The sequence below is a fragment of the Dipodomys merriami genome, unplaced genomic scaffold (assembly GCF_024711535.1).
Source record: "Dipodomys merriami isolate MVZ:Mamm:240054 unplaced genomic scaffold, mDipMer1.0.p SCAF_39, whole genome shotgun sequence".
Lineage (NCBI taxonomy): Eukaryota > Metazoa > Chordata > Mammalia > Rodentia > Heteromyidae > Dipodomys > Dipodomys merriami.
Genome location: NW_027205492.1, coordinates 12,528,117 through 12,598,315, shown reverse-complemented (window position 1 = coordinate 12,598,315; position 70,199 = coordinate 12,528,117). Strand labels below are relative to the sequence as shown.

Genomic DNA, 70,199 nt, shown 5'->3' with positions numbered 1-70,199 from the left:
CAGGCATGCAAGGCAAGCGCTCTACCACTGAGTCACCTTCCCAGCCCCTACCTTTGATAATTTTTACCATAGAGATCTGGCCTAGGTTTCATATTTTGTTAATTTAATGCTATGCTTTTATTTCTTTCTCTTGTTTTGCTACAGTGGCTAGAAGTTCTGGGACTATGTTGAAAAAGACTGGAGAGAGAGAACTTACTCAAAAGATTGTTCATCAACTGTGCAAGAAAGCATTGCGTCTACTATGTAGTGTTAGCAGAAGATGATTTAGGCTTGCACATTCCTAGATTAAGGAAGTTCCTTTCCATTCACAGTTTTCTGAGGGTGTTTTAATTGTAAGAGGGTGCTGAATTTTGTCAAAGGCTTTTCCAGTACATATTAAGAAAATCACATGGCTATAAGTATCAATTCCAATTTGATGGATTTTCTACCATTGCACTGACCTGAAATTACCCAGAAAAATTGCAGTTGATTGTTAGATATTATTTTAATTATATATATGCACGTGTGCACACATTTTCAAACACATGTTCACATATATGTTCTATTTGTGTTTATATAATGTTTAAGGTTTGGGGTAATTTGTAAGTATTTTGTTGGCTATTTTGCACCTGTGTTCTAAGGAATTTTACTCTGTAGTGTGTTGCTGTAATGTATTGATCCGGTTTTGGTCTCAGGGTAGTACAGGCTTCATAGCATGAACCTAGAAGTACACGCTCTGCTTTCACTTCCTGTGTGAGTTTGCATGAAATTAGTATTAGTTCCTTGTTAAGTGTTTGATAATAATTCACTGCCAAAGCTCCCCGAGTCTGGAGTTATCTTTGTCTGAAATTCAATTTCAACTTCTTTGAAATAAATTTATATTTACTTGAGTATCCAAACATACACATCATCTTGAATGAGAAGTATGCATCCTATGTCTTCTAAGAAATTTGTCTGTTTTATCTCAGTGGGTGCATTTCTTGACACATGTTCATATTATTGCCTATCTTTGTTTTTTGTTGTTTTGTTTGGTTTGGTTTGGTTTGCAGTACTAGGGTTTTTACTCAGGATCCTGCACCTGTTAGGCTGGTACTCTACAACTTAAGCCACATTTCCAGCCCAGCTTTATGCTGGCTGACTGGAGATGGAGTCTTGTGGACTTTTCTGTGCAGACTGGCTTCAAACCTCAATCCTCCAAGTCCCAGCCTTCTGATGGGATTACAAGTGTGAGACTCTGGGGCTAGGTTCAACCGCCCTATTCAAACGTGCACACGATTTGCTGTGATCCGCCCTCTGGACTTCTGCTGGTAGAAATTCATAATCTTTTTTTTTATCTCCTTGATCAGTTTGATTAAGGCTTATCAATTTTATTAAAACTGCCAAGAAATTAGCTCTTGCTTTTAGAGATATTTCTATGTTGTTTTCTGTGTTTGCTCTTGTACTTTGGGTTTTAATTTAATCTTCTTTTCCTATTCTTAAAAGGTGAAAGTTTAGGCTACTGACTTGGAGGGGTTTTTTTCCCCTACTTTTCTAATACAAGCACTTAATGCTCTGTGTTTACTTCTAGGCTTTAGTGGCAAATTTTAAGTCATTTTTAAATATTTTATTCAGTTCAAATATTTTATCCTTCCTCTTGTAATTTCTTCTTCAACCCGTGGATTATTTAAAAAAAAGATTTCTCTTCAGTGTCTACCTCTTTGGGGGATTTCCATCTATCACGACTTGTAATTTCTAATTTAGGTCCGTTGTGGTTAGAGACTACTGTTCGTACCATTTTATTCTTTTCAGTTTATTGACCGTTGCTTCATGGCCGCACTGGGAGCTGTTGGGATAAAGGTCGACTTAGGCTGGCACAACCATGCGTGGGCCAGTTGCTGACAGTGTTGGAAGAGGGCTCTATGTCTTTTCTGACTTTATGTTAGCTGTTTTTATCAATTATTGAGAAAAAGCTGTTGGTGGCTCCAATCGTAGACTGCTCAATTTCTCCTTTGAACTCTGGCAGGCAGGCATTTGCTTCATGGATTTTGAAGCTCTGTTTTGGGGGTACATACATATTTGGGATGACTGGGTCCCCCGGGGGGCCCTGCCCCCTTGTCCTGAGGAAGGCCCTCTTCTTGTCCCTGCTCTGAGTCTACCTTTCCCCCTGACACGGCTGCTCCAGGAGTCCCAGGGTCGCTCAGCTGTCTCTCCACCAAGTTTCTTGGGGACACCCAGGCCCAGGGGGAATGTGTCCGCATCCCAGCTCACAGTGACCTCCCGTCTGGGACAGGTGCGTGCTTAGGCGTTGACGTGTTCTTATGTAGCCACGGCTGTTGGGGTGGGAACACCGAGTCCAGCACCGCCCGGAGCTCAGCCAGGCCAGGGTGATGAAGGCAGGTGTGCCTCTTGGCATGAAGCGTGTCAGGATCCAGCTGCACCCTTCCCTAGTCCCTGCCCACACTGGCCTCCAGGCTGCTGGTCTGCGTGTCACACGCCCCAAACGACATTACTGTTTGGGGTGAAGCGGTCAATCCTCTTTGAAGGAAATTAAAAGTAGAGTTGTTTTTGACATCTTCCTTTTGCTCTGGTTTTTATTCCTCCAAGCAGAAGAGCTGGCAGAAAGCCGCTCGTAACCAGGCCTCGGGGCTTCTGTGTCACCATCGGTTTTAACATCCGCCAATGTTGCTCATTTAGCCTCGTGCTGCTCCCTTATTTCCTGGTCTTCCTCCATCCCAAGGAGAGCATGTCATTTGTTCCGCTGTCCCCTGACGGCGACGCGTGTTCTATCTCCAGATGCTGCTGTTTTCTTTATCTTGGCTGTTCAGCAATGTGACTGTGATTTCCCCCCTAGACCTCCCTTTCCATTTATATCACTTTGCTTTTGCAGATCATCCTTTGGGTTTCGAGCATTGATATTTTTCACCAAACTGTCGGCGACATTATTCTTCAGATGTGTTTTTCTGTTCCATTCTCTCCCTCTGAGCGTGTGTGTATGTGTGTGTGTGTGTGTCAGTGTGTCAGTGTGTGTGAGAGTGTGTCAGTGTGAGTGTGTATGTGTGTGTGTGTGTGTGAGTGTGCAAGTGTGTGTCAGTGTGTGTGTGTATGTGTGTATGAGTGTGTGTGAGTGTATGTGTGTGGAAGCAGATTGGAATCATCTCACTGGTCTCCAAGGCTTTGTCCTCAGTCTCATGCTATTTGTCTTCAGGACCAACAGCCTTTCCTGTTGTCACCATCGTTATTTATATATTTAAGTAAATACTTTGTTTAACATTGTGCTTTTCCGCTCTGGAGTTTCCCTTCAGACTTGATTTATTGTTGATCTTGTAAAGTTGTGGTGAAATGCACACACGACTGCCACTGTCCCAGCCCCTGCGTGCGTCCACTCCCACGGCGGCGCACGTTCCTGTGGTTTGGGGGCCAGCACCGCGGCCCATCGTGGAAGTCCTCCCGTCCTGTCTAGTTGGAGCTGCCCTCAGTGCCCATTTCAAGGTTTTGCCTGCCTTCAAGCCCTTAGCTCCCATCCCCTGAGCCCCCGCCCCTCTGTCCCTGTGAGCTTGAGTGTTCTCCACAAGGTGGGATTCCAGCCATGCTGGTCCTGTGAGGAGTTACATATTTCACTGAGCGTGTCATTTTTCAAGGCTCATCCAAGTGGAAGTACGTGTGAAAATGTCCTTTTGGAAGGCTGACCGTATGTACTTTGCACGCATGGGCCACGCTGTGATGGTCATTCATCCACTGATGGACAGCTGGCTTGCTCTCACCTTCCACCCCTTCAGACCTCGAGAGCCAGGCTGACTTGTGAGATCTGTTCTGCAAATGTTCATGGTTAATGTATAGAAGTACAGCAGATAGATATGTGTGTGTACGTCTATATGTTTGGAGAGAGAGAGAGAGAGAGAGAGAGAGAGAGAGAGAGAGAGAGAGAGAGAGAGAGAGAGAGAGAGAGAGAGATCAATATATATCTCCTTTTACTCCTGTACCTTTACTGAACGCATGTAGCATTCTAGGCCCTTTTTTGTGGACTTGAATGGATCCTAGCGCTTTCTGTGAGGAACACTATGTTAGCTACCAATGAACGATTTTGCTTCCTTTGCTCTGTTCTCGCCTCTTTCTTCCTGATGCGTTCTTGCCCTTTCTAGAACACTCTTCTCTGTGTTGGGGGAACCTGAGCTTCTCTCTGTGTTCTCGGGGGTCAGCTCTTTCAACGCTGATGGGTGATGCTGGCTGTGACTTTTGAAGATGCCCTTTACCTTTCTGTTCAGAGTTGGTGGAGAGTTGAAATTTGCCAAGTACTTTTCTCTCCTCCCTTGAAATGACTGTAGGACATTTCCTCTTCCGCTGGTGAATGTGGCGAATTGGGTCAAACCCACTGAGCATTCCCAGGAGAAACGCTGTGAAGGGAGAGCATACCACCCTTCCGTGCGCAGCGGGGTATCTGCTATCATTTGGGGAGTTCCTCACACACATCCATAACAGACATTGCTCTTCAGTGTCCTTGTAACGTTCCTGTGAATGATACAAATTCTTCCTTCTTTTTGGCTGGATGATGCACCATTATGTATACATATCACCTTTTATTTATCCATTCATCTGCTGATGGGCTTCTAGGCTGACCCATGGCTGGGTTACTGTGAATGGTGCTCTTATTAGGCGTAGGTGTGCAGGTATCTGTATTGTTTGTTGACTTTACTCCTTCAGATTTGTGAACAAGTGAGGCAGTGCTAGATTCGTAAGACACTTCTTTTTTTTTAAGTCAATTTCTATAGTGATCACACTAACTTACCTCCCAACTCTCTTCCCTTCCATTCTCCATTCTCGCCCTGTCATTTGCTGCTTCTTTTCTTACTGATAGAAATTCAGAACGGGGCAGGATAGAATCTCAGTATCATTTTGATTTGCATTTCTTTTATGGCTAAGAATGATGAACACTTCAAATCTTCATGTATTTATTTGGTTGTGTTTCTCTTTTTGAGAATTGTTTGATCTGTTTGTTCATTTATTTAATGGGATTATTTGGGGGCTTTGGTGTTTTAATTTTTTGAACTCTCTGTACATGCTGGATATTAATCCCTTGTCTGGTGAATAGCTTGCGAAGGTTTTTCTCCTCTTCTTCAGGTTGACTCCTGATTATTATATTGTTCCCTGGGACCTGCAGAAGGCTTTTACTTCGATGCAGTCCCATTCGTGCATTCTTGCTCTGATTTGGGCGGCAAGTAGTATCTTACTCAAAAATAGCTGCCTATGCCTATGTCTTGAAGTGTTTTTCCCTAGTAATTTCTCCATTTCTGTTTTGACATGAAAGCTTTTGAGGGACTGGGGGCATAAATCAGTGGACAGAGCACCAGCCAACAAGTGGCAGTGTTAGGTGACAAGTTCAAGTCCTGGTCCCAGACCAAAAAAAGATAAAAGAAAAGAAAAGACTTTTGATCACTTTTGAATTGACCTCTGTACATGGTGAGTTAAAGGGTCTGGCACAGTCTTCTTCTCGTGGACGTCCAGTTTCTGAACACTCTTTGTTGAAGAAGTTGTCTTTTCTCCAATGAAGGATTTTGGCATCTTGATAGAAAATCAGATGGCTGGAGTTGTGTGAGTTATTCACGGGCCCTTTATTCTATTCTATTAGACCATGTATCTGTTTTTGTGCCAGTATCCTGTCTTCAGTACTCTGCTTTAAACTATAATTTGAAATCTGGTATTGTGTGACCTCCCACATTGCTCTCTGGCTCAGGATTCATTTGGCTATTAGGTTTATTTTGTTCTCCCATATGAAATTCAGGATCTTTTTCTAGAAGAATGGCATTGGAATTTTGATGGGCATTACAGTGAGTCTGTAGATTGCTTTTTGTAAGTATAGCCATTTTCACTGTAATAATTCTGTTGACCTATGAACATAGGTTTTCCATCTTCTGGTGTCTTCTTCAATTTCTTTCTTTGGTGCTTTATAGTTTTCAGTGTAGAAGTCTTTCATCTCTGGTTAGGTTTACTACCAAGTCTCTCTCTCATTATTTGTTTGTTTGTTTGTTTGTTTTTAAGGTTATTTTAAGTGCTTTTCAGGTTTCTCTCATTATTGGGAAATAGAAAGACTACTGATTTTTGTATGTTGGTTTTGTATCCTATTACTCTGATAGGACTAATCATCTGGTAGTCTTCAGGGACCATAAATAAGGCTGCCTGCCCATAGGGCTAGCTTGACTTCCTCTTTCATTCATTGTTTCCTTTTTACTTCTTTTGCTTGTCTTCTTATTCTGGCTAAGAATTAAAGCACTGTGTTGAATAAGAGTGGAGAAAATGAAAGTTTTCTTGTTCTTATTTTAGAGGAAATGATTTCAGTTTTTCCCTATGTCCTATAATGCTGGCTCTTGGTCTGCCCTCTGTTTTTTTTTTTTTTTGGTCGGTCGTGGGGCCTGAACTCTGGTCCTGGGCGCTGTCCCTCAGCTCTTCAGCTCTACCCTGGAGCCACAGCGCCACTTCCGGCTTTTTCTGCTTATGTGGTACATGAGGATCTCATGCATGTGAGGCACGCGCTCTAGCTCTGAGCCACCTTCCCAGTCCTGCCCTCTAAGTTTATGTTGAGATACGTTCTTCTGTGTCTGATTTCTTTATGACTTCTATCATGGAGGGATGTTGAAGATTGTCAAAAGCCTTTTCTGCATATCTATGTAAGTGATCGCATGGGTTGTAGACTCAATTCTATTTCCCTTCTCTATTACGTCTACTCATTAGCATATACTCATCCATCCTTGCGTGCCCAGGATGAAACTAGCTCATCATGGTACAGCATCTTTTGGTTTTGTCGTTGGAGTCAACTTAGGAGTATTTTACTGAGGATAATTTTACCTATTCTCCTCCAGGAAAGTGATTTATAATTTTACTTTTCTTATTGTTTTATCCTTATTTATCTAATTTTGTTTTCATATTAAGATTGGCTTTGTAGAATGAATTTGTCAGTGTTCCTTTTCCCCCACATTGTGGGATAACTTGAGGAACACGAATGCTTGTTTTTCTTTACAAGTCTAGTAGAGTCCAACCATGAATCTATGTCCAGCCCTTTTTTGTTTTGGGTTTTTTTTGGGGGGGAGACTTTTTTATTATTACTTTCATCCTTTTGCTCAGTATGGCTCTGTTTATGTTGTGTATGTCCTCTTGGTGGAATTTTGGTAGGTCATATATGTGTAGGAATGTATCCCAGATTTCTTCTAGATTCTCCAATTTGTTGGAACATAAAATCCTCTGGATGTCACCAGTGCCTATAATAATATCCCATTTTCACCTTTGATTTGTTAATATGAATCAGCTCTGCTTCTTTTGCTATTTTGCAAGTGATTTGTCAATTGTTTAATTTTTTTTGTAAAGCCGACTCTTGGTTTCACTAGGTCTTTGTGTTATTCCTTTGGTCTCCATTTCATCAAATACCACCCTGAGCTCTATTCTTTCCATCTGTCAATTCTGGGTTTGGCCTTTCCTTTTCTTTTTTAAGACCTTGAGATACATTATTAGTTTATCTGAGCTGTCCATGATGTGTTGATGGAGTCTCCCTTGGTAGCCCAGACTGGTCTGGAGCTCACTATGTTCACTATTGGAGTTGGGATTACGGGCATGCATCATCACACTTGGATTTCTCTGACTTTTTTTTAATGTAAACACTCACTGAAAAACTTCCCTCAGGATTGCCTTTGTTGTGTCCCAAAAGTTCTGGTAAGTTGTGTCTTCATTTTCTTTTCTTTTCTTTTTTTTTTATTATCTTCACACAGTTGTACAAAAGGGTTTCAATTAAACATGTCAGAGTCTTTGTTTTTAATTTTAGGAATTTAAAATTTTTTGGCCCAAATTCTTCAGTGGCTTACCAATCAATTCAAAACAGTCTCCAGTCTCCATACATTTGTATGATTTCTGTATCTCCTCTTGCCATCGGTTTATAATTTGATTCCATTAGGATCTGATCTTATACAACACAGTATGCCAACATGTTTGGATTTGCTGAGATGTGGTTTCTGGCCGGAAGTATGATCCATTTTGGAAAAAGCTCCATAGACTGAAGAATGTGTACAGTGCAGCTGTTGGGCCTCGCTGTCGTCCACTCGACCTATAGTTCAGTTTAATTTTGCACTTCGTTGTTGAGTTGGTGGGAAGTGATCTATCTATTGACAAGAATGGAGTATTGAAATCACCCACTATTATTGCATCTAGATTGATCTCTGTCTTTATATCCAAGAGTCTTTGTTTTAGAAAGATGCATATACATTCAATGCCTGTGTTCTTTTAAATGTTGTACATCTTGATAAGTTGCTCTCTGCACAGGTGGTAACCTTCTTTATCCCTCTGGCTAGTTCTGATTGGATGTCCACTGTGCTTGGAAGTGCTGAGCTTCTCCCACGATTTCACATTGTCATGCTTCCGTCCTTCCACTGCCAGTCTGCGTGTGTTTGCTGTGTGTTTTGCTGATATCAAACAAATATTTTACAATATCCGATCAGTCTTCATCTTTTAACTGGAAAGTTAAAACCATTTATATTTAAGGTTATTCTTGAGAAGTAGTTATTGATTCATGTAACGTTGTTGGCCTTTTATTCCCCTGGCTAATTCAAATACTGCTTGCACTTATCTTTCTCCCCGTTCCTCTAAGGGGTTTGCTGATATTCTGAGTTAAATGTGTTTGAGTGTTTCCTAATTCTATTTTTCATCTGTATCAGGTCCTTTCAAGTATCTTCTGCAATGCTACTTTAGTGTTTATAGATTGCTTTATTTTGTGCTTTTCTTGCAAGGAGTTTATATCTCTTTCAATTTCAAAGGATAATTTAGCCTGATATACTAATCTTGGCTGGCAGTTAATTATTCTCAAGATTTAAAATAGATATTATTAGTTTCTTTCTTGGCTTTCGGGGCTTCTTCTGAGAGTTCTAATGTAGTTTGATGCCTTTGCCTTTGTAAGTAATTTGGTATATTCTCCTGCAGCCTTCAATAGTCTTTGTTTATTTTGTTATGCTGGAAGTCTGGATCCTGCTAAACTATCTCAAGAATGTTAGTTTTCTTTTCCCTCCCCATCTTGCTTCCTCTTCCCTTCCATGACTTTCCTTCTTTGCTTCTCCCTCCTTTTCTGCTTTCTCGTAGTATTTAGCAGGCCTTGGTCTAGTGGGCTTTCCACTCTGAGTTCCGGCCCTCAGCGGGCAGTGGCTCCAGCATCCGTCCAAACTCCGGTCTTGTCTGTGCTGTGTACAGGTGCCTCGCTGGCCCCTGGCCGTGGTGAGTGTGACTGTTCAGACCTTGCATTCCATTCACTCACGCAAGCCAACGAGAGGGCATCTCTGATGGCCTGTTCCCTCTTGTGTCGGGAATGGGCTGACCTGCTTCTGGTGTCCCAGCATGAGCCCAGTCCCCCCCACATGTCGCTCTCCAGCATCTGCAGGTAGCTGGCTTGTGCACCTGTTGAGAGTTTATACTTGTTGTCCTGGGTTACCACCACCTTGGGACTTGGTCTTCCCAATGTCAAGGTTGACATTGATGCCATTTTCTCCCATGGTACCAGCCGAAGGGCTGAAACTTGGGTGGCCATGTCACATGTCCAGGGCCTAACAGAGACTGCAGAACTGTGTCTTAGCATGCTGTGTGTGGCATGGAACATACGGTCGCATGCTGAGGTGTCTGTGCTCAGAAGCTGGAATCTTCCCTGGAATTTGAATTTCTATCAGCTGCAACTGTGTGTGGCCATGGGCTCCCTGGGACCCACAGGGAGGAGCCTGCATTGGGGAGCTGTGGCAGGAGGCTTCTTTATAGGTGTGGATTTGATCCTGTGTTGTCTGTTCATACTATATGCACGGTTCTCATTGAGCTCATCCCTCTATGCCTGCAGGCCCCTGCTCCCCTCCCCCTTACCTCCATCCCTTCATCCTTCATTTTCCAACCACCATGGCCACTTTGCTGTTCCTTCCACTTGTCACAGCCTGTCCTACCCCAGGGCCCTTGCACATGCAGTTCCCATGAACTGATTTCTTCCGTGTCCTTTACTACTCAAATCCTCACACGATCAGCTTGGATATCTTTTCTTCAAGGGAAGCTTTGCCCAACTAGACTCAGGCAGGCTTCCTTTCATGGCACGATGCAGGTGTCAGGGTGATGATTGTAGTTGGTAGTGCATTTTTAGTTTGACAATTCGATAAGCACAATTTGAGCCACACCCCAGCTAGACTATGAGTGCTATCAGACCAGGGCCATAGTCGCCAGGCCCCCACCATCCTCCCCCCGCACCCCGCGGTGGTCACCAGCATCCGTCTTTGTGAGTGTCACTATTTCCAGGACCCCCACTCCCACCCATGAGCAGAGCTGGTGTAGTTCATGCTGTGTGCTGTCCCTGAGGTCCACCCTCATTGTTGATATGTCCAGCCTCTGTCCTAAGGGCAGCTGTGCGCATTGAGTGTCCTTACCCCATCCTCAGGTCACGGGCCCTGTGTGGCACCACACTGAGCACTTGTGGATTAGCGTGCAGTCACTGCAGCTAAGCAGAATCTTCTTGAGCCTGGCTTCTGGCTCTGAGGAGGAGCCACTCACAGGTGGATCGGCAGCAGCACAACAGCAATTCAACCTCTAACTTTTGGAGCAATAGCCAAATTCTTTCCTGTAGCAGCTAGCTATATCATTCTAAATACCAAGTGTGCGTGAGGGTCTCATTTCCCTGCCCCTCTCCCAACATTGAGTATTTTCTGGATTTTTGTTTGTTTTGAGAGTAATGGCCTTTGTGCATGGGAGGCTGCATCTCATTGTAGTTTTGTTCGTTATTTTTGTGCTGGTACTGGAGCTTGAAGTCATGGTGCTCCTGCTTGGCTTTTTTTTTTTTTTCTCAAGGCTGGTGCTCTACCACTTGAGCCTCAGCTCCACTTCCAGTGTTTTGCTGGTTCATCAGAGATAAGAGTCTCACAGACTTTCCTGCCTGGGCTGGCTTTGAACTGCAATCTTCAGATCTGAGCTTCTGAGTTACTGGGACTACAGGCGTGAGCTACCAACACCTGGCTCATTGTAGTTTTGATTTGTGTTTTTCTGATGATTACTTAGGCTGAGCACCTCCCCTGTGCTTCCCAGTGTGGTGTGTACCAGCTGCAGAGAATTATTGGCTAAAGTCCCTTCTGTGCTCATTTTGAATCGAGTTGTGCTGTGGAGGGGTTTTATTTGCTTTGCTTTTGAAAGGGGATCTTGTTTTACTGCCCACAGTAGTCTTGAGAACCTACGGTTCTCCCACCTCACCTCTAGGGTAAGCTGGAACTACAAGTGTGTGCCACTGCACCCAGATAAATGGGTCTCTTCTCTTTTTTTTCAGGGCTGGGATGGAACCAGGGTCTTGTGTGTGCCTAGCAATCTTGCAAGTTATTGAGCTACATCTCTAGCCTTTGTTTCTGAATTAAAAGAATTCACTAACACGCTGGGTATCGATTTTTATTCGATATCTGACTTTCATTTTTTCCTCTCTCATCTTACTCTGCTTTTGATGCACAGAATATTTTGATTTTTTTGTAAAGCCTAGGTGGCCCAGACTTCTTTTTGGTTTGTTTGTTGCTGGTTCTGTTGGGGTCAGAGCTGAGGTCATGAAGCTTCTGTGGGGTCCCGAACGCCACAGCTGAGCTCAGGCTGAGACCGAGTGCTGGCCACACAGCCGCCTGGGTACTTGCACCTCAGTGATCTCCTAGGAGAGGGCCATGTCTCTGTCTATTCACAGCCTTCCTCTCTGACACCTGCAGCCCACACTCACCTGTTGAACACCTGATTGGGGTGCTGGGCCTTACCGGGTCAAAGGTCAGAGGGCATGGGGGGAAGACAGAAATCATGTGGTATTATGGCCTAGCTGGGCTGGAAGGCCTGCTTACTCTGTACACAGGCAGCGCAGAGCTGCCTGAACTCAGGCCTCCTGGAAGGAAGCAAGCCCACAGCCCAGGTGTGGGCCGCTCACCCTGCACATAGCCGACTATGGTGAATTGTTAGTTCTTCTTGTGGCTACTCGTGGTGTCCCACGTCTGACACAAGAAAGAGAAAGAGCATGCTCTGGGCTGGGCGCTGGGGCTCTCTCGTTTCTGCCGGCCCTCCCCGGTGCTGTGTGTGCATAGCCCTGGCTTCTCCTGGCGGCTGGTTTCCACTCCCCAGGCTGAGAAGACAGTCCCCTAAAAGGATTTTATTTTTATTTTAGGGCTGCATGCAGTGGTGCCTCATTAATGCTGGTCAGGACAATGGCTGCAGGTTCACAGGACCAGGCATGGCTGTGGATGTCACAGAAATTCACCATGGGGTGAAGGGGTGGTGGTGGGGGTGGTGCTGGAGTTAAGCTTCCAGGCTGTTCCTAAACCCATGGGGGGATGCGGGGTGGGGGTGTGTGCATCAGGTTTCTCAGGCGGCGGGCAAGTACACCGCGTTCCACTGGAGGCTGCTTTTTGTTCTCACTGCTGATGGGGAATGAGAACCAGGCTTCTGAGCTGTTTCTACTTTTGTTTTCCTGACTGCAGATTCTTCCCTGGACTCATCTCAAGAGCCCTCAGGACCCCAGCAGAGGCTGAAGATACACACACACACACACACACACACACACACACACACACACACAGACCCATGGTTGGCCATGGGTGAGGACTGTCACTCTCCTCAATGGAAATGCTGGCCTCTGGCTCCTAGCCTGGCCCCCCAATGGGGCACAGAGCCCAGCTGCACGGGGGGGGGCGCGGGGGGAACCACATGCCATGGGGTGGGGCAGGCCTGGACTTTGGGGAGCAGCCTCGCTGCAGAAGGGCATGGAGGTGGCTCTAAGGGCCCCTGGGCTGCCCCCTCCCCAACAAAGCCAGCCGAGGGGGACAGGAAGAGCCATGAGCTACAGGCCCGCCTTCAGGCACACGCGTGATGACAGCGTGTACATGTGCGTGGGGCTGGTACCTTTCCAAGGGCTTTTAAACGCATTATCTTGTTGGAGGCTCATTTGAGTCAAGGACTAGAAGCCGACTGGAAAACAACTCATTTACCCGGTCCTGAATGGAGAGGAAGCGGAATGCAGCATGTATTTTTGCTGAATCTCAAACCAAAACAACCTTTTGTTAAAGAACAAACAAATAAACAAAAATGCGGAACACTAATTCTCCAGGGAGCACAGTGTGCACCAAGCCTCTGGGAAGAGAAAGTTCAGAGACATTGATTGGGCGGGTGGGGGCTGGGCCTGCCAGGATCCCAGGCCGGCGGCGTGGCCAGCGTGGCCCTGTCCCTGCGGCCGCTTCCTGGCAGCGGTCTAGCCCTGGGCAGTCCCCGCTCAGCCCCTGCTGGGAAGCGCTAGGGAGCTGGGCCCCAAAGGAGGGTGCATCAGGGGCTGGGGGGGCTGGAGTGGGGTGCTTCTCTTGGGAAGGGGCTGGGGAGAGGTAGTTTTCTGGGGAGGGGCTCCCTGGTTAATGGCGCAGTCCTCACTCCGCATGGACCTGGGGAGCATCTCGCCTCTGCAGCCCCCACCAGCAGCCACTCCACTGCACCTGCAGTTCGCTGGTGTGGGGAGAGGCATCGCCCCCTCCACGCGCCCCATCGGGGCCTCAGGCCGCAGGTGCCGGCCCTCCACCCCTCGTCTGCCCTGTGCAGCCCCTCTGCCAGCCGTCTGAACCCCCAGCAGCGAGGACCCAGGGACCCCAAAGTACCCAGCGGCCCTGCCAGGGCCCCTCCCCCCCACCCCCCACCCGCTGCAGCTCTGGCAGAGCCGGGGAAGCCCTGGAACTGGGGGGCAAGCAGGGCCTCTGGCTCACCCCGCAGTGGCCCTGCTGCCGGCCAGGCCTGGAGCTCGCAGCTGGCCCCCAGCCCTGAGGCCGCCTTTGTGCCCACACAAGGGAGACTCAGTTCCTCCCTTGGCCCTTGACCCCACATCCTGATTGCACATGGGTGCGGCCCCTGGGGGGAGGGGCGGGTGCCCGGTGGCCTCGAGTGGGCTCCAGAGCCGGGTCTAAAGCGGAGGTGAGGATGTGGGGTGGCTGCGAGAACTGAGAGGTTTCTCGTGCTCTGCAGAGCGGGGTCCCTGCAGGCAGCCGCACGCGCCCAGCACTGGGCTGGCTGGAGCCACACAGCGCAGGCGCCCGGGAGAGGATGGGGGCAGGGAGTGATCCCGAGACGAGAGGCACACCACGACCACGTCCATCACCACCTGCTAGCCACCAAACCACAGCACACGTCAAGATGGACTCTTTTAATGGTTTCAGATGAATCAGTGCACGGTGAGGCCGGGCGTGCTCAGGGGTTCACACCAGCCTGCGTCTCTTCCAGTCCCTCCCCGCGGCCCCCTCCTGCGCGTCCTCCTCGCAGCCCAGGGGGGACACCAGGTTGAGCAGGGGGTCCTCGGAGGCTCGGCCGAACAGCGCCAGCAGGAGCGCCACGCCGAAGCCCGTGGCCCTCTCACCCTGTGGACAGAGGGTGGAGAGCCTGGGCTGGCGGGCTCCGCGGTGTGGAAGACCAGAGCCCGGCCCACGGCGACCGGCCCGGGACACGGAGGAAGCCCCAGCCTTCCGTCACCATCCTGCGCCCTCCGGGCCGACAGCTGGGCGTCCCAGATCTCCCAGGGTGGGAGGGGTGCTGCTGAGCACACAGCAGCCACTCTGTTCCCGGAGGTCAGGGGGCCCGCAGCTGGCCAGACAGGAACCCACAACGGAGCAGATGTGTGCGGAGCTCCACGGGCAGCTTGCAGGGGCCGAGCGGGAGGGGACGGGAGGTGGGGAGGGGACGGGAGGTGGGGAGGCAATGGGAGGTGGGGAGGCAATGGGAGGTGGGGAGGGGACGGGAGGGCAGGGCTGGCCAGGCCGGGGCGGGGTTCCACACGGGAAGGTCTGCACTCACAGCATGCACGGGTGCGGCAATGTCCACGTGCACCCAGACACCGGGCCAGTCAAAGCCGATGTGGGAGGCGATGAAGAGGCCGGCGCAGGAGCTGGGGCTGTTGTCTCTGTCCTGAGGAGGCCAGGAGGCCAGGAGTGGTGACCCCTTGCCCCCGGCCAAGTGCTTGCATTGTTCTTTCCCTGCCCACCCCGTCCTGTACCCCCTCCCGCTCCCCTGTAGTCAGCAAGGCACCCAGGTGGGCCGGGGGATCCCAGGCAGGAGACCCCGCTGGGAGGGAGGCCGCCCAAAAGAAGGGTCTGGAAGGCTAAGGAAGACAGACCTGAGCGACCCCGTGCCTCTCCACCTATGCCCCCCGTGCCTCAGCCTCCACAGGGCGACGGCCTGCGGGGCGGCTGTCCCCCCGTACCCCGCCCTCCGCCCCCCTCCCCAACCTACCGCCACCGAGTTCTTCATGTCGGCCACAGCGGAGGTGAACTCGCTGAAGTGCAGCTCGGGGCAGTAGACGAGCGGGTGCACCAGGTCCCCGCACTGCCGGCCGGCCTTCACGCACGCCGCCTCCCATTCCGCCCTGTTGGTCAGCACGGCCGCGTGGTACTTCCCCGTGGCGATGCTCTGGGCGTCCGCGACCCAGGGGCCAGAGAGACCGAAAGACAAAAGGAGGCGGAGGCAGGCAGGAAGACCGGCCAAGAGTGAGGCAGGGAGGACCGAACAAGAACACCAACAAGAGCAGGAGCATCAACCCCGCGGAGGATGGGCCCATGCCAGCCCCGCTCCCAGCAGCCCCTTTCGCGTGTCCACGTCGGGCCTCACCTTCCCCTGTGGAAGCTAGGCTTAGTGACAACAGCCTCAACCCCCCCCGCCCCCCCCAACCCCAGGCCAGGGGCACTCAGGACCTTAGGGGTATGAGACACCCACCCGAGCCCCCGCAAGCACGGCCCCCACCCGAGCCCCCGCAAGCACGGCAACCACCTGAGCCCCCGTGAGTGTGGCCATGTCCAGGATAATGTCGGCTCCCAGGTCTTTGCAGGCGTAGGACACGCCGTCCGCCAGCACCAGCCTGCCCTCCGCGTCAGTGTTGTTGATTTCCACGGTCCTGGGGGTGGCAGAGACCCCCTGCTGAGAGACACAGCTCCCAGGGTGCTGAGCCGCCCCTCGGCCCCCATCCTTCTCCGGTACCTCATCCCTACAAGGTGTTGCGGGCAGGGGGTGTGCTGGGAGCCCCCTAGGCCCCGGGGCTGGCCTGGGGGGTCGGGGGCCTGCCAAGAGGCCAGGGAGGAGACACACAGCCTTACTTTCCCGAGTACAGCAGGTGGATGTCATCAGGCCGCGTGGAGTGGGGGCCCACTGCGTTCTCCGCCAAGCAGAACACGGCGTGGAGGTTGTCCTTGAAGCCCTGAGGAAGGAGCGGGTGGAGTCTCTGGTTAGGCCCTCAGACTCACGGACAGCTGGACAGGCACCGACAGACAGCCCCAGAGGCAGGCGGCAGAGCTCAGCCCTGGAGCTTTCCTGCCGCCAGCCTGGACAGCCCTGGCAGGTCCTGGGCCAACTAGGCAATGGACCCCAAGTGAGGAGCAGGAAGCTTTGAGGCCTGCGTGGGTCCTCAAAGCCCCAGAAGTCACTGCAGATGCACTTCCGGTCCCCCTAGCTCCGATCTCTGGCTTTGGCACCTGTGGATTGTTCCCGGTTGTCACTGTTAGACTCTGCGATTAGCCCCACGGTGGCCTAAGCCGGGGTGGGTCTGGCCAGGCAAGAGCAACCCTATTTTGGATCTGAGGTCTTCGTGGGATGTACTGCTGGCAACGATCTTCTCCCAGGCTGCCGGCTGTCTTTCTGGTTTGATAACAACGTCCTTGGCTGTGCAGAAACATTTTAGTTTGACGCTGTGCTCCCACTTGTCAACTCTGACTCTTATCTGCTGTGCCCCGGGGCTCTTTTTGAAAAGTTTCTGCCTATGCCTATGAGTTTTAGTGCTTCGCCTAGTCCCTCTTGCAGTCATTTCAAACTTTTGGGTCTGGTGTTGAGGTCTGTAATCCGCTTGGAGCTGATATTTGCACATGACAACAAACGGGATCATTTTTGGTTTGCTGCTTGTGGACGTCGAGTTTTCCCAGCACCAATTATCAAAGAGGCTGGCTTTTTTCCACCGTATATCTTTGGCTTTCTTATCAAATATCAGATAATTTTAAGTATGTGGTTTTATTTCTGGGTCTTCTAGTCTGGTCCACTGATCTACGGGTCTATTTTTGTGCCAACACCAAGCTGTTTTTGTTATTATAGCTCTGCAGTAGAGCTTGAGATCTGAGATTGTGATTCCACCAGCATTACTTTTTTCTTTTTTTTGCCTAAAATTGCTTTGGCTATTCCAGGTCTTTTGCTGTTTCCTAGGAATTTTTGGGTTATTTTCTCTATCTCAGTAAAGAACTTCATTGGGATTTTGATGGGAACGGTGTTAAGTTTTTATGGCAATTTTCACAATACTAAGTCTACCTATCCATGAACATGGAAGGTCTTTCCACTTCCTGATGTCATCTTTGATCTCTTTCTTCAGATTTTCATAGTTTTTGCTATAAAGGTTTTTGCTTCTTTAGTTAGGTTTATTCTTAGATATTTTATATCCAATATAATATCTAGAATATACAAGGAACTCAAGAAACTAACCCTACTGAAACCTAATAAGCCAATCACTAGATGGGTAAGGGAGCTGAGAGACTTCTCAGAAGAGGTGAGGAAATGCTCAACATCCCTGGCCATAAAGGAAATGCAAATCAAAACAACTCAGATTCCATCTCACCTGGTTAGATGAGCCAACATGGTGAATGTGAACAATAAAAAATGTTGGGGGGATGGCTGAGGGGGGAGGGGGAGAAGGAAACCTACTGCACTGTTGGTGGGATGGAAACTAATACAACTATTCTGGACAGCAGTTTGGTGGTTCCTCAAAAAACTAAACATAGGGCTGGGAATGTGGCTTAGTGGTAGAATGCTTACCTAGCATGTATGAGGGCCTAGGTTGGATTCCCCAGCACCCCATACACAGAAAAAGCCGGAAGTGGTGTTGTGGCTCAAGTGGTAGAGAACTAGCCTTGAGCAAAAAGCTCAGGGACAGCACCCAGGCCCTGAGTTCAAGCCCCAGGACTGGCAAAAACAAAACAAAACAAAAGCTAAGCACAGACCTTCCCTACAACCCAGCCATGCCATTCCTGGGCCTCTACCCAGATCATCACAAGCCAGGATACCATAAAGACACTTGCACATCCATGTTCACCGCTGCACTATTCACAACAGCCAGGTTGTGGAAACAATAGATGAGTGGATCCAAAAAATGTGGTACCTGTACACAATGGAATTTCACATAGCTATTAGAAAGAATAATATCATGTCATTTGAAGAGAAACGAATGGACCTAGAACAAATCATGTTAAGTGGAGTAAGGCAAGCTCAGAGAGACAAACAGTGCATGTTTTCTCTCACATGAAGAAGCTAGATCTAAAATACAGCAGGACATAATAACTTACCCAGGTCCCTAGGCATTCATACACAGTGAGACCAAAGGAGGAACTTGTAGGAGAGGAACAGAAAGGCACAGTGCCTACCTGCATCTGATCATACAAAATAATATTTAACCAAATGAACTCCAGGGAATGAAAACAAGTGCTTTTTTTTTTCTTTTTTGCTGTTTTTGTTTTCCATCTTTGAGAGTGTAAGGGGAGAGACAGACATGGAGAGACAAAGGGTAAACAAATGCAGCAATGGTACTCACTGGACATCATGTTGAAAATGAGCTGTACAACTTGTGGGTGGGATGGAAGGAAAAAACTGGGAGAGAGGGAAGGGGTGACACTGTTCAAAAGGATATGTATTCTACCTGACTTATGGAACTGTAATACCTCTGGTTTTAGCATTTTCAATTTTAAAAAGGGGGAAAAAAAGAACAACTCTAGCAGAAGGCAGGGAGCTATTAGGGGATCACAAAGGACCCCATATGCAGAGTAAGGATGAGTGTAGCTGTGCAGACCCACGGAGAGCCAGGTTGGAGCATGAAGGGCAAAGCCCACAGGAGAAGGCCCAGCAGGAGCACCTGTAGGTGCAGGGCCTCACTCACCTGCTTGATGGCAGCTCTGAAGGCCCCCAGGATGGCTGCTGCACCCCCACAATCACGCTTCATCCCTGCCATGGTGGTCTGCAGTGGGACAAAGACATCCGGAAAGACACTGAGGCACAGGGACACAGAGCCGGCTGACAGCGGCCCATGTGGCCCCGGCCCACACAGCACACTGGGCCCCTGGTTCCCTGAGGCCTGCCAGGCCACGTGAGTGGAACTGGAACTCGTGAGATCACAACAGGCCCACAGACACAGAGGTGGCCCTTTCATGTCAGCACAGCCACGTGGCCAAGGGAGACCCACAAGCCCCCAGCAATGGCCAGCCTCGTACATGCACGCAGGCTCCCTTGAGCCCGTGTCCCTTTGGCCTGGAAGTGACTGCGGGACCTCTCTCTCCACACATGGAGGAGAAGGCGGCAGTAGGGCTCACTTGGCGTCACCCAGCCTGCACGTGAAGGGTGTTGGCTGGGCTGCCGGTGTCTCCAGAACAACAGGTCACCAGCCTATGGGTCTCCTGTTTGCAAGCAATGTCACCTGACTTCTCTGTGGGTCGTGACGGCTGGGAGGAGAGGCCCATGGGGGCTCCTGCAGCCAAGCACTGTGTGTGAGCAGCCTGCCTTGCATACCCCCATTTCTAGCACCAACACTAGGGGTACAGCCACACAGCACCCCACTCACGCATGGGCGCGAGCCCCGTGTGTATACCCTGGCCTTCTAAGCTTCAGGACACCACATATTTTTGCCCATCCTGCCTCAGGCTCCCTCGACCCCTGCAGTGCCTGCGTGAAGTCACTGCTCTGGGCCCCTCTCCCCTCCCCCCCCCACTCCCAGCCCTCTCCGGACAGTTCCCAGGCTCCCATTTGGCCACAATAGTACATCCTGGTCCCCCCTCATGCCCCCACCACAGAAAAACACACTGTCTCCCCCTTCCTCATTCCTGTCAGCCTCCAACATGTCACCTGCTGAGAATGGATACTCATGTTTCCATTTCATAGGTTCCCGACTTTAATTGACAAGTTCATCTATTAAACTGACAGCAGCTCCTCAGACATAATAAGGATTTCAACTTGGAGTGGACAGAGTGGTTTTTGAACCCTTATTGTAGGACATGAGCCTTGAATTTTAGTGGAAAGTATCTTCAGACACATTAATAATTGAGCCGAATGAAAAGGATTGAGCTAGCAACTACTGAGACAAAGCCATCTCTTTAACCTAATCGGCAAGAAAGCCCAGGATTGTTACACGGGGGGAAAATGGAACAATGGGTGTGGCATCCGACCATTTCAAAATGGCCCACACAGAATATGCATGCTCTTATCCCGCCTCCCAAGCGCAGGTGGCCCAATAAGATTTCTCCAACCCCTGAGTGCTGCCTTCCATTGTTACAAAAGGTTTTCACGGTGACACTAAGCCGTCACCCACCTTCTCTACTGGGCTGACATCTGAATCCATAGCATGGAAGCTGTGACTGGAGAAAGTGGGGGAGGGCTTCACAGTTGAGCTCATGGCCCCAAAGCGAAGAAGGGATCACTAGCTTTTCCTCCTTGGGAAAATAAAGCTATGGCGACACCGCACAGAGCCACTTTGCTGAAGCAGTAAGGCCAACTTTTACAAGCTCAGTCATCATGTGTCGAGTTCTGGTGTAATAGCAAAGAATGTCCACAGTTAACTTAAAAAATTGGGAGGCCCCAATTTTCTTGGTACATTTCAACTGAAATGACATCAAAACAGACAGATGTAGTGACAGATGCAAGACCTCCGCAATCTTCTATTCAGCAGACACTGAGGGAACTGGCAAAAAAACATACACAGTAATGCACATTTCTAACTTGTTTTCATTTTGGAAAGTTATTTCCATAAGATTAGACTCCAAGTTAGAGAACAGATTTGCATCATTTTCAAACAAATTATTGCTATGTTTGACGCTTCTCAATTTTAATTGCCAGTTCAGTGGACAGGGATAGAGGTAAACCATAGCTCTTTGGGACTGACACTTTCAAGAGTGTAGAAAGGTATCTGGGCAGCAGAGACTTGCCAGCATGCTCCTCTCCGCATGCCACTCTGCAAGCAAAGCCCTGTCCGTGTAAGCCTGGGAGCTTTGCTGGCCTTTTGACGAGTGCCCATTTCCACATCATTGCCTCAAGGTGGCCTCTTGGGTCAGGGCTTGCTGTGTTGGGTTCCATGCCAGTCTCTGACTGTCCGTGCAGGTCCAACCCTACATCAGGTCACTGTTAAAGCCCAGGGGATGCCTGTGGCTCCCCCCAAAGGATGCTAGCCAATTCTGAGTACAGAGATACTTGAGCTGGCTATAAAAAAAAAGAAAGCGAATCGGCTGATGGTGTGGCAACACCAGTCTTCCTGTTTGCACTCTGCAGGCCAATCTCACCCCAGGAGGCTGAGGGTGACCTGAAGGTTCATGACCCCATCTCAAAGCTGGGCACAACGGTGCATGCCTTCACCCCAGTGACAAAGGGAAACATGAACGGAAAGGACTGCAGTTCAGGCTGCTCAGGAATGAAGTGAGACCCTGTGTTGAAATAAGCAATGCAAAGGGCTAGCCCAGAGGCTCTGACAAGTGAGGCCTTGAATTCAAAAGGAAGGAAAGAAGGGAGGAAGGGAGGGAAGGAGGGATGAAAAAACGAGGGAAGGAAGAGAGAGAAGAGAGGGAAGGAGGGAGGGAAGGGAAGGAGAGAGGGAGGGAAGGAGAAAAGAAATTTCTCATGGTTTAATTCTTAGACCACCCCATGTCAATGCCACAGGCCAAGATGGAAACTTACATTGTTTTCCATTAAAAATTTAAATGACATCTGAAGTCTTAATACATTGCTGTTTTCTTTAGTGGTGCTGGAATATTCATTTTCAATGTTTCCCCTGTGTGATAATAACTATGGAATTCAATAAGAGAATATTTGCTGTTGGTAGGGTTACTTTCAAACTTGCATTATGAATTTCACTTCCTGATTAGTCCTGGAAATAATTATGTTGTTGGGAAGGGAAGTTAAAACACGATTACCCGTCCCGGTACTGAAGTGCCTCCCTGCTTACAATGTGCAGCACCTACCCTCCATAGGAGTTGGTGCTGGGCCTCGCTGGGGGGGGGGGGGCAGAGCCCTGCTCCCTCCACCCCAGCAGATGCTGCCAGCTGAGAGGCTAGGCTGCCGGCAGACCTCCTGAGTGTACAGAAATCCAATGGTGGATGAGAATTCCGCCTGGCTTTCCCAATGCCATTTGGGCCAGGAGGACACAGGCACTTGCTATGCACAGGCTTGGCTCATCGACCCCTCCCCTCCCCCAGCCCCCACCACACACACACCCCTGATACCGCTTCCAGCTTCCTTCCTCCTCACCCTCTTCCTCTGCACTTCCCTATCTGCCCCCACCTGGGGGTTTTCCAGAACCAGGAGCGGCGAGAGGAAATGACTTGAGCAGAGGTGGACTGTGAAGGTGGTGGCCGAGGTCAGATGGCAGTCCTCAGGCCGTGTCCTCCAGGCAGAGCTCCCTTGGGACACCCCAGTATTCCCTTCCTCCCCGTTTTGGAGTCCTGTTTCCACCATTCAGCATGCTCTCTGGAGCATGCAGGGGGACATGAGCATCGCGCCCCAGCTTTTCAACCTTGTCTCCCTGGGCTCTGCTTTCTATTCCACTCATCATCTCTGTGGCTTCTCTCTGGGTTGTAACCAGACTCTTCCGTCCCTGACCAGGGGTTTGGAGTGAAGGTTCAGATTATCTCCCTCAACTGCTGGGCCCTGACTCCCCCCTCCCCCCCCGCCCACCCCAGGGGCAACAGCGGACCAACTGGCCGGGACCCAGCCCCCCAGAGTGCGCCTCACCTTCCCTTTGATGCTGAGGCCCCCGGTGTCGTAGACAATGCCCTTGCCCACCCAGGCGATGGTCTGCGTGGCTCCCGCGGGCGTGTGGCTGAGGACGGCCAGGGCCGGGGGCCGGAGGGCGGCTTTGCCCACCCCGTAGATCCCTGAATGGGGAGGGGGGATGTAAGGCTCGGGCTGCCCTGGCAGAGACCCCCGGTCAGCTGCTAGAGAGCTGGACTGCTCCAGCCCGGGTTCCTAGCTCCTCCAGCCCCCAGCCAGTGTGGGACGGGGGTGCAAACCCGCTCCGACCCGACACTGCGTAAAGCCCCCCGAGGCAACACACGTGGCTCAGAATGACGTTTGCACGTCCAAGGCGGGTCCTGCCCTGAGATCAGGAGCACAGGTGCCAGCATGCACACCTGCCTCCAGCTGACCTGCTCACTCTTGGTGTACTCAGCCCCTCTTCCAGAGAAAGGAAGGGCCTGCTTGAGGGCAGAGGCCACAAGATGCCCCAATCACTGAGCTGAACAATGACCGCAACTGACAGAAAGAACGGCCTCCTGATAAACTCCTATTCATCCTGCAGGACCTGCGGTACATGTTCCCTCCTCTGAGAAACCTTCCCTGGCCTAAGTGACCTCCGCTTGAAGGTGAAGCTGTTTTATACACCCAAGGCGGGTCTGGCTCTAGGATGACTCCACTGTACTTGAGTCCAGAGCAGTGAGTGGGGATTGGTCTGGGGGCCTCATCCCTAGGGGTCCTACAGAAATGACCAGACCTTCTAAGACTGGGCTGCAGGAAGGACAGGCACTTGCTCACACATTCCTTCTCTCTCTAGACACCTCACAAGGGCATCATGGCCATCCTGCAAGCTGACCCTCCTGCAAACTGACCGTCCTGGGAGCTGAAAGCTGGTGACGGCCCCAGGACCCCACCCCCACAGCCACAGTGAGGAGAGACCCCAGGCACCAGGCGGCCCAGCGATTGGTCTCCCACCCTCCAGTTCTGGGGAAGGTCGGGAGACATGACTGCAACAGTCACCAGAGGAGGCGTCTGAGTGAGTGGAGTCCCTGGGGCGGCAGCTGCGTCATGGGAGTGGCTTGAGCAAGATCTTTTCAGATGGACACAGCCATCCTCACGAAGTCCTGACACGGACAGGACCTGGGGTATTCCAGGGACAGACGGCCCTATGTGCTGGCCAGGGAGTGGGCAGGGCAGGGCGCAGGAAGAACCTGGGTCTGGCGGTTCCCAGAATGGCTGCCCTCACTTCCCCAGGGGACTGCCTGCTTCCTAGAACCCAGGACCTGGGCTGACAGTTCAAGTCCCAAAGTAGCATGACGTCTGAGACTCTGCCACAAGCCCCCCAGCACGCCCCCCACTCCTGTGGCCCAGCCCTGAGGGGCCAGCCCCACCCACCTCCAAATCCTCTGGTCTTCAGCTCCTCATCCTGAATGACCATGGGGGTAATTCCCAGCTCCTCTCCAACCTTGCTAATCTCCTGGACATGTTCGTGGAAAAATGACAACAGGAGACGCGTGAGGGAGGCCGGATTCATGGCACTCACAGGCCCAGGCCAACGATGAGCCAAGTGGCAGGAGAGGACCGGGCCTCGTGTGACGAAGCCCAGCCACCTGGTTTTCTGCAGCTCCTGGCTGCACTCCTGCCACCGGCCTCCAGGAGCCCCAGCCTCTCCTATTCCCCTCACTGAGGCTGCCAGCCTCTCAGAACAGGGTGGATGACGGAACCTGAAGCATCCCCAGGGCTCCCAAGCCTTGGGGGGTGTGGATGGGCCCCAGGCTCCTTCTGCCTTGTTTGGGGTGGAGCCCTCCCCTGCCCCGCCACCGGCTTCAAGCTCCCCTAGCACCACAGGCCACCAACCTCCAGGAAGATGTCCGTATTCATCTCATTGCAGGGCGTGTCCACGATGCGGGCCGCCAGCCGCACACCCTCCGTGGCATTGGTTAGGCACTAGAGAAACCGAAAGGCCATCACTGGGCATGGAGACTGGGTGGGAGGTGGGGATCATCCCTTCCTCATCCACTTTTCCAGGGACCCAAACATATCAGAGACCGCCCCCCCCCCAAGTTCCTAGAGAGACTTTGGGGCCACTCACAGGGCATGAGGAGAGCAGGAGGGCTGGGCGCTGGTGGCTCATGCCTTTAATCCTAGCTACTTAGGAGGCTGTGATCTGAGGAGCACAGTTCAAAGCCAGCCTGGGCAGGAAAGCCCGTGAAACTCTTACCTCCAAAAACTACTAAAAAAAGACAAACCCAAAAAACAAAAAACCAGAAGTGGTACTGTGGCTCAAGGGGTAGAGTGCTAGCCTGGAGCACAAAGAGGCTCAAGAATATAGTGCCCAGGCCCAGAGTTCAAGCCCCAGGACTGGGAGAAAGAAAAAAAGAGGGCAGGAAGGGAGACAGATGCTTTTGGATTCTCTGCAGATCACCCGTAGGTTTTCAGTGGTGCCTTCCTCGTGGGCGGGCCTATGTCACCAGCCCCAGGAGGGCACTGGGCTCTGACAGTCCTGGCTTATCATGGACAGTCCACAGTCCACGCTGGGCACCACTGTGGAAAGAAGCCCAGGCTGGGCATTGCCACAGGGAGCTCACGTGGCACCTGGCACCCAGCCTGGGACAGGTACCTAAGAACGCAAGCCTCACCAGCTCTGGGCAGTTTCGACCCCCATGCTCCGGAAGATAGCTCAGAGAGGGCCACCATGCACGTGCTGGAACCATGGTCTTCTCTAGCCTGGCCTAAGATCCCTGCCTGCCCAATTCTCTTCCCACAGGTCTTTGCTCTCAGCTGACCCCAAGCTCCTGCCTCCTATCAGTCCCCACTGTCCACCCGGGGCCTCAGAGTCTCCAGACAGCTGGCTGCGTCAGTGCCTTGGCGCTGGCAGGAAGGAGCGGATATTAAGAGCAAAGTGGCGAGAGGCCCACGGGGGCTGGGGCAGCAGCACTGAGTTCATCACCGCCTTTCAGGCCGGTGTCAGGAGGACAGCGGCAGTCGATTCTGCCAGCCCGGCCTCCACCCCCGCTGTCTGGTGATTGCGAGAGCTTCTGCCTGTCCCAGGTAATTAAAGTCTGAAGCCTGCAAGGTAGGGACCTGGGAGCTGACAGCTCGGATAGGACACGTGCCGCCTGTCAGTGCTGGGCCTCAGGAGAGGCAGGCAGAGAGAGCAGACGAGAGGGAGAGCAGAGGCCTCCCTTTCCACGCCACCAGGAGAAGGCCAATCATTCCCGCTATCCACGTTGATCTGAGAACCTACTACGTACCGGCATCAGGCTAGACTCAGAATCTAAGAAGCCAGAATTTAAGAGACCAACATAAAACCAACCACAAACCCATCTGTGAAAGCGGGGGAACAGGAGGCCCCAGGACTCGGAGTTCTGAGCCACCATAAAGGCCACATGGGGTGTCAGACCCTAAGTGTGCTTGACCAGCTGGAGGACAGTAAAGTCCATTGTGGCTGGGCAGGACCTAGAAAGGCAGACAAGGGCTAGGCGAGGGCAGGGGTGGGAAGCTCTGGGCGTGGGCCTGGGACCTGGTAGAAGGTGGGCTTAGAGCTTAGGAAGAACTCCCAAGGTCCGGGGAGGGGCAGCCAGCAGGGTCTGAGGGCTCTGTGGACTGAGTGGAGAAAGGGAGGCCAGAGAGGTCAAGGGAATGAACGCCAGAGGCAGTGGGGAGGCAGGGAAGAAGGGGGGGCCGCCTGGGGCCTCCATGGGACGGTGGGTGAGTTTCAGGGAGAGAAGAAAGGCAGGCACCCAGACCATCAGAAATGGCAGAAAGGGGTTTGGTGAGTGGGCGGGGAAAGGGAATTAACTAAGCAAAGCAATGAGACAATGTTTGTGATAAAGTTTGGCAATAAAGAGAAAAAGAGAGCTGATCCAAGATGACACAGATGGAATTCAGTTTCCTCTTCCTCATCTGGTGAAGAACAGACCACGCTGCTGAGCAGGGGCCAATCTGGGGCTGAAGGTGGAAGTAGGTGGGACAGGGTGGATCAGGACTCGATTCTGGGCTAGCCTGGCCTGCAAAGGATCCTTCCTAGGTTCAAGTAAAATCACCTGTGTCAAAAAGCACACTGCAGAGAGGGAAGAAATAGGTGGTGGTACTGGTGCTCAATAAACCCTAAACAGAACAGCATTGAAAAAATAGAGCCCACCCTTCTGGGGAGGGGCCCACTGACTTCTTGGGGCTCCCAGAAGCCCAGGACACCTTCCCTGGGGAAGGAAAGGGGAGGAGGGTACACCCCGTCTGCCTCCCAGATACCCACTTGCAACGTGGACACTTCCACAGGCCCGTTGTCCTGTCCCACTAGGAAGAACTCCACGGTGACTGTCCTCTTCTCCGAGCGACGAGAAGCCCCGGAGCGGTGGGTGAATAGTGGGAAGGCCCGGGCCAGGGCACAGGCTGAGGCGAAGATGTCCGGCTGTTCACAGACCATCTGCAGTGGGGACAAAGGCAGGGCAGGGCTGAGACCTCGGAAACAGAGGCCTCAGGGGTGGTGGTGGGGAGCTGCCCAACAGCCACATTTCAGCCAGGGAACCAATACCTACTTCCACGGGGAATAAAAGCAGAAATGCTGCTCTGGAAAACCCAAGTGACCTGACTTTACAAACCACAACCATGCCCGTCCACTGCCTGGGAGACAGGCTATCCGGGCCAGGAAATCTACACCTCCGCTTTGCCACCAAGACGGCTGTGGGGGCCACAGGGAGCGGGGCGGCGGGGCCTGGGGCCTTGGCCAGAGGGCTTGAGCTGCGCGGGCGCTGGGGGGTGGGCACCCCCGGGCCCTCTCCACTCACCAGGATGCAGCGGTGGGTCCCAGGCGGCAGGCAGGTGCGCACCAGCCTGGTGATGAAGTGGGCGGCGGAGGGGCTGTTGTGCCGGCTCACCCTGGGGGGCAGGGCGGCCACCGTGGCGCAGTTCAGATAGAGGGGGCAGCTGTCGGTGGGGTTGGGGTTCAGGGTGGCCAGAGCGGCCTGCCAGAGCTGGAGGGGAGGGAAGCCGGCAGAGGGCGGGTTCAGACGGCCTGCGGCGTCGGGGCGCCCCCTGCGCTCCCCCCCTCCGGCCCGGCTCGGGGCCGCGTGTCTGGCTGGCACCCGTCCACCCCGGCGGGCCCAGGCCCGGGCCGGCCAGCCCTCGGGGACCTCTGCTTCCAACACCGGAAGCGCTGACTCCGGGGCCTCGGCCCGTTCCCACGGAAGCGGGGTCAGGGGTCAGGGCCACGCGGAGAGGCGGGCGGAGGCCTCGGGCCTGGGGCCTCGGGGCGGCGGGCGGCGGGCCGGGCGCAGGTGGCGCGGCCCGGGCGGTCGGTGCCGGGACAATGGCCGGCCCTGGGTGCGCCCCGGGGCTCCGGGCGGGCCGAGGCGGGGCCTGCGCCGGCCGGCCGCGCTCCGGCGCACGGCTGCCGCCGCCCGCTCACCTCCTCGGTGACCCGGGGCTGCAGCTTCCCGCGGACGTGGCTCCAGGGCACGCGGTGCAGGTGGTGCAGCCGCCCGAGCAGCAGCAGGGGCCGGCTCTGCGGGTCCGCGTCCCCCGCGCTCGCCTGGAAGTGCAGCCCCACGTTCGCCATCTTCCCCGCGTACCCCCGGCCCGGCCCGGCCCGGCCCGGCCGCCCCGCACCCCGCGGCCGCGCTCCCCGCGCCCCGCCGCGGCCAGGCTCGGCGCCGCCCCGGCCCGGCCGCCCGCCCCGCCGCGCCTCCCCCGCCGCCGGGCCCTCGCGGGCTGCAGGGCCCGCCCGGGGCGCGAGGGGGCGCGGGCGGCGGCGGGGCGCGAGGCCCGCGGCGCCTTCCGGAGCGGGCGGCGCGGTCCGGGGGGCCGCCCGGGGGCCTCGCCGGGCAGGGCCCGTCCGGGCGGCCTGGCGATCGGATCGCAGCCTCCGCGTGGCTTCAAGGGCCCGGCCAGGCCTGGCGGGCCGGGCCCACACTGGTTCCTGGACATCCCCGGGCCACGCCACATCGAGGTGCCCGGGGCGCGGGAGGGTTCCCGCGCTCCGAGAGCTCCGGGGAGCCGTGGGGCACCCTGCCACCATCCAGGCCCTCCGGCCACCTCGCCCTGCCACACGTCCCCAGTGCCCGAGGCCTCGCCTCCCACCTACCTCCACCTGGTTCCAAGGGCCGCGCCTCTCACTCTGTTTTTGTGATCCGTCTTAAGCAAAGCCAGGGCCACAGCCTGGCTTCCCTCCGCGGTCCTCCAGGCTGCCCCCACGCCCGCACCCACCTGCCACCGCGCCGCAGGCCGGCGCCATCTTCCCTTCCACCCCCTCGGCTTGGGCGAGGAACCGCGGCGCTGCAGGCTGGACGGCAGGCCTGCGCCTCTGCTCTGGCCCTCGGTGCCCAGCCCGGGCGGGCATCACAACACAGCTGTTGAACAAGGAACAGGAATTGCTGTGAAACCTGTACCCCCTCCTCCCCCACCCTCCCCCACCACACACACATAAAGTCAACACTAACTGGGTCTTATGTTCGTCAAAAGATTTTACAGCATCTGAATGTTTTCACACGTTTGTGAAGGGCACTAAGAGCAGCATGAAGATCTCTCCCTCTTCTTCCTGTTGGCAAATACGTTGCGGACGGGCACAGAGGAGGAGGCTGGAGGAATCTACCTTCAGAGTACGAGCCAAGGCCGTGGGTGAGACACGACTCACCCAGGCCAGGGCAAGGTGGTCCCCAACAGGGTGAAGGTCTGGGGGGAGGGGGGCCCGCCCTCCGGGGAAGAGTTGGGGTGGAGGGAGGCAGGGAAGTGGGCTTCACTCCACATTTCCTTCCACAAGAAAGGGAAACTTGTGCATGGGCAGTTGAAGAGAAACTACAGTGGAGATAACTTGGGGAAAGTTTTTCCTTTGTAATTCTCTAAGGTTTAAGCACAGACTAACCTCAAGACCTCCAAAAGAGTATGAACAAGATGATTGATTGAACACTACACAAGAGAGCAAGAGGAAAATGGTGAATGCTTGAAAGAAGCAAACAGTCCTGATTCTGGTTTTGAGCCACCCTGACTCCAAAAATCCAAACCAAACAGAACACCAAGGAATCATTCCACTTCCCATGCCTGCCAATTTCCTCAAGATACAGCTTGTGACAGATACAAATAGATTCCAGGAAAGTACTTTCCCCTTTCCCTGCAGACTTTACAGACTTTAACATAAATAAGACAGGCAGTACTTTGTTTAGATAAATTTTTATGAAGGTATTAATCCCCAGCTTAGTATATATTTCACTGCCAATGAAAAATTCACCTCTATTTTCTTTTTTTTTAAGTGAAAGTTTAAAATAAATTACCAGATCTTTAATGCAACCCAAGAAGCAACTTATGTTTTTGATGACTTGAGACCAAGTCCACACTCAAACTGGGTGTGCAGACTTAAAAGTTGAGGAAAAGATTTTAAAAGTCCTGGAAGAGGTCAGAATGAAGTTCCCAGGACTTATTAGGAAGTGTTTGGGGGACCATTCACACTCAGAGACACATTTGTGCAATTCTATCAGTGTAAGAAGGTGCTACGTGTCTGAAATGTACCTTTATACTTTAAACTACATGCCAGAGTCTTTCAAGGCCTGCTTAGGCTCAGCTGGTTCCCTGATTCCAGTATACCTTATATGAGAAAGTAAGCTTTATGTTTCTTCATCGTCTCTGGTGTTCATTCGTTCATTCATTTGTTGAACATTAGCTCTGAATAGCTCTAGACCCCATCAAGCTTTGGGAATTCAGTGGTGGGTGGCTATGTACCCCCAATGTATGTGGAAGGGGGAGAAAATGTGGCAATAAAATCCAGAAACCTGGTCAGCCGAAGGCTGAGTTCAGGAAGGGCCCACAGACTCAGATGAGATGCCTGTTGTGGTTTTGAGAGCTGGGTAGGACAATAGTAGGGATTGAACTCAGGCCTTTCACACAGACAGTGTCTTCCCACTTGAGCCTCAGTTCTGGGCTCAGCCCCCAGCTTATTCTTTGAGATAGTATCTTGGTTTTTTTTCTTCAGGTGGTCTTGAACCATCATCCTCCCATTCTCTACTTCCTTAGTAGCTAGAAATACAGGCATGAATCATCACGCCCAACACGAGTTTGGAGAGATGAGGGGAAGAGGCCTGGAAGTCTGAGCTCTGCCCAGGCAACTGTTCACTGCAAGCTCTGAAATGGCAACGGACACGGTCATGTGGCTGGACACGTGGGCCTAAGATACACATGTAGCCTTAGACTGCAGCTGACCTTGTGGGTGACCAGAAGTGTGGGGGAAGACTGAGGTGAAATGAAGGCAGGGCTCAGGATCTGCAGTGTAATGGGCACAGAGGATGCTGAGGCCTGCTCCGCCCTGGCCACCTCTCTCCCTCACAGTCCTCCAAAGTCCTTGACCCCATGTGACCTCCCCCAGCACTGCCCTGGGCTTGCCGGTGGGTATGCCTTCCCTCCGCACACCCAGAGTTCCCGGACCCCAGGAAGTGCCTTAGTAGCTGGTGGCAGGGGACAACCACCGCGTTCAGCACTGAATCTTCTCTGAAGGGAGCAAAAGAAACCCACAGCCTTAAAAAGCCCATTGCTCCAGAAAGCTTATGGAGACAGCCATTAACTTACGGAAAAGCTGAAAACTGTAACAACCATTTAGATGTCTTCAACTAGACTGCCACATGGATATATTGTATATGAATACATATATATGCATATATATATATACACACACAATATCTACATACACACATATATGTGGTATGTCTAGTCTTCTCCTGCATCAGTTAAAATATGTTGCATGTAGTTATCCTTAATTATCTTTGTGCATCCCTTAGGAGCAAGGACACTGCACACAGTAATGTGGCAGCAAGCTACAATACTATCATTAATATATTCAACAGCACATGCTGTCCCCAGATGTCCTTCATGGCTTTTTTCTCTCTAAATCCAGGATCTAGACAGGGATCGAGCACTGCGTGGCTGTCAGACCTCCTTGAGTCCAGATAATCCCCGTTTTTGTCATTTATGTCATTGATGTGTCACACAGAAGTCCGCCCACTGTGAAGCTGTGCACTGTTTTCCTTGTGATTTTTATCTGAGTGAAATGTGTGTGTTGTTGTCGTTGTTTGGCAAAAATACGTTCATGGCACTGTTTCCCAGGGTGCTACCTCAGGAGGCCCACGGGGCACCTGCCTCCCATCTCAGCCACGCGTGGCCACTGCTAGAGCTCTTCATGGTCCAAGTGCATGTCTGCCCTTGAGAACTGAGAGTACTGGAATGGATGTCCTCTTTTTGGTCCCCATTCCGCCACGAGGAATCAGGATCTCTCTTAGATGCAATGGAGGCAAAGGGCTTTGCTGGGCATCATTGCTTTTTCTCAAAAAAGAGCTGTGGGAATCAAATGTTTTTCTAACTTGCTCTTTCTGACCCAGGGCCCCTAAGGGACTCCCATTGTCGTCAGCTGTGGGGTTCAGAGATCGCTCCCACCCCCCTAGCACAGCCACCCCTCTTCCAGATGGGAAACTGAGTCCGGGGCTTGATGCTCTTAGAACATTCTGGTTCCCAGCCATTTTTTCCCCCATGTTTTCAGTGTTGATGGCTGGGGCCTGAGTCCAGGGTTGGTTTCTAGCTCTCCCATTCCTCAGCATTGCTGGCCATTCCTCAGCAAAGATGAGGACGGTCTAGAGAACGTGAGGAGCCCAACACGAAGTGAGAATGCAGAGCTGCTCTCCCTCAGCGTGATTTCAAGACAGGAATAGCAGGGTATCAAACCAGGCCCAGGACCCCACCTCCACCATGAGTGTCTTCAGCACCCTGCTCCCAGTGTCCTGTTCCCCCTCCCCCCGACCCCAAGCCCGCTCCTATAGGCTCTTGCTGGTTATCAGCTTTTGAGGACTTTGTGAAATAAAATGATTCCCTGGCTCACTGTTCCCTCTTTGGCCCATTTGGCCCATTTCTCAGGAAAACTGGCTGTTGAGGGAAGGGTGGGGCAGGGCGGGATGGGCCTGATGGTCTGTGTGCCTCGCTGGGGCGTTCTTGCTTCTGCTCCTCTCTGAGGGCAGAGCTCGAGCTGACTCCTAGTCCAATCCCACCCCACCTGCTAGCCTTCCCCGTGTATATCTCCCTCCCCTGGCTCTCAGCAGCCCTCCTGTAGGACTCTGCCACCTGCCCTGACCCTTGGCCTCCACCCCTGACAGTATACCTGCCACTCCTTGGTATTTTGTTCCTGAGGAATATTCCCACTGAGGTGTTAAAATGTTACTCCATTTTGGCCTGGTTTATCAAGATGACATACACAGAGGTTCAAATATATGTGTGCAATGTAACCAATTTGCTATTTCCCACTTCTAATTCTTCCTGTTTGGTGGAAATGGGGATGGAACTCAGGGCTTTGCGTTTGCTAGAGAAGTGATCCACCACCTGATCATGCTCCCAACTATTTTCTTCTTCCTTTTTTTTTCTTTTTAAAAAAAATACATAAAACATTTATATAGTTCCAATTAAAACTGTAAAAAGAGGAATGCTCCCAAAGCCTTTCCCCTCCTTCCAGTCCCTGGTGCCCTTTCTCTACGCACAAATCATTCCATCTCAGGCAGCCTCTCCATCTCAGCAGCTTCGCTTTGCTGTCTCATTTTGAGAAAAAGAAGACCACACATATTCATGGGCCTTACACAAAAGCTCTCACACATGTATACTCTTCGAGCTTGAAAAGGGCACGCAGTAATCTCATCTGCAAGCCTATGTTTTTACTCTGCTTTTAGCAGGGTGAGAGAGAACATGTTAATAAAAATGTACCAGCAAAACCATTTATTAACAACAGACAGGTTCCTGTGGACAAGGGGTTTTCAGACGTCACAATAAGATGAGAACTGAACTCAGAATCCCTTGTGATCCTGGCAACCTAAATTACCCTCCCAGGGAGGGCAGAGTGCCAGGTGACAATAACCCTCATGTCGTGGGATCTAAATTCCTATTTACTTCTCAACACCAGCACAATTGTTTTTGTAGCTGCAAAAGTTCTCAAGGGCATATTGAAGCCCTGGAGCCTGGGGATTGGAGGGGGGAGTGGTGGGCTGCAGGGAGAAAAAGAGAAGTAATTAACAGACCAAATGTGAGTCCACATTCTTTTAAACCAACTCAACCTGTGGACACGGAGGTAGGCAGGAAAACAAAATGAGCGGTGAATGCTGATTTTGATCAGGAGCTCTTTTCTTTAGGGAAGACTCCACTTGCAGAACTCTGTTAGCTAATATGCTTCTGTAGCGCACTGAAAATGACTCAGTCTCCAACCTGCGTCACATTCTCCCCAGAAACACCCAGGGGTTGATTGCACGTCTGTCTGTGGTGTCTTGATGCAGACCTTTTCAAAAGAATCACAACTCTATTACTGAGGATTCTGGCAGGTGAGTGGTGTGAGGAAGGGTGGGAAAAACCAGAAATTATTGTTGTGTTTTTTTTATCCCACCCCTCCCCCACCCCGTCAAGGCAATGAGAAGGAAGTGATATTTTTTTTTCCTTGCTGTATCTGTAAGATTCTGCATTTGGAGCTGAGCTGGTTCACAAACAGGTATAGAAAGTAGCAAAATGGCCAGGCTCACGCCTGTCATCTGCTCAGGAGGCTGAGGTCTGAGGATGGCAGTTTGAAGCCAGCCTGAGCAGAAAAGTCCCCAAGAAACTCTCTTATCTAATTAACCACTCAAAAACAGGGAGTGACACAGTGGCCCAAAGGGTAGAGGGCTAACCTTGAGCACAAAGAGGCTCAGGGACAGTGCCCAGGCCCTGAGTTCAGGTCCCACAACAGATCCCTCCCCACCAAAAAAAATAAAGTAGCAAAATGTATCTGCCTTATTTACAGTACAATGAAGCTAAAGATGCTAGATTGGAAATGAGAGCACTTTCCTGTTCTCAGTGATTAGTAAGCAGCATTCTGACTGGGGTTATGGGGTCACTCCACCTTCGCAAATTCAGTGATACTTAAAACATGGCCTACGAGAACCATAGAGGCATTTCAAAGCCATTTTCCTCACACACTAGGAATACTGCATAAATATGCCCCATGACGTATTATTTTTAAAACAAGACTCACTGGTTACATCATAAACATGGGTGGCACATGACGCCAGGTGGTGTCTGTGTCTTCTCACGGGAGGTGGCTCTCCATTCCTAGTAGTCCATTGGAGAAGGGAGGGTGGCCATCTGCTGAGACCAGCTCTCTCTTTCTCTAGGGAGGAGGCTGGAAACCTGGGGGGAGGGGCGTCAGGGCCAGCAACCAGCTCAGGACTCACCAAGTTGGGGTCACTGCCCTGCTGGTAGAGCTGAGCCCCCTGTAGCTGGGGGCTGAGATGGCTCATGGTTGTGTGGGCACAAAAATGTTGTTTCTGCAAGGCCTGATGCAAGGGCTGGAGTTCTGTGTAAATCGAATTATTAGCATGAACCGAAGGTACTGTCATTGTTTAACTCATCCGACCTTTTAAATGGATAACCAACCTTGAGGCTTAATTGGATTTAAAAAAAATCAATTTCTAGCCATTGCATAGTGTTGAAATGTACTGCATTCTCGGGCGATTGTAAAATCAGTTTTGCTCAAGATGATTTTTTATTATTTACAACTTTAAGATGACATTATCCATCTCGGTAAGCATTTTATATACACATCTACCTTTTATAAACAACCACACACTCATATGTATGCATACCGAGTCACATCACGAAAGAATCATTATTTTTTTCCGTTCAGCAGTGCTTTTCTTCACACCAATTACACACACACATACACACATGTGGACTCACACACGCGCACACACGTGCACACACACAACGGAACTAAGGATAATGATACACTGCTGTTTGCAAATCTCTCTGTGCTGCAGCCTTATTATTTCTTCATAATAAGAAAAAAAAATCCTTGAGGAAGCTTCTTCCCAAATCACATCTTGACCATTAAATCTTTCTTGAAGAAGGTCATTTAATTTTATGGAAAGAAATGAACAATTAAAATGGCATAAGCAGAGCGAATGCTAGCCTGGAAATTAGAAAGCTGGTGATCCTAGTTCTAGCCTGAGTTAACCCAGTGTGTGACCTTGATAAACATAGGCTACCAGTCTCAGTTTCCCCATCTAGAAGAGGGGGAGGCTCTGCTGGGGTGGGGGTGATCTCTGAACCCTGCAGTTGATGAAAATGGGAGTCTATTAGAGGCCCTGGGTCAGAAACAGCAAGTTAAAAAAGCACATTTGATTCCCGCAGCTCTTTCTCCGAGAAAAAGCAGTGAAGCACAGCAGAGCCCTTCGCCTCCACTGCATCTACGGGAGAGATCCTGATTCCTAATGGCGGAATTTGGACGATTAGCTAAAAGCAATTATAAAATTATAGTTGACAAACAGAAAATGCTAAACCCAGTGGTCTATTTTAGCCAAGCCTGATTTAAATGTGCATTGTGTTGAATGAAGCTTCATCTAAATGGTCCATTTTAGCCAGATTAGAGAACTGTGTAATTATCCCAAGCATTCAGGACAGTCCAGAGAGCTAATTTGGACAATTGGACAAATGATTATTTTCTTTTGCCTCAATTGACCAGATAATTGTGCACAAGTCTCTGCCATTTGGCTCTGTGGAATGTCCCTTTGTGTGGTAAGGAAACTCAGGCAAAGACTGGTATGGTGACATCCATCTGAAGGTGTGGGGTTGGGGATGGAGTGGGTGGCTGGCATCAACTCTGAGCACCATATCAGAAACACTTGTACCGGAGCTGAGAATATCTCTGTACGCCCACCCAAGGACCCCTGTCAGCTCACCCTGAGAGCTGTCAACTTGAAGGGTCTGTGTTCCCTCACGTTCAGAACAGAACTAAACAAAACACCAGGCCCAAGGTTAGAGGTGGCATGTGGGTGGCCAAGAGAATTTGGAGAAAACCTGGCATTCCTAAGAGTCAATAAACACAGATAAACAACTCGGGCGCACGCTTCTAGCGAACATACCCAAGACCAGACAAATCAATCAGTCTGCCTCCCAAAACCTTAGGCTGGAACTTCCCAAGACTAATGAATAAATCAGGATTTTTAGTGTTGTCCTGTGCTCCCTACAGCCAACTGAGGACTGACCCCTTGCACGCGAAGGTCTTTCAGGTGGTTTCGCATGGTTTGACAGGAGGAAGAGAGGCCAGTGTTCACCAGGCAGATGCAGGGCCGGGCTGTCTCAGGCTTCTACTCGTGTGCAGACCAGGGAAGTCATCTTGCTGTGACCACACAGGAGCAGACAGACAGGGATGATCATTCCCAGCTTGGTGTTATGACTGGACTTCATTTAGCCGAGTAAATCTCTGCCAGCCTGTTCTGCCATGGTGAGCATTCATGGGAGACGCAAGGCCTCCCCTTCCAGCCAGCTCCAAGTCTTCAGAGCCCCTGCACAACGCGACTGCATGGACTCTATCCGCACAACTCTTACGGTGCCACTTCAACAGAGCAGGCAGACTGTCGACGTGTAAGTGGAATGGCTCCCACCGAAGAGCCACACACACAGAGCAAGCTATGGTGGAACAGATCAGCAACCCTAACTCATAGGAGGCTGAGGCCAGCCTGGATTATGCAGCAAGACTCTGTCTCAAACCAACAAGAAGAACCACACAGCATACACAGCCTACATGCTCACCGCTTTCAAGACACAGAGCTTCACTAACATCACTGCCACTGGTCTGGATATTCTTGAACCTCGTTCTCAGAGCTAAGATGGGGGGGCACAATTTCTAGTGAAAGATGCCAGGAGGGGAGATAGGAGGGAGCCCCTCTCGAAGCCCCCGCTGCTGGTCCTGTCAGTATCTCAGGACTCCACACACAGCTGGTCCCTCTCCTCTGACTCTGATGTATAACTAGAGACACAAACCACACGGATGACCCTATCTCCCTGCAGGTGTGTGTGTGGGGGGAGGGTCAGTGCTCATGACTAAGGAAGGAGAGCGTCCTTGGCCTGAGCGGGCTGACAGCTGGATGGCAGGACTGAAGACATCAAAGGCACTGAGGAGGGTGTGGCTGAGGCCAGTGGCTAGAATGACTTGTGAGCATTACTAAATGCTTCCCAGGATGTACACTGCAGCCTGTGTCATCATCAAGAAAGAGAATTGCCCGTCTTTGAAGCAGTCTCCCTATTTGGAAGGTAGATAGCAAACAGAACTGTCCCTCCACAGTACGACTAGAGGGGTCAGCCTTCAGACACGGAATGAAACAAAAAGACCCCACGGAGCCCAGACCTGCCCAGGCCCTCCCCAACCCAAATGAATTGGAAGGAAACACAAATCCATCATTAGAATGAATACAAGGATCCCAGGATGTTCTGTCATCTGAACGCCTGCTTTATTGTACAAAAAGTTTCCAGTAACAGTAAATTAGTTTTTTAAAAAGGGACAAAAAAAAAAAGTCATTTTGGATAGAAGCGCTTCACTAATTGCTTTATTTAAGCATACAAGAGGAAAAAAAGTCTAACCTGACCAATTAGGTTGAAGGGTTTTATTACCTTTAAGAAGCCATTAGCTGAGATAAAACACTGCAAGCACTTGTGTCAAAACAAATAAATAATGCTGTCTCAATTAGCGGAGAAAGCGGTACATCCGTTAAATTAGAGACACACTGCTTCACACAGCCCGGCCCAGCCAGTACTCCCCACCCCCCAAGATGAACAGAAAGACAGACAGACAGACAGCAACCCGGAGCTGGGAGCCTGGAATATACGCCGCCATTTCTCTCCCCTGCTCCACTAGACAGGAGTCACTCCAGGCCAATCTGTGTCCAGGGCTGGGCCCCAGGGTGCCCGCAGTGAGCCCCCAAAGCGAGGTCTCTTCTCTGAGGACCCTGCCCAGCTGCAGGTGAGACTGGCCCAGGAGTCTGAAGGGCAGGACGGCCCTCCTTCTCTTCCTGAGGTGCCAAGCCAGGAGTGCCGTCTTCCCTGCCATCCTCAAATGCCACTGCCTCTTGTCCAAGGACAGGCTCTGAAGACAAACGCAGTAGTTTGAGGAACCTAACCAGTCCGTGCCTGGCCCTGGGCCAGACCGCAGGTCCCTTCAGCTGGCCAGCACTACAGTGATGGAGATGGGAAGGTTCGCCGTCTCCACAGAGGGCCTGAGACAACGTCAGATCAAACGCAGCAGGGGACTGCGGTGAGGTGGGGGAGCAGACACAGACGGACGGTGACCCTGACTTCTCTTCGATGGCCACTGCTCGTCCAGGGTGAGTAAGACTCAACATTTTCCAAGGCTTTAACCATAACCCTGAACGGTCTGTGAATCTCGAGGAGGCCCCTCGTATGACCAGGTCCACTCTTGGTAGCAGCTGACCCAACTGCCACCACCCGACGACCACTGCATTCAAGTCAGCGCTGGCTCTGAAGGGCCCCAGAGCCACATGACTCTAGGCACCCGGGGAAGGCACCGACCCAGCCTCCCTTGCCTGTGACCAGACTCCGAGGCTACTAAAACCACGGGGCAGGGACCACAGGGGCGGGCCTGCCTGGGGGACTTGTCTCCAGATTTTAGTGTGAATTCTGGAAGCCACAGCAGTCGGCTCTGGAGAGGCATTGTGTGCAGCTGGGCCAAAGAAAACATGACATGCTTAACAGGGCGGCCACGCTCCTTCCGCACCTTGAAGATACAAACAATACACTCATCAAATATACACAGAAGACCACTAACACTGTACCGTGTCCATCCGCACAGGGCTAGCTGCGTTTTCAAGGCTGTACCACAGTCCGCCTCGCTCCAGTTACTGAAGGGGCCTCAAGCACCACGGGGGTGATGGGGAGGTAGAAGGCCACGCCCACTTGGGGATTTGACCCAGGCTCACACCAGCAAGGGCTTTTCCAGCCCTCGGGACAAGCCTGCATTCTGGGCATTACTAAGTGATAACGGAAGAGCCAATAAATGAAAGCACGAGTACTCTGAAATGGAGTGCTGTTTGGTTAATAATTTGAGATTTTAAATGGATGACCCCCTCAAAGTGGCCTCGGTATAAATTCACAGTTCATTAAATGGAGACTGGTGTGAACGGGTTCTTATGTAGCTAGCACACGGTAAGGATGGAGGCTGTGGGTGGGGCAGAGCACCCGCCTGGGTCTGGCAGTGCTGGGACACAGACGGGCCAGGACATCAGCAGGCCTCCTTTCAGTGTGAGTCTGGCTCAAATCACCAACTTGTAAATTTAGGTGGTTTTGCTTAGTAACAACTCCTTTTGGTTTACAGTAGAAAATGCAGTGCAAAAATTTTAAATGAGGAACACTCTATTTACAATTAATTTAAACTTATGAAGCTGTTTTAACTGGACTATCTAAATGTGTTAATTAACATCAATGATGGTTTCTTATTTCTCACACTTTGTTACTCTGATCATTAACAGAAATGGAAAACCTAAATTAACGGGGAATGAATTGTATGTTTCTTAAAGGACTTCTAGGTTTGTTTTCAACAACAACAAAAAAAATAGAAGAGGAATATTTGAAGAGGCATTTTTGCCTCTACGCATACATTTTTGGTACCAAACTTCTTAAAAACCAAATGGCTTAAAAAAAATTTCCCCAAAAATTGTTTTGACATGCTGCTCAGACAAGACTGCTTAAAAAAAAATAGCATATACACAAATAACCCCAAGCAGCCTCAGCAGCAGCGCCTGTAAACTTTAAACTCATTTCACTTTCTAAAGAAAAAAAAAATATATATATATATATATATAAGTGATCACAGAACCGATCAATATCTCTTCTGCAGCAGTATCACCGTCCTTAACCTCGACACTGATGGAAACATAGGCCTGCGCCTGCGCGTCAGGAGGCATCCTTAGGAAGGTGGGACCCGCCTTGGCCCGGCCCGGCCTGGCCCTGGCTGGGTGCACCCTGCCAGCAGCGCTGAGGGTGAGACCGCCAAGCCCCCACACCCGGGGAGTCCACACCGCCTGCACAAGAGCCCAGCGCCACTAGCGAGACTTCACGCCAACCAGGACAACAATGAGGACAATGATGATGACAAACAATATTAAAATCACAAGCATCTTCCGGTTCTTCTTTTGGTACTGCTCTGCCTACAGAAAGAGGAGAAAACGCAGTCACTTTCCGAGAACCCCAAGCCACCTCCGGTGTCCAGCACGAGGCACTGGCCTTCTGCAGGGACTGGCGTCTCTGCGGGGGCCAGGCCACACTACCAAAACACCAAGCCTCCCTCAGAGTGGATCATCGGCACCGCGCAGGGCTCCGCCAGCGGCATGCTGGCCTCTCACTGCTGGGACAAAGCGAAGAGATGCCAAAGACCCAGGGGCACCTGCCCTCCCCACCCAGGCTTCTCAGGAAGAGCCCTGTGCCTGGGAACGAGTGTGCACCAGATGGACACAGACCCTTGAAGGAGGACAGCAGAGCTTCTGGGGGGTTCTGGAGGAGGATGCCTGCCGGGAACATCAGCCTCGTCTGTCCTCTTTTGTGACCCACCAGCCTTCTGACTGGTGACTCTGCTTCATCTCTATGCCCACCAGCCCAGAGCGGGAGGCCCCGCTTTACAGGGGAGTAGGCAGCAGCGGGAGCACCACAATGAGGAACAATCAGGGAGCACCTCTCAGAGGAGTGGTCTGCCCCAGGGTGCAGTTCCCTTCTGCAGGAGGAGCCTTGGGCACCACAGACCAACAGCAAGCAGCACCCTGAAACTGGCTCAAAATGATTCACGGTGTAAAAACTAAAGCAGAACTTCTAGTTCCCACTACATTTGTTCACTTCTGCAGAAGCCTTCTCATTTGTCTGTGTTTCATGCAAAACATATTTCACTAGGTTTTATTTAAGAACCTACAAAACAATGTATAACTCAGCTATATATCAGATCTGGTTATTGCAAAGTGAGACACACAAGTTAGTTAACACTGTTGGTGCCCAGGGCTTGGCAATCAAGTTAATCTAAGTGCTCAAGCTGTCTCTGCACATTAAGCAAGACTTCCCCATAAGAGCGGGGCTCGTTCCCACTGCAGGAGCCGCACAGGGAAGACAGCCAAGGATTTCTGCTCAGACCTGCCAGGCTGGACACTAACCCTGACACTATTACCTGGCACAATCTCTGCAAAGAACACAGCTAGTTTCAGACACCTTAATGAACTGGGAAAATGCTCATTAGAACCCTAGAAATACAATGGGAATCAACCACACAGGGAAGTAGTCAGTTTATCTGTGAAGAATTATTACATTGTCTTGAAGGAAATATGTACCCAATATTGTACCCAATACAATAAACTTGTAAGTTTATGAATGTTTCTCCCAATTACAACGTTTCAAAGATGATTTTCAAAAAAAAAATCAGAAATAGAAAGCACCCTGAAATGGGAACCCCATTACAACAAGAGATAGCACTAACCACTACTTACCTCATTAATACTAGAGATGGCTAACTACCACTCAATTCACCAATAGAAGTGAAAACACTGACCAGGAATCTCTATTAACAAGTCAACACTACCACTCACTAATTAACATGCGAGAAAGCAGGAACTACCACTAACTTCATTAACCCTAGAAAGAACACTTATGATCTCTTCTGTAACACTACCACTCACTTCATTAATGAGAGAACACTAAACTACTCACACCATTAACACACAGTGTCCTAACTACCACTAACTTCATTAACAAGAGAACACTACTCAGTTGATTAACATGAGAAAGAACACTACCACTGACTTCAAAAACCAGAAAGAGAGAGAGAATGCTGCTCAGGAGAGAATAGGAGCCATATCACTCACTGCATTCACACAAGAGAGCACCTGCAGACCTTTGCTCTGGAGGTAAGGCCGATCTGCAGTTAGAAAGAAATCTAGAAGGCTCCTCCTCAGGGAGGACCCGAGTCAGCAATTCATGTTTCTTCTAAACTCCAATTGACCCCCAATAAGAAGAGAAAAAAAGAATGAAGAAGGCATAGAGGGTGACCCACAGCACATGGGCATCGAGCTACACCTCATTGGCTATACCCCGACTGCAAAGAATGGTGGACATCGTTACACTGCTGTGTAGAGAGCTGAGTCGGCTCCAGTGCTAAGACAAGTATGAAGAGAACCCTCAGAATTCTTGTGATTTGATACCTGTTTCTAACATTCTCAACCGCGAACAGACGCCATTACCTTGTGAAGCTGTTTCAAGCCATCTTCAGTTTTAACACAGGACTGTTCAACGTTATAGTCGATTCTATCAAGGACTGTACCCTGAGTGACAAACAAGAGTTACAGATGATCAACACCTGTGCTGGGGAGCATGGGTGCCGGCCTCACCCTCCTCCGGCTGATCCAAACACTATGCCCTGCAGTGATGCAGAGCCCAGGAGAGGTCAACACTGGCAAACTGAGCTTTCATTTTTGGACTTACCCTCTATGGGATCTGCTCTATTCAAACCTACTGGGGCTTAAAAAAATACGTGGTTCAGCTGGGTGCCGCTCACACCTGTAATCCTAGCTCTTCAGGAAGCTGAGATCTGAGGATTACTTGGCTCAAAGCCAGCCCGGGCAGGAAAGTCCGTGAGACTTTTATCTCCAATAAACCACTCAGAAAACTGGAAGTGGCGCTGTGGCTCAAGTGACAGAGAGAGAGCTATCTAGCCTTGAGCTGAAAAGCTGAGGGACAGCGCCCACGCCCAGAGTTCAAGCCCCATGACCAACAAAAAAAAAAAAAAAGAAAAGAAAAGAAAAGAAAAAAAATACATGGTTCAGTGGAAACAGGTTGTGTGCAGCAAAGGGCCCGCGCCAGTGCCCACTCCCTGCTTAAATACCTGGAAGAGGAAAGCAATGATCAGGTCCGCAAACTATTAAGGCTACCAATGGAAGCATGGTGCTCCATGGGTAGGGAGAGAGCCCAGGGACATCCAATCCATCTAAAATGAAAAGGCTGGGGTCTTGTGAAGAAATGTCCAATTGTTTAATCTCCTAGTTCCAGTGGGAAGATGGAAGCACTGGGCTGCAGGGAGGACAGGCTCTCAGTGAGACATGGCAGCCTAGGAGAGGCAGAGTTCATTGGAGCTCACAACCAACACTCCATCCTGCAGCTGGTTTCAAGGAGACCAGGTCCCAAGCCCCTCAGGCAAGAAAATAACATGCTCTAATCAGATTCTAACAGTGGATAACAATTTAATTCTACTAGAAAGCTAGTAGTTTCAATTGCCATTACACAATAAGCTGCCAAAATGAGAAAGGAGATCTTCAGTAAGGCCAGACTCAGTGCTGGGGTTGGTGAAAATCAGCCAGGCCTCCAGAGTGCTCACACAAGCTCTTCGAGGCAGGACAGAGATGCTCAGACCCTCTTCTCTTTTTTTAATCTTGAGAAAAGGCTTATTCATATTTTATGGGAAATGTTAATAACCTAAGTAGATGATCTGAACACACACACACATACACGTGTATGCATCTGTACAGACACAAACATACACTCGTGAGGACTACAAGATCAAAGAACCTTGGACCCGGAGGACCCCCTGCGTACCTGCTCTATAATCATGGCTCCTAAGTCCCTAAAGATCTCATTCAGGTCAGAAATGGACTGCACGATCTGGCGGATCTCCCGCTCCCGCTCCTCCACCATCAGAGTGTTCTGTTCCACCAGTACCAGCTGGTCCTCTGTGAAGCCCTGGCAAGACAATAGTGCAGAGCACCGTCAGGACGCTCCGGCCACTGGAGGCCATTTGGAGAACGGGGCTTCTGAAACGCGGATGGTAATAAGCACGTATTTTTCCTGACAGGAAAGGCCCCAATTTCCCAAAGCAGTGGTATGTGCAGCACCGTGGCCCAAGCAAGGGTGCTGAGCTTAGCCCTTGTGTGAAGCCATGCAAGGGTTCAGGGATGGCCCTGTGCTCCTCGGGGTTCTTCCCACCAAAGTGGGACAGGCCCTGCTTCCCCAAGGCCTCTCTGTGGCTTTGGAAAAGAAGAAACAGTATGGCTGCCCTCTGCCTGTCGCAAAGACTACTGGCTGGACAGGCAGCAGTGTGCTCCGCAGGATTCGAGGTCTGGGGAGAGGGAAGCAGAACGGAGTGCGAATACACCGACAGCAGCCGCATTCGCAGCCCTTCACATACCCGGTCGTACAGAGTATTATCGCCTCCATCATCCATTAGTGGTACTGATGTATCAAAAAAATGCTGCGCTCTTTCCTCCCGGTTCTTCATGCCTATCATAGATAGGAATCCACTTTACTCCAGTATGGAGACCATCCTGGTTACTGTTCCACCATTAAAAAGGGAAGATCTAGAGTAAAACTCAACAGTCAAAGTGGAGGTCTCCTGAGCAGTTTAGAGACCTCATCTCCGGGGAAGGAGAGAGGAACGCGGCTAGACATGCAGCACTATGCGAGCCTGGGAGTTACTCAAGACCAAGTCACACTAACTGTACAATTCACTTGATGCCAAGACAAAATGACACAACCATCTGAGAATCTCTGCAACAGTTACAAAACATGTCCAAAAAGAGGAAAAAACCCGTGTTTCTCTCTAGGAGCATCTCTGGCAAGACTCCACAGGGCCCCAATCGAAGTTTAAATCATAAAATTACAACGGGAACGCAGCAGTCGTCAGGGGAGCCTGGGGTTGGGGAGCATCGGCTATGCAACCACAGGCGACCCCAGTCAGAGGGGAGGTTCTGCCCTGGACGGCTGCGGCGCCGGCGCCCATACCTGGCTGGCGACGTCTGGAAGCCACTGCGTGTTCTAAACGCGCTGGGGGCTTCCACGGGCTGGGCCCGGCTGGGTGCCCCACGGAGGGCTACTCGGAATGGGGCCCGGCCTCCCGGGCGAGGTGGGGTCTCCACTCACGTTTCAGGTAGCCAGACTGCGCGTGCCGGAAGCCGGTGGAGAGCTCCTGCAGTGCCTGCGCCAGCGAGGCCACCACGTTGCGCAGCAGCCGCTCCTCCTGCTCCGTGCGCGCCCGGCGGGCCCGGCTGGGCAGCGCCCGCACCGCGCGCTGGCACCTGTGGAAGAGCTGAGAGAAGGGCGGGCTCAGGGCGGGGGCGGGGCAGGGGCGTAGCCCACACAGTGCACTGGCACCTGTGGAAGAGCTGAGGGGGCGGGGCAGGGGCGTAGACCACACAGTGCACTGGCACCTGTGGAAGAGCTGAGGAGGGCGGGGCAGGGGCGGGGCCTACACAGTGCACTGGCACCTGTGGAAGAGCTGAGGAGGGCGGGGCAGGGGCGGGGCCTACACAGTGCACTGGCACCTGTGGAAGAGCTGAGGGGGCGGGGCAGGGGCGTGGCCCACAGTGCACTGGCACCTGTGGAAGAGCTGAGGAGGGCGGGGCAGGGGCGGGGCCTACACAGTGCACTGGCACCTGTGGAAGAGCTGAGGGGGCGGGGCAGGGGCGTGGCCCACAGTGCACTGGCACCTGTGGAAGAGCTGAGGAGGGCGGGGCAGGGGCGGGGCCTACACAGTGCACTGGCACCTGTGGAAGAGCTGAGGGGGCGGGGCAGGGGCGTAGACCACACAGTACACTGGCACCTGTGGAAGAGCTGAGGGGGCGGGGCAGGGGCGTGGCCCACAGTGCACTGGCACCTGTGGAAGAGCTGAGGAGGGCGGGGCAGGGGCGGGGCCTACACAGTGCACTGGCACCTGTGGAAGCGCTGAGGGGGCGGGGCAGGGGCGGGGCCTACACAGTCACTGGCACCTGTGGAAGAGCTGAGGGGGCGGGGCGGGGCGGGGCAGGGCAGGGCAGACCCCGGTGGCCCCCCCCAGCTCTCCTCCCCAGGGGTCCCTCCTCCCCGCTGCCGCCCCCACTGCTCAGATGGGACACCCGGCTTGGGCCTGATTATGAGAACCCAGGAGACGCACGCAGCCTAACCGCTAACCGCAGGGTTATGAGCAAGAAAACCTCCTACGACACTAGGCTGCTTTTCAGTTATGAGCACTGTAACTGTCGGCACTACGTATGATGGAAGCTACGGTTAAAACCGGCTGAATAAACGCATCCCTATTCTGAACTTCATTCTCATTTAACTAATCTGTTAGTAGCATCCGTCAATAACTGGACGAGCGATTCCCCGCCCCGCTGAGAAAAGGCGTCAGGCCCGCGCCCGAGCTGCGGGCCGGGGGGCTCCGCCCGCACCCTCACCTGCGTGATCTCCTGCGTGGCTATCTCGATGGCGCGCTCCTCCGCGCTGCTGTCATCCAGGGTGGGTCTGTTCAAATGCTTGTCGTGCAGACTGGCTAGCTCCTTCATCTTCTGCTTAATTCGCCCGACATCATATTGTATCTAGACAAATGAAGTCACCACAACTCCACTCACGCCTGGCATGTTTCAGTCGGCCTCCAAGAGACAATTAGCTACACTCAGAATACACAGGTAACCTGCCGGCTCACCCAGATGAACAACTGTAATTCCAATTACCAGGACAAACTCTTCGAGGTTGTACAGGGTTTACATTTCTATGACTCAGGTAGTGGCTACCAAGGATAAAACTCAACCCAGTCATTGAGCACCCGTCACACAAGCACAAAAGCTTTCCCTGTTTGATGTAAAATGGATGGACCAAAGCTCCCATATAGCTTGGGATAAGCACAGCCAAGTTAGTTTCAATGGCAGACATCTTAAAATACACTGTTATTCCAGCTTAGTAACATTAGCCCTTGACCCACCTCATCCACTCCATCCACCCACTTGGGTGGGGAGCGTTTTGTCACACCGATTGCTGCTTCTGGGTCTAAGCTGAGGCCTGATACCAGGGCCATTCGGTCATCAGCAAGCTGTGGGGAAAGACATGGACACAGTTTAGATACGGGTACTCTTCCTTTCTAAAAACAAAGAAATGTAGGAGTAAAGGCACTAGCCTTTATTGTTTGATTTGAAATTGTTTTCCTAGCTTTTCAGTCACTAGTTCTTAATATCTTTGGCTATTCTTGTGAACATGAATTTGACTTAATCTGGCTACAGAAATACAATGAGAAAAATCAATGAGAGATCCTCAAAAGAAAAACTCTCGTACTAGACTATGATAGAACACAGAAGGGACCTCGGTCATTAATGTGGTCAGATACTACAAATGATTAGGCTGTGAGTTGAGCCAACACAAAGCTCTATCAGTGAATTCCCATCTCCTACGCTTATTTTGGGAATCGTTCCGATGCAGTTATCTTCATACAGGATCATAAACACTGCTAAAATGTGTGAAAGAATGGTCTAGAGGTGAGCATGAGTGTCCTGATAGGACAGGGCAATCCCCACCACACCGGCTTCTCTCTGCTGTTCAATACACACAGACAACAGTTCTCCTCGTTTTGAAATGGTGCTCATAGTCTTGCTTTTTAAACCTATAATATGGTGCCTTAGTAAGCCTTTAAGACTGGAAGGGAAATTTCAGGTTTGGCTTTTTGTTCCCCTGAAGGCAATAAACAGATGTGAAAGGATCCTGAGGTGCCCTCAAGATCTCAGAATTTCTACATGACAGCTTCAAAAGATCCAAATGATAACCAGAACATAATGGGAAATAGTCTATAAAACACCTTTATAGATAATACTCTTTAAATTGTCTAAACACTGTAGAACTGGATGAGGAATTTGTATTCCTTTTCTTTCCTCTTGTTTGAAATTTAAATTTGTTTTTCTGTGCTCTTGATATTTATTTGCTTACCAAATGATAAAGAACAAGACAAAATTTTCAAGTGTGTAACTGAAGCAGGGAAGCAGCGCACAAAGAGCAATGCAGATGAGAGCTCTTCAAGGGACAGACCCTATCATCTTGGACCCAGGGCTCATACTCAATTCCTCAGAGCCAACTGCTTGCTTCCCCTCCCCACTGGTTCTGTGGCCAGCTGCTCCAGAGTCCTCATCCTCTCAAAAACCTTGCACAATCACAGAAGGGACGAGGACTAGTCCCTGGCATGGCACGAGTGTGCCGGGAGGCTGTGCTCCGCGCCACCTGCACACGCGCTGCCACTGCAAGTGGCGCCATTCCCACCCTTCACCTAGTGGTCTGTCTCCCTGACCCGAAGAGCTCTTGAATTGGAACCTCGCTATCATACTGCTGTTTGTTTTCAAGCGTTCACTAAGAGAAATGGTACATTCATTTCATTGTTTCAATCCTTACAAAAATCAGGCAAGCTAAGAATTATTACTCACACTATAAACTTGGAAATTGAGACAGAAATGTTAAGTAGTTTGCCCAAGGCCATCGAGCTACTATGTGACAAAATAAAGCCTGAGCCAGCTGACTCCAAGAGCCCTTTCCGCCCTAAAGTTGCCCCTCACAGACACATAAACATAACTGCAATTTGTTAAGAAAATGAATTAGGACAACATAACAGATTGAAACAGAAGGAAATCCAGACCTTTGGTTTATCCCCCATCAACTGCACAGGAACTGTAGGAGACTCTATCAGTATATACCACCAGTACACACCATCAGTATATGCCACCAGTACAATGCCACCAGTACACGCCACCAGTATATGCCATCAGTACACACTACCAGTACATGCCACCAATACACAACACCAGTACCCTCCATCAGTATACCTCAGACACTTTTTTTTTTTGGGGGGGGGGTCAGTTGTGGGGCTTGAACTCTGGGCCTGGACGCTGTCCCTCAGCTCTTCAGCTCAAGGCGAGCACTCTACCACTTGAGCCACAGCACCACTTCTGTTTTTCTGGTGGTTCATTGGAGATAAGAGTCTCACGGCCTTTCCTGCCCAGGCTGGCTTTGAACCATAATCCTCAGATCTCAGCCTCCTGAGTAGCTAGGATTACAGATGTGAGCCACGGGCGGCTGGCACCTCAGCCACTCTGGCTGACCTGCGATGGTGAGAAGGAGCCCAGGGGCAGGGCCTCCAAGGAGCACACAACTCTGCATTGCACACTGATGAAGGCTGGGAACAAGCCACCTGCCACTCAGCCCCTGTCAACAATTCGGCAGGTCCCAGACAGTCACCGCTGACTAGACATCTGGATCTTACAGTTCCAGCCCTTCGTGCAAAGCAAAGCCTAAGATCAGCGAAGGGCCTCAATTCCACGGCACCAGCTGTAGCACCTCAGCTGCCGCCTCCCACCATGCCGCACAACTTCAACAGCCATCACTGCACTTAGTTTCCCAACTCATGACAGAACTGTACTGTTCTCTTGACAAACACACTTAAAAAGCCACAGAAGGATGAGCTAAGTTTACCTGTGCCATCACTAGCCCACCTCGTCTGAAGCAAGACAAGAGCTAGCTGAAATGGGCTCAGTTCTTCAATTTTATTCTTTATTTTATACATATGTTCCCCAAAACTCAGATGTAAACCAAAATCAGAGAATATACGCTCTTCAGGGTCCTGAGGCAGCCTGAAAAGGAGACCTCTCTCCAGAAGGGCCTGTGCCACCCATCAGCCGGCCACTGGCTTTCCCACCCCCAGCATCAGCTGGTGACAGAGAAAGAACAGCCGATGCTTTGGGACTCGTCACTTGTCCCTGTAAAATATGGTCTAAAACAATAGGTCAGTAGTGCATCATGACAAAATGTGGCTGCGTGAAGAGGGTGCACACAGGGTACGCCTCCAAAAGGAAAAGTGTGTTGCGGAGGGAGGGACGAAGGCAGGGAAGGAGAGGAAACAACTAGAGGCAAATGTCACCCATGTGAAATGCGAACAAATATGGACATGAAAATACCATGTACGCAAAATAACCTCTTTTCACTCTCCAAACAGCACTGCCCACGTAAGCCAAGTATCCCTGCTTGCTGACCATCCAGCCACATGTACTTTAAACATGCCTTCTACTCCACAGACCACGCCTGCCACATTTCTTTTCTTCCTTTCTTCTACCTTAACTTTAGGTTACCCCCTTCCAAAAATATGGCAGAAGTTGTTAAAGCTCTTCTGAGTAAGCCTGTACTTCTGAAATAAAAAGTTTATCCACATTTTTAAAAGAAGAAAATGTCAGAAAAGCTAAACTTTTGAGAATAGAGGATTTAACAATTCTTATCTCCTTGATTTGTGGTTGTCTTCCAGGAACTCTGGGTGTACCGCCCTCACCCACAGTCATGTTCCCATGGGAACATAGAAACTTCTGGTAATGCTCAGAGCAGCCCTCTGACAGGCTTTCATGCTGGTTATCTTTTGCCCTTAATCCATGTTTGATGAGGATATTTGTCCTCTTAAAGAGTGCCAGACAGTATGGGCAAATTCTTGATCTATGGAACATGTACACAAACACTCTTTCTCTGACTCTCATATAAATCTTGCTGTTCCCAACGTACAGTCTTCCTACTCTTAGAAAACCCTGCCTTCACATGCAGGCTGATTTAGTGTGCTGTGGGATGAAGGAGCAGCAGAGCCTTGGTAGACACACTTGTCCCCAGCTGAAAAACTAAGCCAAGTTCAACCACGCTGCGTGAGAATGAGAACAGCAGGGACAGGTCTGGACCATCGTCGCCACGGACAACTACAAGTCTAGAGAGGCCACAGCAGCTGCCCCTCGTGGCTCCTCATTGTGGGGGGTCATGGGTAGGATCGGCTAGCTAAAAGCAATCTGAACCACCTGCCAGCCCCTGACTACCATGTGGTGGTCTATTTCCTTTGAGGCGGTGGGGTGATCCCTCCTTCCCCCCACAAACACCACCTTCTGGGGTCACAGATTCAGACTTGCAAACCACTCCATATGGAGTGCCATTGAGTCTATGTCTCCGCTGGCTTTAAAAGTCCCTGCTCTTTCCGAGCCTAAATGCTGCCAAAGTTCCGCCAGCAAATCAGTCCCCATCCACCACACTCCAGGGACCCTTCGCTGCACTGTGTGTCAGCCAGAGCTCTCCCAGTATCCAGGCCCAGTGCCCAGGCAGGGTGCTGGCAGGGAGGTTCCTCAATGGGGGCAGGAAACTGCTACCCAGACCTGGCCCTGGCACCTGCTCAATGAGTTCTTGCCCAAAGATGTGTTTGTAGACTGTTCCTAGTGACTCACAGTTAAGTGTATGTTCACCTTAAGAAAAGGTTTTGCAATGGAAAATGTCCTTCAGACCCCATTCTCCCAGGCCCGCACCAGGGGGGCGCCCAGGCTTATAAGCTGCTGTCTAATCAGAATTTTTCTAAGCACACAGAAGAACAGATGTTAGAGATTTTTTGTTTTTAATCTTGACCACTCCCCCCCCCCCAAAAAAAAAGGGTCCCGTAATGAACCTCACGTGTCAGGGAGGTCACTCTATGAAGCTCTTATAGATAGGACTCACTGTCAGAGGGCTAAAGAGATCTGTTATTTATTTAACTGGGTTGCAGTGAGGAGATTTAAGTTGTGTGGGCCCTGCTGGTATTATCAACTAGTCAAAGCTTGTTCAATTTAGAGTTAAATCTTTACCTACTTGTTAGGATCTGGCTGGTCTGGAAACCAGTGCTCCTGATCCCACCATACCATACAAGGGTACACATTAACACACACCACTCCTTCCCTTTAAAAAGTAAACCCTCAAGAAAAAGTGTCCTTATTGAGACAAACAGGAGAACAGTCTAATCTCACTATCCCTCAACTCATTTAGTAGAGCATACAGTACCGAGGAAGTATATGCATTCCATCTCCCAGGTCAGATCTAGTAAGCAAGGAAAAGGCCAAGAGCATGCTACTAGCAGGAGCTGACACAGGCCCCAACGTCCAGAAAAGCACCCGGAGCATGCCTGCTTCACCCTAGGCACGAGGCCTAGGGAAGCCGAGGATCCCTGCGTCCAGTGCCACCTGGGGCTTCCAGCAGTCAGCTGTCTCCTCTACTCCACCTGAGCCCCACTCCTCGCTAAGACATTACGGTGGGTGCCGCTGACAGACCCTACAGGCAGTGGCTCACTTTGTTGAGGCCCTCCCCGAAGTAGTAAATAATGCTTCTAATTCTCTTTCTAAATCATCAACTCAAATGGTGTGAAAGTTTTAAATCAGTAAACACATTATACCATAATCAAAACAAATGCTAAATATGCATAAGCTCTATTAGCATTTTACATATGACCAAAGGTGTCAGCAAAAACAGGTGTTGTATAAGCCAACGTTACCTAACATACCAAGATATCCAAAACACTGTACCTCATCCAGCTCCTGCAGACGCGTTGTTGCCAGCCGGCCCATCCAGGTAGGGAGAGCAGGAAGAAAAGCATGGGGCAGACAGACAAGGCACCATCAGGTAAGAAAACAGATGTTAAACGAGTTGACTATAAAACAAATTGACTATAAAAGTAAATATCCACTAGCCAAGGCATTTACAAAATCCCCTCTGAGCTTCCTTTCAGAAAGAAAGAAAGAAAGAAAGAAAGAAAGAAAGAAAGAAAGAAAGAAAGAAAGAAAGAAAGAAAGAAAGAAAGGAAGGAAGGAAGAAAGAAAGGAAGAAAGGAAGAAAGAAAGCTCTATCAGTTTATGTTTTGATTTTCATTTACTGAAATTATTCTGGTGAGTGAGGCTAGAAACAATAAATAGTTGTAAAAATGGAAACAAAACATTCTTGCTTTGGCTACATTAAAATATACCGCTAATCTGCTTCACAAATATAAAACATCACATTCTAAATTTCCTTACAAAATTAGAATAAAAGTTAAAATATCATATTCTAAATTTCCTTAGGAAGAAAAAAGTGAAAATGCAATGTTTAGAATCCATGCATATTTTAGTACATCAGTCACCTATGCAAACCACAAAATTAAGAAACAACCACCAAATTGTCTAAAGCTACTTTCAGATATTAGAGTGAACATATATACATTAAACCCCACAGACATAGCTTTAACCCTGGTAATGGAGGGCTGAGAAAGCCATCTGAGAGACACACAGGTGGCAAAAGAAAAGAACTTATCATTTACCAGGCATGTATTGTTATTAATCTAGAAAGCATGGTTTACAAGGTGTTATTAAAGCAGGCCAGCAAGGCCAGACAAGATAAAATGTGAGGAAAGAAACCTTCGAGGGGAAGGCGAGGGAGTGGTAGGCACCAGAGTAAGTTCCAATTTAAAACTAAAGATTCTTTCTTAGATCAACTTGGAATTCTATCTTCCGATCAGACAGTTACTAATGACAGATAATCTACACAACTAGGCCTTTTTTTCCCCCACAGTATTGATCATGGAAATAATTAGTGGTGAATTTCAATAATCAACTGTGTTGATTTTTTTAATGTCTAGCAGTAAATTCAGAAAATAGAAAACATAACTTTATCTAAAAATTAATGGTCCAAATGAAGCTGGTCCATCAGAGTAAAATATCATTACACAATGATAGCAATAAATGAAATCAAACACTTTTTCATGCAAAACTTCTCTCGGGTAGCATTACAGAAAAAGCAGAAAACCCTCTTCACTCCTACGATGTGCCCAGAGCGCAAAGGAGAAATGAGTTTGCACACACTGCTGCTGTGACAGGGCTTTGAGAAATAGTGGGAGAGAAGACAGTATCAATGGAGCTCCTATCTCAGTTCCTTTTTTACTTTAAAAAGGAAAAGTGTGTGTATTTTTTAAAAGCCAGGTACTTCCAGAAATGCTCCGATCAATGAAGCCAGATGCAAGGCAAAACCCCCAAGCGAGGCATGGAACCTGTTCCGTCCCCACCGGCTCCCTAGCACATCATCTCTGAATACTGTCCTCACAATCCACAGGCAAAAAGCCTGTGTTGTTGGGTTATTAGCCTGGCACACACATCCCAACCTTTTGATTTCTACAATTATGAGATGATAAGAGGCAAAATTGCAATCATGAGATTCAGGAATAGGAGCAAACTTTTTTCTTACAAATAAGAAAACTGAGATTCAAAATGTGTGGATGCATTGCCTGAAGTTACAGAGCGTGCTGAAGGCTGGGCTGGGGACAGCTCCCGGCGACCAGGCCTCCTTCCATCCTACCCTTAGCCACTCTAATTTCATTAACAATTCAGGGAATTAGTTGGTAATAGGCAGCCTCCACACCACAGCACCAGGAATTAAATTTAGAAGACCATCTTTCCAAAAACACCCTCCCTTATCCCCACCAAAAAAGAAAAGCTTTCAAAACTCCATCTGCCACGAAATTACCAGGAAATTTAGTCAAGACCTGAACTCAAACATTAAAACCTGTTGCTACACATCGTCACCTTCTAAATCTTTACAATGTCTAAATCTAGGGTTTGACCTGCCAATGGCATACAACCAACCAAGCTAACTCCAAGCAGCATGTGGAATCTGCAGTCTAAAGAACTTTCTACATAAAACTGAAAAATGAGTGGAAACCCATCTGTGTTTACTCAGGAAGTCTGGAAAAGTTGAGCAAAATGAGTTGAAAATACAGGTCTGTGCTATCGTGATATTTACCTCATTTCCATTACTGCCAAAATAAAAGTTTGCTTCACTTTTATCCAACAAAGTACCCTTATTCTCAAGCAAGCCTCCCTGCTCAGATGGAATCTTTACAAGTAGAAAAGCAAATAAATCTAAAGGGAAACATACAATGATTTCATACTTGGATTCTAAAGACCTGATTTTCCAACAGACTCAGCCTAGACTAGAACTGAGAACCTTTGATATGTATGTTAAAACTGACTAGGGGAGGTTGTAAAGCAAGATTCAGAAAGGATCTTTCCCACTCCAAAAAGTATTTAAACAGTAAATTCTTCCACTTTCCAGAATCTGCAGCCCAAGTTCTAGAAAACAGCCAGCACAGTGTAGCCCAGGAGTGGACAAAGGGTTCTGGTCTACGCCAGGTCTCCCCGCAGCCTCTAATTCATGAGGTGGGGACCCTGGGCCCATCCCAATTCTTCCACTCCCTGCTTTCTTTATCTGTTTTGAGCACCTATTTGCTCAAAGACTAGAATCAAATCTCAGTCTGTTTTGAACAATTAATTGTATTTAATTAGGCACTGTGGGGAATACATCTAGTTACCTACGAAAGGGTTCGGCCTGGTGACAGGCACAGAGTAAGCTCAATACACTGTGGTCAAGACTGAACAAGGAACCCTGGAACCACAGTTAATCCTTAATTGTTTTTTTCCCTAAAGCACAGGTTTTATTAAAAAAAAAAAGTGCTAGTTTCAAACTAATCTAAGACCAATTACCTCTAGCTTCCACATATAGATTATGCATTATTTGAAAGCAGAGTATGGATTAGCCAGTAAACACTAACAAAGTGCTCCAGCCCCTGTATTAGACTCATTCCAAGAATCAAAAGAAACACAAATCTATCAGTACCACACTGGATCAGAACAGCAACTCAACTTCTGCTTGCCATTCATTAATACTTCACACTTAAAAAAATTTTTTTTAAAGATTATTTGACTTTATAAATCCTCTTCAGCTTCCTGAAATCAAACTGCTTGAATGGGGTACTGCCACAAAGCCAGCACCTGGCCGGGAAGATGGCAAAGTTGCTTCTGCCCAGTACTGGGGCAACTGGTAAGTATTCCTGCCAGTAATGCCGGACTAACAGGCACCGTACTGTGGTTGACTTGGATTTCTTATTTTCAAATGAAAGCTGAGGCTGGGCACTCCGGTCAGTGCATATCAAAACAGAATTTGAAGAAACATCAGACATCACCAAACTCAAAATCCTCAATTTACAAATAAGACATAAGATGTCTAAAAAGATTAAGTCCTACACCGAGTGGAACTTATCCTAAATTCCCTCACCAGCAGACAGATGTTCTTCCCTTAGTCACACTGCCCTCAGGGATAAATGTAGTGGCTCCCAAAACCAAGGGCAAAACAGTGCCATGGAATTAGCAGTGCCTTCTGCTCCAAGTTTGACTAAGATCAAACTTCAGTCTGTTTTTAACAATTAATTTTGCTAGCATTAATATAACAAAAATCACAAATATGTAGAGCTTTGTTTACTTCTGGCTGTTGAGGTTTAAAAAGGATTCAGAAAAATTAGACATTATTCATAGAGAAGAAACTTAACTGTGCGTCCGAGCCGGGATTGCTGAGCCTAGAAAAAACTGGGTCATCAAGCCACAGCAAGAGGCTTCCTCTGCACAGACCCTCAGGAACAGAACAGGGACCAGGTCCCCAGAGGGCAGACATTGACCCCACTAGGATCAACACACAAAAGACTTGGTAGTAAAAGGTATGGAGTGCCCGCTGCAGGATCCCTCCTCTCGGGTCACACGGTGTCCAGCAAGGAAAACCTAAGGGCTGTCACAAACAGGGCCACTGGGTCAAATGACCTTTAGGTCCCCTCAGGCTGCTGAGGTCTATTCGTTTGTTTCTTTGGCCTCGGCAGATACTTAAATTGCTGTTTTAAAATTCCCGGGTGGATTTACTAGTGCCGCTACAATCTGTGCCCATCCATGCGGGTACCTGCAATAACCCTATCACCAAAGAACATCTAGTTTTTCTTCAAAGTAGTATTCAAAAAAAAAAATACAGCCTTAATTTTTTTTTTAAAAAAAAAGATAAACCTTTAGGTGTGCTTTGCTTGAGACGCATGAGCCATACACCCTGACACGGCAATTCACAATCAATTTCTGCAGCTTCTCCTCAAATAAAATATGAAAATACAAAGCTACAATTAAAAAAAAAATCTTCTATTTTAGGTATTTATTTTTAATTTTGCATGAAATGACAAATATACCAAAATCAATTTCTATTGTTTTTCTTCTAATGAGGAACTTAAAATTCCTAGGAATAATTTTGTTAATTTTAAGTTAAATTCTTAGGTCTGTTCACCTCTTTTCAAAATACCCAAGTTTAAATACATATTTATAAATTGTCTCTTTTTAATTGTCTTATTTTACTATGTCAAATGTATTTAAGTTTTTATTTATAATTTTTCAAACCTCTAGAAAAATGTGTAAAATGACAGTGTCCCTGCACATATGAACAAAAATAGGAAAATGTGTAAAATGGTACAGATCTATTTACCAACTAGAATTAACATTATTTATATTTTGTCTCATTTGCTTTCTCTTTTCTTAAGGAGTATTAAGACCCAAAACAGCTGTCTTGGCATTTCACGCTGAACAATTCAGTAGACATCTGTAATAAAATTACCAAATTTAATTATAATTAGTTTAATAACTGCCTAATACCACCTAATGGCTAGTCCATATTAAAATCTGACATATACTTGTGATTTGCTACATGACTTTAAAATTTACAAGACAGAAATAAGGTTTAAAATATTTTCTGGGCTAAATAAGCAGTAAGAAACATTATATGTTACTCAATATAGTTTTTTTTATTTAATGTGTTAAATGTCTTTTCCAAAAAGAAAATTTACAGTACTTTGCTAATTCCAAGAGTTAAAAAACCATGCACTCATGTTAATATCTTGCCGTCCTCGATTCTGTGTGTACAGAAATAGTTTCTGTGATCACTTCTAAATAAACCAAAGATATTAAGCTCCACCACTAAACACTTCAGAAATATATAGCACACAATGTATTTTTTAATGTTCACAATTAAAATGTACAAATGTTTTATTTTTAAATTCTAACCTAGGAATCTATTTGTTATTTTGACTGTACAGTCTATTTTTTAGGTAGTCTGAATTGACTGCGAGGATTTTCAGTGATCTGATTGTTTTCAGTAAAGTGATTTCAAATGCATAGGCTAATATAAGCATGTAATGTTTTCAACAGTATGACATTTAAAAATATTTTTAACGTTCTATCTTAGATATGTGTTTTAGTCAGATTTAGAAATCTACTTTCAAGAATCTGTGTGAATTAGCTAAATATATATGAGCTAAATAGATCTGTACATTTCCTGATACATCTACTTTATAAACTACAGTGATACATAAATTTATACATTTATAAATCTACTTTGTAAACTACAGTGATCCACTTAATTATCTCACATCTCATATACCTTATGTTTTTGTATAAATTGCCTGCTTTAGAAAACCATCTTAAAAATCAGTTTCAAGATGTGCTTTTGAAAGCCTCCCGTCTCCACCAGGTTTTAAAACTGTCTGAAATAATTTTCCCCTCAGGTTACCCAAAGGTTCAGAGGGTGCTGAGCCCTACACAATTAAAAATTTAAAACCAAACAGTATCTTTTTCAGTTAATTAAAACTGAGCCCCCAGATGCATTGGCGCGGGTTTTAGTTCTGTTTTTTTCCCCCCAAAGGTAGCATAAAATCCAGTCATTTAAGGAACGACTCGTTCTTATTTAACATAACTAAAGATTCACTGAGGATTTTATTCACTCAGTTTCTACTCTCTATTTCCTGGCTTATTTCAGGGCACACTTTTCAAAATTAGCGCTAGAATCTGCCCGGTTCCGGTTCCGTGTTAACAGACACCTTTCCATTTGTTTCTGTATTTAATACTTCTGTTTATAAATGTAAAAATTCTTCAAATTCTTATGCAAATAAAAACCCCAACACACTTCATTCATCCTCGGTTTCTTTGCTTCCAGGAGAGACTACATCTTTTTATTCCTAAAACTGCTCTCACCGCTTTAAATTGCTTTTCTGTAAGAAATATGGCCAAAGATATTTTCCACAGTGGCTTAAAAAAAGGAAAAACCGATCGGTGAGCATGTCTACTGTGATCACAACACATGGCACGATTTTCCATTAGCACCGAGAAACACGATAAAGAAAAAAAAAATCAAATGGCCATGATGGTCCTTAAAAGATGAAACCATTGTGGGATTTCAAAACCAGTACATCTCAGGCATAATCCCCAAGAACCAGGTCCTAGGGTCGCCATCCATTCCCTGGAGCTCCAAAGCTTTCATTTAAAACCAGTCTGTCCATAGCAGGAAGCCCCCTACTACCAGTTTTCTAACTTCACTTTTCAATTAAAGACATTACAGAGCTAATGACATTGGCTCCCACATCTCACTGAATAGTAAACTGAGGCTCTAAAAGTTTGCCCCCACCAAAACCAAGCCAAACCCAGCAATCTTTCTGGGGCCTTGCTTTTAAAAAGAAAAAAATAAACAACAACAAAACAAAACAAAAAGCCCACAGCTCTACTGCTTGGATAAGTGTGAAGGTTCTAGTCAATAAAATCAAAAACCCATGTGCTATTTTGGAGGTTTAATTCTCACATGCGCATCATGGTTTTTTGTTTTTGGTTTGGTTTTTTTTTTAAGTTCGAATGGAGGGAAAGCTTCATTTCCTGTCTGGGAAATGGAAAACAAGGGCCTAGCACCTTCCAGTGTCACAAACACTGAGCCCCAAAGAAAACCAGTGAAGCAATTATTCATAGGGAACATGGCTACACAGAGGATTGAAGTCATTAAACAAAAACGAGTGTGAAAACACACACACACACACACACACACACACACACACACACACAAACACAACTCCTTCCTCTTTGGAGGTGGGAGTGGTTCACTTGGGAGGATTTGAGTCTGAGATCCTGCCACCTGGCCATCAGGACCAATGTGAGGCCCACTGCTGGGAGGGGAGGGAAGCTTAAAACAAAACTAGACAAAAAGAAGGTTCTAGAAAGGCCCCATGCTTCCAAATCCTAGTGTTAAGACATATGTAAAGTGAAGCAGGCCGCCGAGCTGTGACGACGCCAGAAGGAGGAGGCACTCGGAAGTGGGCACACAGGGCCAGGCAGGGGTGGGGCTGTGGGGGGATTGGTAACTGTGTTCCCCAACCAGGCTTATGGGTTGCCCCTTGACCCCAGAAAAGGGATCTCGCACTTCTCTATTTGTCTTATTACTCTTATCTTCTTTTTTCTTCTTTTCTTTTCAAACAGAGAGACAGACAGACAGACAGACAGGCAGAGCCGCAGTGCACACCGTGCGTGTGTCGACGAGGGTCAGGAGACTCACCGCGGCAAGGCTACGTGAATGCAGAGGGCTGGAGGTGGTGTGACTACTCACTTGCTCGGCTAACAGCTGCCGGTTTTGGATGGAATTATTCCGCAACAACAAGAAAGCGTCGGTTAAACGCCTGGTGGCCATGTCTCAACCTGTGTGACCCCCCTCTTAGGGTCCCCCGCCCTTAGATTCCTGCTGTATTCACTTTCTTTCTTAGTCTGGCCTAGCTGGTCCCCCCTTTCACAGATGCCTCTCTCGACGAGGCCCCAGGCCTCAAAACCCAACAGGCGCAGCTTTGCGCTCCTCCAAAGCGCAAAGACCCCTCCCCAAATAACCACCTAGGCTTTCCAATTGTCTGAGTCCCCCTACCCAAGACCTGATTTCGATCTCTAAGCGCTTAATCCCCCAATCCAGGCGTGGCAATCCGCCGTCCCAGAGACCCCACCCCAATCCAACCTCGGATCTACAAGCGTTTAAGGCGCCAATCGCCGGTCAGGAGCTGGGAGCGCCTGAAGCCCCCTGCCCTTCTTAAACCCTGAGACCCCTAAAGGTCTTGGCCCCTAGCCCTAACGTGGCTGTGGGCGTGTGGGCCGGGCCCTGGTGGCTGGCTCGCGGTCACTTTCCCTACTGCAGTTGAGCTTCGGACAAGTGCACCAGGCCGGGCCCTGGCCGGCCGGCGCCTGCAGCTCCCTGGCTCAGGGGCTGAGCCTGTGACGCTCGGCCCGACCTCCTGACCCCTTTCTTTCCTGAGTGGCCTGGTCCTCCACTGGCGGCGGGCCGCCGCCGCCTCCGGGGGGGGGTCGGCGAGGCCCGCCGGCCTCCTCACTCCTCGGCTCCGGCTCCCTCCATCCCCGGATCTGAGGGCAGCCCAGCCCCGGGCCGTTTCCGCGCTGAGGTCCCGGGTTCTGGCGTTCCCCCCTGGCCCTCTTCCTGTCCGTCCCTCGCGGGTGCCCCCCTGCGACGCGCCTAGGCTTTGCGTGCAACGTTCCGGGCGCGGGCGCTCCCTGCCCCGGCCCCTGTCCCGGAGCGGGAGCGCCCCGCCCTCTCTCGGGGCGTTCTCGGGGCGCCCCGTTTCCTTTTCCCTGAGTTAGTTCAGGCTTTGGGCCAAGCAGGCCGAGCGATCCGAGCCTCGAGGCTCGCGCGTGGCCCCCACGCTGCCAGGGGCCCGGGCGCGCGTCAGGTGGCAGGTGGGCGGGAAGCTGGCTGGAGGCCGGGCCGGGCCGGGCGGGGGCGGCGGCGGCGGGACGCGGCGGCGGCGGCGGCGGCGAGGGCGCCTCTGCAGGCCGCGCACGCTCCACTGCAGGCACCGCGCGCTTTTTTTCCCTCTCTCTCTTCAGAATTGGAAAAAAATATACCCGAAAAACAACCGCGGGGAGGGGGCAGCGCGCTCTCCGGGCCGCAGCCCGCGCCCTCGGCACTGCAGGGCTGCGCACCTCAAGTAGCAAAGTTCCCTGAGAACTTGGCACCCCCAGATCCCACCCCCCTAAAAAAGCTGGGTCTCCTGACCAAGCCCGCGCCCCCAAGATCTGGGCCCCGGCCCCGCACCGTCGGGCGGGTGATTGGAGAGGCGGGAGGCCCCCGCCGCCCTGGGGTCTGCGTGGGGCCGGCTTGGCGCACACGTGCGGGCTCCGGGCCTGGCACCAGCCCCGCAGCCCCGCGCTGGCGTCCGTGGTGGAACTGGACACGCGTGTGAAACGTGTTCGTGGAAACAGCACGACGAGCGGGAGGGAGGGAGCCGAGGCCCGCGCCGTCGCGAGCGCGGGGACCACGGCGGAGGCCGGCCGCTGGACCGCCCTCGAAGGGCGCGGGGACGACGCCCCCTCCCCCGACGGCGGCCCCCCGCCTGGCTTGTGCGGATAAGGGCAAGGCCTCGCGGGGACCGCCGGCCACCGCAGCTCCGGGAGGGAGAAACCCGCGGCGGGCCGCCGCCGGTCCCCGGCAGAGGCAGACCCCCCCTCCCCGATCACGTGGCCGAGCCCCCTCCTCTGCGCTCGCCCCCGGAGCCGAGCTAGCGAACGACAGCCGGGCGGGGCTCGGGCTGGCGCGGTGGAGCCGCGGGCCCGGGCCCGGCCCGCGCGGCCCCGGGAGCCCTCCCGCCCTTGCCAGGCAGGGGCTTGTTTACATCTGGCCAGAACCTGATCCTCCTGCAGGGACGGCGTTTTAGTCATCTTTGTTCTGCGCTGCCATCTCATCGGGCTTGTCGCAGGCTCGGATAAATGCCTTTTAAATATGTGCCTGCATGAATGATTGAGAGACCTGAGGTTCAGTCCCCAAACCCTCTGACCTCTCTCCAGTGTCGCTTAAGCCTTTAAAGAACAACAACAAGTGCGGCTTTCATAATCCCCACAATCCACGCCCTGTCCCCCTCTCTGGGGTTCTTGTGAAGATCAAATCAGATCAGTGAAAGCACTTTGTAAACCATCAGGTGCTGAACAAATAGTATAGAGGTGGTATTCACTCATCCCCTCCATTCGGGGAGCTTAACGATAATTCCCACCACTTGGTGGTCACTCTTCTTGGTTTAGCCTTAAATGTTTATTGTGGGGACAGTCTCTGCCGTACATATAGGACATCAGTCAAGCTTGCGTTTCTTTGAGAGGAATGGACAGTGTTTGTCCACAGAAATAATGGAAGAAAATTCTTCCTGCTCTCCAAACAGCCACCCTAAAGCCATGTGAGAGCCCATGTGCAGGGAGATGGATGGTGAAGAAGCCATGGGAACAGCAAGCAATCAGAAGACAGCTTTATGCCCTGACCATGTCCAGGCGAGAGATTGGGAGTGTGAAATAGTATGAACTAAGGGAAGAAGACAGCCCTGGAGAGGTCACACACGCCGTGTGCAATCACATCCATATTTGCCCTGACCCACGCAGGAAGGGAGCTGGGGAAGGATGTAAATCATTGCATCTCAATCTTCCTTGGCTGTTTGATTTTCCTGTCAAGTGGCTTAAACTGTTTTTTTTTGTGTTTTTTTTTATTGTTGTTGTTTTATTTTTTTTTTTTTAAGCATTCCCTCATGGCCAAGTATGTGTTTCCTTTCCTTGGAATTGAAATCTAGGTTGATGGTTTTAGATTTTAAAAGCTCTCACCGTGACTCATTCTTGGCCTGGGAAGGAGCGCTGCAATGCTTTCTGTGCTTATGGAGCTGCAGTGTCCTGTTTCTTGGTTCTTGTCCCCACTTTCGAACATTTTGCCAATGTCTCCAAGAAGTCCCCCTTGGGGGACAAGTGCTTGTTTGCTTGTCACTGACCTGATCAATGCCAAAGGGAGCTGTCGCCACAGGCTTGTCTCTTTGAAGCCAGCCTTCGGCAGGGCAGGAAGAGGTCTTCCAGTGCCGACAAGCTGGTGGTGAGGTGAAAGGGTTTGTATGGGAGACGTGCAGCCTGTGGTGCGGAAGTTTCCATGAGAGAGGGCTGGTTTGGAATGCGCTCTCTCCTCGTGTAATAATACAGTATGATTTATAATTGCTGCAGCTCTGCTAGGGGAGAAAGCTCATGTGGGCTCCACGCTCCCTGGAAGGCATCACAGACTGCAAAGAAGAGAACGGGGTTGTGGGAACTGAACGCTCTCCAAGCACATTTTCCAGATTCCTGTTCAGTGGCTTGGGAATCCAGATGTGCCTGCCATGTGCTGTCTCTCGGAGAAGAGGGGCTTAACCAGTCTCGAATGGACACCTTGGAACTTGGGTCTCTTCGTGCCTGTAGAAAGCCAGATGCTCCTTCTTTTACCACAATGAGCAACAACAGCCCCCAGGTCTAAGAAATGTCTCATTTGCACAGATCTGACACACCAGGCAGATGTGGGAAACAGCAGCTCTGGGTCCATTCCATCTACCCACACCAGCCTGCAAACCCCAGAAAATGCCACCATGCTGCTGCTTGTCTTCAGCTCTGACACCTCTCTCCCCAGCAGAGACTCCAAAGAGGCATCCATTTTGTTTGGTCCCTACCCCCTCTCCCTCCCTCCCCCCCCCCCCCCGCCCCGTTCGCTTTTAATTCCAGACGATTCAACCCATCAGTGTTTCTAAAAGTGCATCAGTGCTGGCTGGGCCTCGCCACCACACTGGGGATGCAGACGGTCCTGAACACCTGCCCTCGGGGGGTTGCATCCCCACGCTCTCTGCCCAAATTCTCCTCTCATCATGAGTGACTTTTTTTTTTTCTAATGGCCTCTTAACAACCGCACATCTCTTCCCCTTCATCCATCCTCTACCCTGCAGCTGAGATGACCTTTCCAAAGCACAAATCTGATCATGTCACTGCCTGATGGAGGCCCTAGAACAGCTCCCTCTGGCCACGGCAGCCCATCTCAGACGACACACAGCAGAAAGCTAATATTAACTAATGACGCTCCTCTCTTGGTTGGCAGAAAAAATTAAGTTAATTGATGGACTAGTCTCCCTCTTAAGTGTTTCTCTCCTCTTTCTCTTAAACCATTGGTGCTGCTACCACATGGCTGGGTTAGAATACATCCGATTTATTCCGGGAGCACGCATTTCATCAGCTTTGCCTCCTTTATGTTTCCGTAGTGCTCTCGGCATGCCAGTCTTCTAGCTTCTCCCACTGAAGAGTGCCCTCAAGATGAACGGCTGCGGTTGCAATGCCTTTCCCAGTGGCACCGCTGCGCTTGCAAGACTTGGCTCACCTGCTTGTTACTGTGAGGCAGACCCTTTCCCCTTCTGCTTGGGGAACTCCTCTTTCCAGATTCAGGATCTTCCCCCACTCCCACTGTCTGTTGGAGTCAATGTTTGTGGAATGGATGAATGGATTGATAACACAGAAAGATGAGCTTGAATGCATTAGGTCCCAGAGAAGCCCAGACACACGAGACACTGGGTGGACAGCAGGAGCAGAGGGCAGGGTCCTCTGTCTGCCTCCAGCACCGTTCTTCCGCTGTACCGGCCTCGCCACTGCTCACTGAGCCGCCTGCACACTGACTTCCCCCCTCCCTCGGGGGTCTTGGGAGGCCCCACTCCCTCCTATGACTTGGATCCATTCCTCTTTTGTCCACGTTGTGGGAAAGAAACTGTTCTCAGAGCCCCTCCTGGGTCACCCTCGAGATGCAAACAGTCTCTCACATCCTGGTTTTTGGTCTCTGAAGCCAAGAAAGGAGCTGTCTTTGGTAACAGCACGTGCCAGCAAAACATATCTGCGTCTCTATGGCGGGGAGGGGGGGGCGCCGATCACGCTGCCACATGTGTTGTGAGATACATGAGCTCCTGTCTTCACCGTCACCCTTGGCAGGAACATGAAGTTGCTGTGCTGAGTCAGGGCTCACCACTGTGACTCACCCCTTGGCATATAAAGGAAATCATTGTGTGTTCACGCTAGCAGGTATTGAGCTGCAGCCAGCTCAGCCATTTCTAGTTGTCATTTGTTCTTTGTGTCCCTCCCCCCCTCCCCAGGCCACCATTTCTGACCTGCTTGTTGACACACAGGTACAAGGCTAGACCCTCGTCTTCTCCACATGTGACTTTGTCACCAGCAGGTGTTCCTCAGCCATGTGCCCCTGTGCAGTGCAGGACTCCTTTTGGTGACACATGACGGAACTCAAGTCAAACTGGCTTAAGTGGAAAAGCAAATGCATTGGCTCGAGTAAATAAAAGAAATCTTAGCAGAGCAGTGTCCAGGTTCCCAGGAACCTGTCCCCTTGCTTCCTTCCTCTGTTTCCTTCCCTGGCCATCTCTCCTCAGGAGTTTACTGATGGAGATCTGTAAGCTCTACCTCCTGTCCTACGGTGGCACCACCCCAACAGGAAGAGCATTCCCCTGCCCTAAAGGTTGCAACAAGACGCTCCTGATTACCAAATCCCAAGCAGTGGTCGCAAAGTAACAGTCATCACATGGATTAGGCCTAGGTCACATGACCACTTCTGAACCTACTTTCGTGAAGATGCCAGTGTCAGAGCCATCCAAACAAACCCACCATGAACTGGTCTTTTCTGAAACCAGTGTGTTCCAACCAAGAGGGCTGCTGGGTGTCCAAATGCACCGATGTCTGCCTCAGCCTGGGGTTTCATCCCCTCCACACTGTCCTAGGGCATATGTCCTTGGAGCTTCCGTCCCATGGGTCTGTTCCTTTCATACCTATTCTCCTCTACCACAAACCATGGATGTACCATCCATGACTACAGCACCCAAGTCCTGGCTTCTAAAGATCACCCTCCTCACCAGCACCATCTTATCCTACCGTCCCTTTCTCCTGGAAGGCCAGCGATGCCCAGTGGCCGACCTCACTACAGAATGTTTTCTTAGGCCATCACTCTACCCGCAAGATCACTGTACTCATGTGCTTCTGCTGGTGAGATGTCCGCTTTGTGTACGAGAGGACGTGAACTTGGACCTTTCCTCTGCAAGCTAGAGGTGCCCGGGACCTCCTGGCTATGCCCAGCTCCCTCTTGCCTTCTCCCCCAAACCTGCCTGGTGTTTCTATCCCTGCTGTACATCAGATGTGCACTCCTGGCCACACCGGCTTCCACTCCTACCCCCTTCCCCGGGAAAATTCCCACTCACCGTGATCTGAAGCTCTGCTGTCCCTAGAGAGCCCTCCCTGCCCCCCTCCCAGGATATCACCTGCTTCTTGGCACACAGAGGTAGCTTCCAGGAAATGCCCCTGTGTCTGTGTTGTCAGCTTTCACTTCTGTCTCATCCACTGTATGGGGATGAGTGCCTGGCCCACCCGGCAGGTCTTTAGGACCTGCTGCATGGAATCCAGTGCCATCTCTCAGCTCAGATGCCTTGAGGGGAGTTTGGTTAATGAGAAGGTTAGATAAACCCAGGGTAGTGATTTTGTGTCTCCAGCTGGCACACCCCCCTCGTTTTGAAAGGCCAGCTCATCCTTAGCTGGCAGTCTAAATCAATTTGTGCCTCGAGGTTGGGTTGTCTGTGATAGGCACGTGCCTCTGGCTCTCTCTTTTTCTTTTTTCTTTCTTCTCTCCTCTGAAGCTCAGTTCTGAACCCAGTTAAACGTTTCCCTTGACTCTATAAGATGGAACTTATGTGTTCCACCCCAATGGGATTGACAACCTGCTTCATGTCTTCTTGATGAAAATAAAGGCCAATTGAGCAGGAACTTGTATCAAATTATGTGTGGCAACATGGCTGGATATGGGCCCTGGGTGAAGTTCATGCCATCCTCTCTGGGGGCTCCGTTTTCTTGGGAGCTCGCAGCTCCAGGAACTGGGGGTAGAAACCTACGGTGGAAGTCCTCTGAAGCAGGTATGGTCTGCTATAGGACTTCAAGGTCAGAACTTGATGGGGCCAGGGTGGTGGTTTTGCCAGAACCCCAACCTAAGTAGGGGTGGCATGGATGGGCAAGAGAAGAGCCACGTGAGTTCCCTACACCATGACATGTTCTAGCCCTTCCTCGGTGCCCCAGGACAACATACAGCAATCAGCAGAAGGATCTGACTCAATCAGTGATGGAGTCAATGGATTTATCAATACAGCAGTAATAAAGAGCTCCCTGGTCCTGCATGTTTGGGGACGCTAGTGTTATGTAAGATGCTCTGCTCTCAAAGAATGTGCAGTCTAGCTGGGGACACAAAACCAACAGACGGGAAACAATTAGTGAGCAATGGAGCTTGAAAAAAAATATGGCAAAGTGACTATCCAGGCGGCAGCAGTTAGGAAGAGAGAGCGATGGAATTTCAGCGGAAAGCCTGCATCGAGAAGCAGGTGGGAGAAGGTGGGGGCCTCAAGGGGCGGGAAAGGGCTTCCAAAAGGGGAGAGTGGCCCAGAGAGACATCACAAACAACGCTGAGAGCAGGTCAGACCCAGCCGGGCAGCCGGATGGGATGCGCAGTGAGGAGAGCTGAGGGCAGCACCCTCAGGACCTTCCGGTGATGTTCACATAAAGCATGGGAAGTGAGCCTTGGAGTCCTGGGACATTAGAGGCCCAACTTTGATACTCTTTCCATTCACAGATCTATTGGATAGCTCCTGTTGGTCAGGTGGAGCCCAGGGGCAAACCGGACACAGGAAAGGCAGCTGCAGTAATACCTCAGGGTACTCATTACGGAAGAGATGGGGGCTCTGTGGCTAGAAGCCAGAAAAGGCAGTCAATCTTCATGAATCCGCTTTTCATCACTGTCACAGAATACCTGGGGAAATGGTCTTATAACGAGGAAAGGTTTGCTTGGGTTCATAGTTCCGAAGGGCTCAGCCATGCACAGGTGGCAACATTGTTTTGGGGGCTTGTTGTGAGGCAGATTACCACGATAAGGAGTGTGTAGAGAGAAAAAGGAGAGGGGCGGGGAAGGGAGAGGGGAGGGGAAACAGAAGAGTGGGAGGAGGTGGGAGGGGGGGAGAGAGAGAGAGAGAGAGAGAGATCTTTCAAGGGCACATCCTCATGACCTTTCTTCCTCCAGCTCAGCTCTAATCCCTTAAGGTTTCTACCATCTCCAGGTAGTAGTACCACAGGCTGACAACAAGCCTTCAGCACTTCATCCTTTGGAGAACACAGAAGATCCAAACTATACACAACCTAATGCTTTAAAGATCTAGGCAGGCTTCCTGGAGAAGTTGCCATTTTGTCTGAGTCTCATAGAGCACACGTCATCAGCCAGGTGTGAATGGGGTAGAAACACAAGCTAGGTCCATCTTGCCAGAAGCTGTGGTCCAATCCTAGGGAATCACATGTGGCCATTCCAAAGACTAAAGCAGTTCTACACATTTCAGCTTGGAAATAGTGTGAGATGCAATGTTAAGAGAAGGAAAAAAACACTCAAGACCTAGAATTTCATGTGAGAAAATTATATATATATATTTATGCACACATGTACATTTATATACACATATATATATTATTTTTGGTTAATGACTAGGTCATCTCTGGAAAAGAGCCACAGGAAGTGTGGGAAACAAATTGTTCCCAGCAAAAGAATGGGAGGAGAGAACTGTGAAGGAGTCTAAGGTTTAGCCTTGGAATGCTAAAGGTGTCACGTGACACCAGCAAGGCCCTGGGCGCCCCCCCTCCCTTCCCCCAGAAGCTAGGTGAGGCTTGGGACTCTGAAATGAGGGAACCTCTCCCTGGGCCAGGGCTGCTTAGGGGCAGGAGTAAGCTTGAGGGTGAGGGTAGGAGAGGTTGGACGGACCGGCTGCACGCGGGCCCCAGAAGGCCACACTGGAGCTCCAAGCCGTTTCGCACTCCATCCATCAGGGCTGCTGTGGATCTGTGATGACGGCTGGGGGCTGTGTGTGCTTGGCTAGTACAGCAGCCTTTCCTGGGATTCTCTTCCTCGCATGCTCCCAGTTCCAAGGGCCACCAGGGAGACTCAAAAGGCAGATGCAGAAGGCAGAGCAAACCTCGCCTTTTAATTTTAATTTTTGCAGCGCCCCTCATTGCTGCTGACTGTGGCTGACCCTGTAGTCACCCCTGGAGCCTCCGCCTGCCTGCCCCCTCCCCTGGCCACGTGTCCACACAGCTCTGGGCTAAGGGACTCCTGTCATCCTGGTCCTCAGCATGCTCAGGGAAGCTTGCTCTACTCTCCAGAATTTAGATCCTCCCCACCCACCCCCAGCGGCCTGTTCTGTAGACCTTAGGCACACCACGCACCTCCTGAAAGGTGTTCCCTAACCAGCTCCCCCCTTTGTCCAAACTCGACTCCTAGCATATTTACACACACACACACACACACACACACACACACACACACACACACACACACACACACACACACACACACACACACACACACACACACACACACACACACACACAGCTCCCACCTCTGCTTCTCTGGACCAGACACTGTTCCTCAACTGTGGGGAGATGAGGATGAACTCTGACATCCATCTCTAGGAGGAGAAGCCAGGAAACAAACAGCCAACAACATGACTTCTGAGACTTCAGAGCTCCCTCCAGGCCAGGAGACACCTGCGGTAATGAAGGAGAGCAGGGCCCGACTGTATGAAG

The 70,199-nt window shown here is 50.2% G+C and overlaps 2 protein-coding genes across 8 annotated transcripts; both read right to left on the bottom strand.

Moving 5' to 3' along the window:
* Positions 1-14,122: 14,122 nt before the first annotated feature.
* Npepl1 (aminopeptidase like 1) lies at positions 14,123-28,316 on the bottom strand. 3 transcript variants are annotated; one of them, XM_069990050.1, is made up of 12 exons: positions 28,121-28,316; positions 27,501-27,686; positions 26,969-27,139; positions 24,571-24,660; positions 24,109-24,190; positions 22,714-22,856; positions 18,884-18,961; positions 16,074-16,174; positions 15,751-15,874; positions 15,217-15,393; positions 14,782-14,892; positions 14,123-14,348 (listed from the first exon to the last, which is right to left on the bottom strand). In XM_069990050.1, exons 1-12 carry the CDS (start codon positions 28,268-28,270, stop codon positions 14,190-14,192), a joined length of 1,572 nt encoding a protein of 523 aa, XP_069846151.1. In that variant the 5' UTR covers positions 28,271-28,316; the 3' UTR covers positions 14,123-14,189. The 3 variants fall into 3 exon arrangements, with proteins under 3 accessions (XP_069846151.1, XP_069846152.1, XP_069846153.1); XM_069990051.1 differs by lacking the exon at positions 18,884-18,961 and having other exon boundaries at positions 28,121-28,303; XM_069990052.1 differs by lacking the exons at positions 22,714-22,856; positions 24,109-24,190 and having other exon boundaries at positions 28,121-28,303.
* Positions 28,317-37,957: 9,641 nt separating this feature from the next.
* Stx16 (syntaxin 16) lies at positions 37,958-61,187 on the bottom strand. Of its 5 annotated transcripts, XM_069990054.1 has the most exons (9): positions 60,298-61,185; positions 47,237-47,344; positions 46,713-46,853; positions 45,424-45,589; positions 44,693-44,784; positions 44,104-44,247; positions 42,756-42,836; positions 40,545-40,688; positions 37,958-39,259 (listed from the first exon to the last, which is right to left on the bottom strand). In XM_069990054.1, exons 1-8 carry the CDS (start codon positions 60,427-60,429, stop codon positions 40,584-40,586), a joined length of 969 nt encoding a protein of 322 aa, XP_069846155.1. In that variant the 5' UTR covers positions 60,430-61,185; the 3' UTR covers positions 37,958-39,259; positions 40,545-40,583. The 5 variants fall into 5 exon arrangements, with proteins under 5 accessions (XP_069846155.1, XP_069846154.1, XP_069846156.1 ...); XM_069990053.1 differs by having other exon boundaries at positions 37,958-40,688; XM_069990055.1 differs by having other exon boundaries at positions 37,958-40,688; positions 60,349-61,184.
* Between the last annotated feature and the right edge of the window lie 9,012 nt (positions 61,188-70,199).

Coding starts and splice junctions, on each gene's coding strand:
- Npepl1 (XM_069990050.1), bottom strand. CDS start 28,270: ATGGCGAACGTGGGGCTGCACTTCCAGGCGAGCGCGGGGGACGCGGAC. Junction 27,140..27,500: donor GGACCCACCGCTGCATCCTG/GTGAGTGGAGAG, acceptor TCCCCACTGCAG/ATGGTCTGTGAACAGCCGGA. Junction 14,349..14,781: donor TTGCCGCACCCGTGCATGCT/GTGAGTGCAGAC, acceptor CTCTGTCCACAG/GGTGAGAGGGCCACGGGCTT.
- Stx16 (XM_069990053.1), bottom strand. CDS start 60,429: ATGGCCACCAGGCGTTTAACCGACGCTTTCTTGTTGTTGCGGAATAAT. Junction 44,248..44,692: donor ATAATACTCTGTACGACCGG/GTATGTGAAGGG, acceptor TTGTCTTGCCAG/GGCTTCACAGAGGACCAGCT. Junction 42,837..44,103: donor GAGCCATGATTATAGAGCAG/GTACGCAGGGGG, acceptor TTTGTCACTCAG/GGTACAGTCCTTGATAGAAT.